The 72,089-nt window shown below is 39.8% G+C and overlaps 1 protein-coding gene across 1 annotated transcript; it reads left to right on the forward strand.

Annotated features, from left to right (window-relative positions):
- Positions 1-2,062: 2,062 nt before the first annotated feature.
- SPART (spartin) lies at positions 2,063-36,360 on the forward strand. Its single transcript, XM_053708440.1, is given in 12 exon segments — positions 2,063-2,122; positions 2,124-2,414; positions 2,416-2,484; positions 2,486-2,596; positions 2,599-2,766; positions 2,768-2,887; positions 5,676-5,807; positions 5,809-5,874; positions 18,255-18,381; positions 32,991-33,185; positions 36,027-36,185; positions 36,266-36,360. Coding segments are annotated over 12 exon segments (1,593 nt in total).
- The last annotated feature ends 35,729 nt before the right edge of the window (positions 36,361-72,089 follow it).

Here is a 72,089-nt window from a genome sequence, read left to right on the forward strand (position 1 = left end):
ATGACAAGTGTAACTCATACCCTATTGAAATCTATAGCTGTTGTTAAGCTTATGTGCAGTTTGCAGTCAAAGCTGAATATCACCAGTGCCAGAGCGCGTTGTTACATGTTTCAATAGGGTGTGCATTACACTAGTCATTGGCTGCTTCGCCCCCTTGTCAAAAAAGCTGTAATATGTTGGACAGAGGAGAGAAGCTCGTGAGGACTAAATATAAGCAACGAAAATAAACTTTTTAAAACGCATTTTCATCAAAAATATTTCAATTTAGCTATAAATGCTTTAACTTATACTTTTACACATTGCATTTTACTGATACTAAAGTTTACTATCAATTAAAGTGAATGCAAAAAACAAAAAAATGGCTAAATATGTGAAACACACACATTTTTAGTTTTTTATATTCTTGTCTTTTTTTTGTTTTTTGTGTTTTTTTATTATTATTATTATTATTATTATTATTATTATTATTGTTATTATTTTTTTTTTATTTTATTTTTTTTTTAAACCAGACCTAGATCCCAAGAAATCCATGTTAGTCTACCAGTGTTAGCTTGGCAGATTACCAGCAGTGAGGTCAACATGTAAATGGCTCTGACATTAGCAATTCAGAATCACTGCATACACATGAATGCTTATAGTGTACAAATGATTATAAGAATATTTGTTCTTATCAACATTCCATTATGTAAATCGAATTTCTACAATAATATTAATTTTTAACATTCGAGTTTGAACACATTCGCTCATCCCCAACTCCACAGGAGTGAGCACAATGCTTTCTATATGACACACATGAACTAGTACTGTCCATCTTTGAAACACTGTCAAAATGCACTGAGATAAGAGAGGCGGCCATCAAAGGCTTAGAAATTAGCATATGAGCCTATCTAAGTTTAGTTTTCAACAAAGAATAGAATTAGAACAAAGCAAATGATGATAAAAGTAAATTGGAAAGTTGTTTAAAATTGCATTCCTTATCTAAATCATGAAAGTTTAATTTTGACTAGACTGTCCCTTTAAGCACAATCTAAATCACTGCTGTAAAATTTAGTGTGTTTTAAAACCAGAAGTAAACCATTATTATTATATTATAGCATGAAAGAAGCGCAACAGGCATATACATTCGGATCATTTATGAGTATCTTGAATGCAGAGAAGGCGGCCGTTTGCAGCAATTCACCTCTTTCAAAGTCAGGATTTCGTCTTGTGAAAGTGGCAATACACTAAAACTGGATTTGCACTTTCAGAAGAAGAAATCCGGCCCTGAAAAGAACCAATTGCTGCAAGTGGCCGCCTTCTTCGGCATTCCGGAAACTCATGAATGATCCAAATGGAAACGCTATTGCACACCCTCGGTATTTAGTACACCCTTAGCCTATTGCGCAAGCGATATCCCAACATGAAGTTTACTGCCAACCTCCCCCATAGAAGTCTGTTATGTGAGGAATTTAGCACCCCCACGATATCCAACATGAAGAGACTGTCACACAAGTGATAAAAAATAACTTTGGACTTATTATATATGAGTGCAAATATTAGAAAATGTATAGATTGGGACTGGAGTGAATATTAAAGCACAATTGCACTAACATTTTTGTGCTTCACTTGTAATCTAGGCCTTACTGTTTATATAATATTGATTTATAAAGGCTTAAAAATATTTTATGTGTAAGTTTTAATTGACTGATTAAACATTTTAATATCAGTGGGGTTTTTTTTTTAATGTCAAAGGACATAAATGTGTAACACTTATCTCCATGATATAAACTAGGTTATTTGCATTATAGAGATTATAGTGTTATCTGTAATGTTTATTCACTTAGGCAAATGTAATAGCTGTTCTAATCTTATCTCAAAATGTTTAAAAAAAATTCCCTGTAAGAAAAATATAGTATTTATATATATTTTAAATATATATATATATATATATATATATATAATATATATATATATATATATATATATATATATATATATACATAATCATTGTTTTTTGTGCTTTATTTATTATTACAAGTATTATATTAGTGATTAGTGATTTTTTTTCATCTTTACTTTAGCAATGGAAAAGCACGCTGCTGCAGAGATGATGGACAACGCAATTGTGCGAAGTCTTGAAGAAGGAATACAGAAAAGCTTTTCTATATATAAATAAGGGATTGAGCACCGATGAAACGGGTTACAAAGAAGAGGCTCGTAACTATTATAAGCAAGGACAGGAGCATTTACTAAGAGGATTAAGTATCTCCTTGCAGGGACCTGAGTGTGTTGGCCCAGCTTGGGATTCTGCCAGACAAATGCAAGCTAAGATGCAGGAAACTTTGCAGAATGTTAATACACGACTGGGTATCTTGCAGCAAAGAATGCCTTCTGCTCCAGTGAATCCTGCTCTGCCCAATGCATCAGCACAAGTACCCCCGTCTGTACCCAGAACTGCCTTCTAAGGACAAAGATAGGCCAGAAAGACCACCCCCTCCCCAAAGCTCTTGCCATACCACCACCATCATGCCCAGTGAATGGCGCCTCCCCAGTTCCAGGAAATGAGCCTGTGCCATTAATGAGTACTCTTGTACCAACAGTTGAACCTCCCGGCTTACACCCCCACAGGCAACAGAAGGGCATTACACTGTTTCTTATGGGACAGAGTCTGGAGAACTTTCTACAGTAGGAGATGATTTCTACTCTATGCCAACTCAACCTCCACCAGTGCAGTCCCTGGGGGTGGATGCTGAGGAACTGATACTTATCCCCCGAGGTGTTCAAATTTTTTTTTGTTACTCCTGATGGACAAGTCAGTGCTCCCTCATATCCAGGATATCTCCGTATTATAAAGTTTATGGACACCACGAGTGAACTGGCACAGAATCGGCCACCAGCCTTCCTTCAGGTAAGCTTTAAATCAGCTGTTAGATATTAAAGTATGAAAATATTAGCTGCAACTTTTTAACATATTTTAAATCACAGGATCATATTGATTGCTTGCAGCAAGTTATATTATTTCCTATATATATATATATATTATATATTATATATATATTATAATATATTATATATATATATATATATATATATATATATATATATATATATATATATATATATATATATATATAATCATAAGAATATCCAATTGTGTTTGCGCAAGAGTAGGGTTTTGGGTTTTCCCCCCACTTTTCTTTGCTCCATCTATGGGGAATACGTGAACTGCACGCAATATTGTAAGTTGGCTTTTTGTGCTCGTCGGGTTAGCGCGAGAGGGAAAACAGTATACTTTTAACACATAATACGAGCGCTACCGACAAGCATAAAAAACTTACTTCTAGCGCAGTTGACGCTTGAGCGGGGAGCATTAAATACTGCTCCACTTGTAATCTGGCACTAAATGTTAAATATTTCTGTAAACTTATTTTAGATTTTGTGTAGACAGTAGTTTTAAATAGAGTAGTTTTTTAATTAAGTAGTTTTAATTAGAAATGTAGTTATTGAAATGTAACTATGGGCTGTTTCGTGCTTAAAACAAGCTACATGGGTCAAAACGTGTAATTTACAGTATAATGTGCAATATAAACCTCATAAACACAGATTAATGAATCATGGGATTTTTATAGCATTAAAATAAATGGACTCCCGGTTATAAAAGCCCATAAATCACAATAGAAGGCTTTTATCTATTTTATAGATTAACAAGTCCATTTATGTATATGATTATGTATTACCATTTTATAACATTACCTGGAAATACACAGCATATATATAAAAAAAATAGCATTTTATATTTTATATAAGAATACAACATTGTTAGGGAAGTTTACATGAACATTTATTCAGTTTATCTTTCTAGCTTCTTTATAAAAAAGCCCTGAGCTCAGTCATACAGAGCAATGAACTGCCTTTATATTATATGTGGACCATTTATTCATTTTAAATGCATAAAAATTATTATTTCTTTATTTTTTTAAAACCAACATTTGTGTAGTTCACAATCACTCTTTGTCCAGTTACAAAGAAATTCTTCACTGCCAGCACATTCTTAATTCGGTATTTGGGACAGCCTGTTACCCTTCTTTATTGTTCGTTATTACAAACAAAACACAAATTTATAAAAATGTGCCACTAAAAACACAGAGGCCACAGCAATGGATTAGCAGTCAATTAACACAAAAGTACACAAAGACGCAGGGCTGTAAAATATGTCTTTTTGGGAGAAAAAAAAAAGTTCGTAGAGGAACTATAACAGCCTACTCTATTATAGATCGGCTAACTTAATATTTGTTTATTAGTTTTGCTTTTTATAACTACTCACAAGTGTGCAATACTTCCCAACACAGAGAAAAACAAGCATATCATTTTAGTGGCAACTGAAGTTACTTAACAAAAAAATGTACATATGAGTATGTTACATGAGAATTCATTATTTAGCCACATCCTAAAAATCATTAGTAGCATAATCGTTAGTTATTTTAATACAAGAATATTATCTTCACATAGGTGTGACATATACTGAAAACAAAAGCTTAGGGCATAGATATCTTCCATTACTCTTTGGCATTCAGAAGAAGGTCTGGAAGTAATTTTCTTTATAAGTGCTGCAGTAATATTTGTGAGAAACAAAGAAACAATTTTTAAAAATTACAGACAAACAAGTTGCAAAGCCACAGTTCATGGTAAATTGCATAGATTTTTTTTTTTTCCACTTTAGCACATACTTTTATTTATTTTTACAAAGTCTATCTACATCTTCCCCGATTCTTGGTCAGATTGGGATGTTTTGGTAGAGGTAGCCTGCAAGCTGGTATTGGAATGCTCTGCTAGATTGAACACTTGGGGTCACTGCCTGCTTATTTATGTATTTATTTTTAAATGCTGCACTATTATTACTCATTGTGGTCTTTATGATGTATGCTGGGAATTTTATATCCTAGTACATGCATTTGAGATTGCAATGTTAGCGAAATATACAAGTGTGGTTTTCTGGTAAAAAACATATGGAATGAAGGGCAGAATGGAGGTAGAACATCAGGGACCAAACTCAAATGATATCACCTTGACAACCTCATAATAATTAGATTTGTTGAGCACCTGCTTTAGATCCAAGCCTTCAACACCAGCTGCTACTGCCACAAAACCCTTTAGGATCTACACAATAACCCTATCAATAACCCCCCCCCCCCCAAGTTAACTTCTTCATCCCAGACCCCAAGTAATCTTAACCTTGACCTTGCACTGTTCCTTAAACTCTATCTCAATGACGACACCTTACCAGTACCACCCTTGGACTCCCTGTATTCTGTTCATGTCGTAATGTTTCCATCTTCCCCTGTACCCAATCAATCTGTTTCCTTGTGCCAGTAGATAGCATAAACCTTATATCTTAACCCCATTTTGCCTATCTTAACAATTCAATCCAGCTATATGGATACAATCAGTGGCCTCAGTACTTGCAGAGTTTCAGCCACAATCTTAAATAATAACGCACATGTTATTTATCTACCTACTAGAAATATTGATGTAATGGTTTAATAACTCAAAGCGCTAAGTCTAAAAAGTCTTAAAAAGAAAAACTGAGCATGATCAATCTGATTAAATTGCCTTTATTTATTACCGTTGTAGGTGCCTTGGGGGTATGACATGCATAGTCCTGATGATACAAATAATATTGTCTGTGTCTCTTTCAGGTCTGTGATTGGCTGTATCCCCTCATTTGCACCCAGTCTCCTGTCCTGCGTTCTAACACTGGAGCCTACATGTTTCCTGATTTGATGAGCCAGGTGCCTGGGTCCTATGTCGGAGTGGTGCTGTCTGCTGAGTTTGCCTCCAGCTGACCTAGAGCTCTTTGAGGATCTGCTAAGACAGATGTCTGATCTGAGAATACAGGTAATGAAATATGCCAGAGACCAAACCTGTCAGTTGTTTCAGTATTGCTTTTAACAGTGTGTACTCTAGTAAAGGGACACTAAAAACATTAAATGCACCTCCCTTTTTATCATGAGAGCTGCCATTTTGGAACCTAGGTTACACTGCAGGTATCTGAAGGAGAGTTACTGCACATATGCAAACAGGTTAACACTAGACGAAAGCTACATTTCAACATGGCGGCACCCATAACCATAGGGAGGCAGGAAATAACCTCAGTACTAGGCTTATAAAATGTATTTAGTGTTTAATGTCCCTTGAATCTTGGGCATTGTAAAAACTGAAATAAAATTGCAATTAAAGGTATTTTAGCACAATTAGTTATTTCTATATTTTAAATGACAAGTTAATGTCCCCAGGCAATATGTAATTATATTCATGGCATGTGTTAAGTTAATTTCACTTTGTTAATAATTCATTTTAAAGTCAACTTGTTTAAAAGGACATAATAGTGCAAATTGCTTGCATATGGGGCCGATTATCTATTCCTCGCCAGATTAGACATCGTTTTTCACACTTACCCTCGCAGGGACTGCCCTGGTGGAATTATCTTAAAAAAGGACCGTACCCTGAGAGTTGCGAGATGTCTCCTATTGAAATTAATGAAGCTCGCTGGAAAGGGACACTTCACTGTGTAGGGGAAAAGTTAGCAGTGAGCAGGGAATGCACTATAAAAATTAAATCCTGCAGCCAATATACATCACATTACACTGCTTTCTGCATATAGCATCATACAATCGCATATATTTCCATATGCATATGTTTTTCTATTAGGGTTCTAAGTATTTGAATATTTGATAAAAGCTCGCCACCTTTCATTTGCTAGACAAAACCGTGAGAACTGAAGCCTGGAAATGTTTAGAGAATTTTTGTAGGATTTGAGAGAAAATGTCATATACACCTATGGAAAAGCCCATTTTCAACCCATTTTACTAAAAACAACAATTACACTTTGTATTTTTTACTTATAAATACAAACTTTTATGCGTTCTTTGCACACCTAGAGTACTTAAATTACTATTTAAGCTGTGCATATTTAATAACATTTATTTCTGTGTAATTTTACATACACATTTCACGTTTTTGATTAAATTACGATTTCTGCTGAACAATTTTGTTTCAATTTTTGATGCACCCTAATACATTTTTTCCTGTGTATTTTTAATGTTAATGGTTACATTATTAATTTTGTATTTTTTAAATTACGATTTTCATTGTGCACATTTGTCATGTGTGCATCTCCTTCCCATACGAAAATGCGGTATACGCCCCTTAGCGAGACTCCCAGTTTTAAGGGTTTATAGAATTCTACCAGGGAAATAGAAGACCTGGTGAGCATTCTTAAAGAATCTCACCAGCCCCCAGAGACCTTTAGATAAATGGCCCCTATGTGTTTAACCTCTACATTAAACCCCACATTTTTATTTCATGATTTCTTTCACGATAGAGCATACGATTTTAAACAATTTTCCAATGTACTTCTGTTTTATATTTGTTTTGTTCTCTTGTATATTTTGTTGAAAAGAACGACTAGGTAGGCTGTTGGAGCAGCAATGCACTACTGGGAGCTAGCTGATTATCGTGGATGTACATTTATGCCTCCTGTCTTAAGCTCATCAGATGTGGACAGCTAGCTCCCAGTAGTGCATTGTTTGTGTTTAAAATAAGAATACCAAGAGAATGAAGCAAATTTGATAATATAAATAAATTAGAAAGTTGTTTAAATTGTAAGTTCTATCTAGGGATAGACCGATATCGTTTTTTCAGTGCCGATACCGATACCGATTATTGGCCGCCTTTCAGGCCGATAACAGTGCTCAATATTCTGTACATTTTAAAGTGTGGAAAAACAACACAATTTCTACAACAAATCTGATATAAACTGAACATGCTTATTAACATTTTTAAACATTAAAAGTAAACAACTGGGAAAAATAAAGTGCTTGAAAATTAGTTATTAAAAGGCTTCCCAGAACATAGAAAAAGGGCATAAAATCCCTTTAGACTGCACACTGATATAAAATTAAATTTTAAGTCCCTACTGCAAAGCTAGATACTACACGATTTCTTCAATACTCCCAGTTAAAGGACCAGTAAATACAGTAGATTTGCATAATCAACAAATACAAGATAAAAATACAATGCAATAATCTTTGTCTGAACTTCAAATGAGTAGTAGATTTTTTACTGGCATATTTCAAAGTTATGTCTATTTCCACTCCCCCTGTATCATGTGACAGCCATCAGCCAATCACAAATGCATATACATATATTCTGTGAATTCTTGCACATGCTCAGTAGGAACTGGTGACTCAAAAGGTGTAAATATAAAAAGACTGTGCACATTTTGTTAATGGAAGTAATTAGAAAGTTGTTTAAAATTGCATGCTCTATATAAATCATGAAAGTTACATTTTGACTTGAGTGTCCCTTTAAGTAGAAAAAACATTATAGTGCAGAAAGCATAACATTTCAGCATGTTCTCCTGTTAAACGTCTTCTGTTTCTTTCATATATTGCTGCCACCTTCACTATAAACACGCTCACTTAGTACACTTTACAGATAAGGGTTAAAAGTAAAGTAAATATATATACAGTCGTATGCAAAAGTTTAGGCACCCCTGACAATTCCCATGATTTCATTTATAAATAATGGGGTGTTGGGATCAGCAATGAAGAGTGGCAACATGGGGGCCTCAAAACAACTCTCAAATGACCTGAAAACAAAGATTGTTCAACATTATGTTTTAGGGGAAGGCTACAACAAGCTATTGCAGAGATTTAAGCTGTCAGTGTACAATGTGAGGAACATAGTGAGGAAATGGAAGACCACAGGCACATTTCTTGTTAAGGCCAGAAGTGGCAGGCCAAGTAAAATATCGGAGAGGCAAAGGCAAAGGATGGGCGGAGAACGTCAAAAACAGCCCACAGACCACCTCCAAAGACATACAACTTTATCTTGCTGCAGATGGTGTCACAGTGCATCGTTCAACAATTCAGCGCACTTTGCACAAGGAGAAGCTGTATGGGAGGGTGATGCAGAAGAAGGTTTTTCTGCACACACGCCACAAACAGTTGCTTGAGGTATGCAAACGCACATTTGGACAAGCCAGCTTCATTTTGGAAGAAGGTGCTGTGGACTGATGAAACAAAGATTGAGTTATTTGGTCATAACAAGGGGCGTTATGCATGGCGGCAAAAGAACACAGTGTTCCAAGACAAACACTTGCTACCCACAGTAAAATTTGGTGGATGTTCCATCATGCTGTGGGGCTGTGTGGCCAGTGCCAGTTGTGTGTGTGTGTGTGTGTGTGTGTATATATATATATATATATATATATATATATATATATATATATATATATATATATAGTATATATATATATATATATATATATATATAATATATATATATATATATATATACACACACACACACACTGCCACTTGACAGGGAAAGATAGGGCATGCTGGAATATCAGTGCTAAATTTTATTTATTTGCTTTAATTTTTAATATGCTCATATATTTACTGCATTGCAAATACCTTCCCTGGTACTGAGGAGTGGACTATAAGTTTCTTTGGCCTAGATTTAGAGTTGGGCGGTAGCTGTCAAAACCAGCGTTACAGGCTCCTAACGCTGGTTTTGGGCTACCGCTGGTATTTAGAGTCAGTCAGGAAAGGGGTCTAACGCTCACTTTCCAGCCGCGACTTTTCCATACTGCAGAACCCCTTAAAGACAATTGCGTATCCTATCTTTTCAATGGGATCTTTCTAATGCCGGTATTTAGAGTCGTGTCTGAAGTGAGCGTTAGAAATCTAACGACAAAACTCCAGCCGCAGAAAAAAGTCAGTAGTTAAGAGCTTTCTGGGCTAACGCCGGTTTAATAAAGCTCTTACCTACTGTGCTCTAAAGTACACTAACACCCATAAACTACCTATGTACCCTAAACCGAGGTCCCCCCACATCGCCCGACACTCTATTAAATTTTTGTAACCCCTAATCTGCCGACCGCAACGCCGCTGCCACCTACATTATCCCTATGAACCCTAATCTGCCTGCCCCTAACACCGCCGACCCCTATATTATATTTATTAACCCCTAATCTGCCCCCCTCAACGTCGCCTCCACCTGCCTACACTTATTAAACCCTAATCTGCCGAGCGGACCGCACCGCTACTATAATAAAGTTATTAACCCCTAATCCGCCTCACTCCCGCCTCAATAACCCTATAATAAATAGTATTAACCCCTAATCTGCCCTCCCTAACATCGCCGACACCTAACTTCAATTATTAACCCCTAATCTGCCGACCAAATCTCGCCGCTACTGTAATAAATGGATTAACCCCTAAAGCTAAGTCTAACCCTAACACTAACACCCCCCTAAGTTAAATATAATTTAAATCTAATGAAATAAATTAACTCTTATTAAATAAATTATTCCTATTTAAAGCTAAATACTTACCTGTAAAATAAACCCTAATATAGCTACAATACAAATTATAATTATATTATAGCTATTTTAGGATTAATATTTATTTTACAGGCAACTTTGTATTTATTTTAACCAGGTACAATAGCTATTAAATAGTTAATAACTATTTAGTAGCTAAAATAGTTAAAAATAATTACAAAATTACCTGTAAAATTAATCCTAACCTAAGTTACAATTAAACCTAACACTACACTATCAATAAATTAATTAAATACAATACCTACAATTATCTACAATTAAACCGTAACACTACACTATCAATAAATGAATTAAATAAAATACCTACAAATAAATACAATTAAATAAACTAACTAAAGTACAAAAAATAAAAAAGAACTAAGTTACAAAAAATAAAAAAATATTTACAAACATTAGAAAAATATTACAACAATTTTAAACTAATTACACCTACTCTAAGCCCCCTAATAAAATAACAAAGCCCCCCCAAAATAAAAAAATGCCCCTACCCTATTCTAAATTAAAAAAGTTCAAAGCTCTTTTACCTTACCAGCCCTGAAAAGGGCCCTTTGCGGGGCATGCCCCAAAGAATTCAGCTCTTTTGCCTGTAAAATAAACACATACAATACCCCCCCCCCCAACATTACAACCCACCACCCACATACCCCTAATCTAACCCAAACCCCCCTTAAATAAACCTAACACTAAGCCCCTGAAGATCTCCCTACCTTGTCGTCACCTCACCGGGTTCACCGATCGGTCCAGAAGAGGGTCCGAAGTCTTGATCCAAGCGGCGGCTGAAGAACTCCCATCATCGGGCTGAAGTCGGAAGTCCATCATCGGGATGAAGTCTTCTATCAAGCCGCATCTTCAATCTTCTTTCTTCCCGGAGCGGAGCCATCTTCTTCCAAGCCGACGCGGAACATCCTCTTCAAGCGACGCCTACTCGCCGAATGACGGTTTCCTTTAAATGACGTCATCCAAGATGGCGTCACTCGAATTCCGATTGGCTGATAGGATTCTATCAGCCAATCGGAATTAAGGTAGGAATATTCTGATTGGCTGATGGAATCAGTCCAATCAGATTCAAGTTCAATCCGATTGGCTAATTGGATCAGCCAATCAGATTGAGCTCGCATTCTATTGGCTGTTCCGATCAGCCAATAGAATGCGAGCTCAATCTGATTGGCTGATTGATCAGCCAATCGGATTGAACTTGAATCTGATTGGCTGATTCCATCAGCCATCAGAATATTCCTACCTTATTCCGATTGGCTGATAGAATCCTATCAGCCATTCGGAATTCGAGGGACGCCATCTTGGATGACGTCATTAAAAGGAACCGTCATTCGGCGAGTAGGCGTCGCTTGCAGAGGATGTTCCGCTTCGGCTTGGAAGAAGATGGCTCCGCTCCGCTCAGGAAGAAAGAAGATTGAAGATGCGGCTTGATAGAAGACTTTCATCCCGATGATGGACTTCCGACTTCAGCCCGATGATGGAGTTCTTCAGCCGCCGCTTGGATCAAGACTTCGGACCCTCTTCTGGACCGATCGGTGAACCCGGTGAGTGAAGACAAGGTAGGGAGATCTTCAGGGGCTTAGTGTTAGGTTTATTTAAGGGGGGTTTGGGTTAGATTAGGGGTATTTGGGGGCCATGCCCGCAAAGGGCCCTGTTCAGGGCTGGTAAGGTAAAAGAGCTTTGAACTTTTTTAATTTAGAATAGGGTAGGGCATTTTTTTCTTTTGAGGGGGCTTTGTTATTTTATTAGGGGGCTTAGAGTAGGTGTAATTAGTTTAAAATTGTTGTAATATTTTTCTAATGTTTGTAAATATTTTTTTATTTTTTGTAACTTAGTTCTTTTTTATTTTTTGTACTTTAGTTAGTTTATTTAATTGTATTTATTTGTAGGTATTTTATTTAATTAATTTATTGATAGTGTAGTGTTAGGTTTAATTGTAGATAATTGTAGGTATTGTATTTAATTAATTTATTGATAGTGTAGTGTTAGGTTTAATTGTAACTTAGGTTAGGATTTATTTTACAGGTAATTTGTAATTATTTTAACAATTTTAGCTATTAAATAGTTCTTAACTATTTAATAGCTATTGTACCTGGTTAAAATAAATACAAAGTTGCCTGTAAAATAAATATTAATCCTAAAATAGCTATAATATAATTATAATTTATATTGTAGCTATATTAGGGTTTATTTTACAGGTAATTATTTAGCTTTAAATAGGAATAATTTATTTAATAAGAGTTAATTTATTTGCTTAGATTTAAATTATATTTAACTTAGGGGGGTGTTAGTGTTAGGGTTAGACTTAGCTTTAGGGGTTAATACATTTATTACAGTAGCGGCGAGATTCGGTCGGCAGATTAGGGGTAATAATTGAAGTTAGGTGTCGGCGATGTTAGGGAGGGCAGATTAGGGGTTAATACTAATTAATTATAGGGTTATTGAGGCGGGAGTGAGGCGGATTAGGGGTTAATAACTTTATTATAGTAGCGGTGCGGTCCGCTCGGCAGATTAGGGGTTAATAAGTGTAGGCAGGTGGAGGCGACGTTGTGGGGGGCAGATTAGGGGTTAATAAATATAATATAGGGGTCGGCGGTGTTGGGGGCAGCAGATTAGGGGTACACAGAGATAATGTAGGTAGCGGCGGTTTACGGACGGCTGATTAGGGGTTAAAAAAATATGCAGGGGGTCAGCAATAGCGGGGGCGGCAGATTAGGGGTTAATAAGTGTAAGGTTAGGGGTGTTTAGACTCGGGGTACATGTTAGAGTGTTAGGTGCAGACGTAGGAAGTGTTTCCCCATAGACAACAATGGGGCTGCGTTAAGAGCTGAATGCTGCTTTTTTGCAGGTGTTAGGTTTTTTTTCAGCTCAAAATGCCCCATTGTTTTCTATGGGGATATCGTGCACGAGCACGTTTTTGAAGCTGGCCGCGTCCGTAAGCACCGCTGGTATCTAGAGTTGCAGTGGCGTTAAATTATGCTCTACGCTCCCTTTTTGGAGCCTAACGCAGTGAAAACCCAGCCATTCTGTGAACTCTAAATACCAGCGGTATTTAAAAGGTGCGGGAGAAAAAAAGCACGCGTAGCTAACGCACCCCTTTGGCCGCCAAACTCTAAATCTAGGCGTTTATTATTTCACTTATGAGCAGTTTTATACATGTGTAACAGCGCCAACTAATGGTCAGAGCATTGTTATCCACTGCTAGAGAATATTGATACTAGTCTCCTATACTACATAGCTTTCTACTCAAAGTTTGTTTTTGTGGACAGTTATTGATGTGCCTGAACTATCATTTTTTTATTTTTTTTTTTCTATGCCCATCAAAGGGGAAATAAAATATTTAAATTAAAAAATCATCACTATAAGCAGTTTAGAGAAAAATGTTTGCAAATGTGTAACATTTATCAGAATGCAACCAATAATGTTCTATTTCTGACAGCAATTAGCAAGCAGATTGTGTGTATGTATTGCTCACCCCCCCTATGAGCAAATCAAAAGTAATTTATCTCTGTGTACTTCAGGGAAACTATGTAACTTTAAGGGCTCCATTTATCATCATTTGGGGAATTCTCCTTTCTGTTCTCCTATCAGTTCTCCACAGGCTCTCCTTAGGAGAGGAGCACATGTGCGCCCAATTTATCATAAAAAGTAGTTTTTTCATAAAAAAGTAGTTTTTTCTCCATGGAGGAGCTGAGAGAGCTGGGGAGAACTAATGATTCAAATTTCTCCAGTCGGATTAGTATCTTCTCCTTATTTATCACTAAAAATAAGCAACTATTCTCATGGTCAATCATATATAAACCAATAGAAATCTTTATACAGCCTTCCTAGTAGCTTTGTTAACGCCCCTCTTCAGCAAACTTTCATATAAGAAAATAGATCTACATTTTCATTGTTTTTGTGCTTAAATTTTAGCGCTTTTTTATATCTTAATTTTTATGCCCCAATAGATATCATTTTTGTGCTCTGTTATATATTATTTTGGTGCTCCATTATATATTTTTTTTACTCCATCATAAATTATTATTGCACTCCAATAACCATTATTATTGTGCTTTGTTATATATAATGTTTGCACCTTGTAGAGCCCTTTTTTGTGTGTAACTGCTTCTACAACTGGTAGAGAATAGATATCTAATGCTGTTCTCCACTTTAACTATGGAGAACTTTAAGGTAGGAACTTGCAGGAGAACTTTCAGTCCTCCACAGGTGAATATAAATGATAAATTTGTAACTAGGGAGAATTGATTGAGGAGAACTATATGAAATACGACTAAAAAGATCTAATATAACCCTTTTTTTTGGGAGAACATTTTCTCCAAGGAGAGTTAGAACAGAGTAGGAGAATTTTACAGTCGAAACTTGCCCAATTTTAGGAGTATTTTTGAATGATAAATAGGAGAATTATTACTCATGAGAACTTATAGGAGAAAATATAGGAGAATTGGAATGAGAATAGAGCCCTAAGTGTCCTTAAAGATCACATTTTCCATTTCACAAATCATATAGGTTTGTTTATGCAAGTCCATCTACACGCCTGCCATTGTGGGTATGGTAGTTGGTAGCTTCCAGAAAGACACCTGGGCTTGGACTCTGTTATCAGTGCTATTTATTATTAGATGCTATGCTATGTCCAGCTTATATATGCTATAAATGTGTGATTGATTTGTGTCACTTAAAACTTCATAGTTTCCCTGAAGTACACAGAGCTAAATTTCTTTTGATATGCTCCATATCGGTAATATCAGTAAATTTCTGGCCGTTACAGATTATTTCAGAAATTCCAAATATCGGCCTTAATACTGGGCGCTCAGATAATCGGTCCGCCCCTAAGTTCTATCTGAATCGTGAAAAATGTGGGCGTTTCATGAACTTTTAAATGGATTACCTTTAGTAACTGTGAAATAAGCTATGCTCCAAGACATTAACACTGGAAAAAAGATGAACAGCCAAGAAATATCACTTGAAAGATGGGCACTATGAAAACAGGCAAGAATAGGTTTTTAGCATATCCAGGGTAAAGGAATTTCAAATGTCCAAAAAAAAAAATAATGACATAAAAAGTATCTCTGATGGTTAAGATAGTACTGGCGTAGAACTGTCCACGATACAAGGAGTAATGTATATATAATTATTAGGGATGGCAAACTAACGATTATTTTCGTAATCAATTAATCAGCCGATATATTTTTTTCGAATAACCCGACTAATAGAATACAAAAAAAAACATTTTTTCCTATATTTAAAATAAAATTCACATACTGAGTGTTCCAAATAATAAAATTCAGACTAAACTTTACAACTTTACATTTAACACAACTGTTTTGCCGCAATTTTTAAGCAGCAGAACAAATTTTTATAATTAAGCAAAACAAAACCGCTGAACGGTATCAAAAGAGGTAAGATACTAGAATGAGGTAGGAGCTATCATGTTTATAACATTCTGTATTCACTATCTCAGAAACTCTGCATTGAATCAAGCTGTATGAATGTCATCATGTCCCACCCCCCAAAAAAATAAAGATGTTTTGGGTACAAGGTGGTATTCAATGTGCACCTGCAATAATACAGTAATGCACTTCCCTGCAGTTGGCTCAGCTAGTGATGATATATAATATAAAGCTTTCTATGCAGAAGGGGTCAGCAGTACACTACAGAATAAAAGTTTGAACTGGTTATTAGTATGTACATTTTTGGTTTTTATGGCCAATGTGCATAACTTTTTACACTAATTATATTTGCATTGAATTAATTTTACTAAGGAACTGCGGTACACCCGATAATATTAGATGTGTGGCCTAGTTATTGTGTTATGTTACCTGCTGCACTATGTTACAAAATATTTAAATTTCTGTTTTGTTTAAGACAGTTTTAACATTGTATGCACTTACTCTGATTACATGTAATGAAATGAATTAAAATGAGTTTTATAAAGAAAAAAAGAAAGAGAAAAGTGTGCATTTTTGTGGTGCTGATGAAAGCAGACTCCCGTTTGAGGCTTGTAGATGGATTCTCATTTATCCCTTTGTCTCTCCTGGCACATGTCTGAGTATTTGTCAGGGTGTTTTCCAGGCATGCAGATCAGCTGCATCTGGCAGGGCACCCGGCACTCGCACAACTTCACTATCTTGTATTGTGTATTACACAGCTTACCCCTCCCCTTACCTGCCAAAAAACTTACTCCAGCCCGGGAGCCTCTGGTATAGAACACAGCTTAATTACAGTACTAAGCAGATACGCAAAACAAAGCAACAAGTGCCAGGATCCCAACTAGGGTTGCCACCCGTCCCTTAAAATACAGAACACTTATAAGTTACACATGCTGCAGGGTGTGCAGGGAAGAATATGAATAGTGCTGTCCAGAAACACAATACATGTTCCTCCCTGCACACCTGCAGCATGTGTAACTCTTAAGTGTCCAGGAAAACATGGCTGAGGTGGCAACCCTAATCCAAACACACTTCATGGTGTTTAATGTTTGTGTTTGTTTTACTTCGCTTCCGTGTACAGCCAATTACACGCTCCCCCTCCTATCACTGACGTCAGCGCACTGCCCGCAAGTGAACAGGTTTATTCCTGCACTGGACGCTGTGTAACATATAACTATTATCCAATCAAAGAGCTACGTGATTTTCTAGACAGAGAACAGTGTCTATGCGGTTTCCATTCCGGGACACTGCATTGCCCCAGAATGAAGGTGCCTGGGACCCGGGACAGAGTTGCAAAATGCGGGACTGTCCCGGGCAATCCGGGACATGTGGTCACCCTAAACTGTCCTGAAAAAGTGAAAAGTAAACATCTATAGCTGTCCTTTAGGCTAAGGGCCTAACCATAAAACACAATACCATGTGCAGGTAACTCAGTGGAGTGAATCAGCTGGTGCTGTGCACAGAGCAACTAATTGCAAACCAACTAATCGATTATGAGATTCTTTGACAACTATTTTCATAATCTATTATTATCGATTATATTGATTAGTTGTTGCAGCTCTATATATATGGTGTGTATATATATATATATATATATATATATATATATATATATATATATAATATTGTGTATGTGTGTATATATATATATATATATATATATATAAAATAATGTGTGTGTGTGTATATATATATATATATGTGTGTGTGTGTTTGTCTGTATATATATCGCTGAATGACCTGTGCCCCCCCCACAGTTATGCTTCATGTCTGCTCATTGCTGAGCTATTCTGCAGTGCATTTACAGATTATATAAGACGCTGTACAGTATTGAGATTTTTTTTATTTTATAAAACCAGTCCCTTCCTTTGTCAGACTATAACACAGATGCCTAGGCTACTTCTTGATGGTGTAGCTATCAATCAAAGTATTTGTAGATAACCACAGCCAAGGCCCATAAATAAAATATTAAAGCAATTTTTTTTCCCCAGTGCATATTTAGGCTTAATCCTGAGCAACATTTCTGCCTCTAGTCAGTTCTAACCAATACAACAGTTTTACTTTTTAAAACTGAAACAACTGAATTATTTTGTGCGCTGATGTAAAGATATTTTTGTGTAATAAAAAATGTTGCTACCTCATTGAATATACAGTATATACACACCTATTTCTTATACTATATTATTTTACAGTAATTGAGAAGGCACGTTACTTTGAATATTTACCAGGGAACACCTTTATAGTAGATGACAATTATTTTATAAATAAATTAGGAGAAAAATATTTCTAGCCATTAAAAATGTATATAGTTTAAAGAAAATGTGAAAATATGTATAAGAATGAAACAGTGTATAATTCATTATAACATATGTTGTGTTTATTACATAACGTTTACAATAGTGTGATACACATATACATTTTTGTACCTCTACTAAAAGCTGTCTGAAGATTCTGGTGAACGTATCAACCTGAGTGAGATTGTACATGTGGTTCCTGCACCTGAAGCAAAGGAGAAAGAAGAATTGCCTGAGTGGAGTGAGAAGGTAGCGCAAGGCATCCTGTCAGGTAAATATAGACATGTGTTCCTGGGTTTGCTAAATAGGTATTTCTCTTGTAAGATGTATCGAGTCCACGGATTCATCCATACTTATGGGATATTCTCCTTCCCTACAGGAAGTGACAGAGAGAGCACCCACAGCAGAGCTGTCCATATAGCTCCTCCCTTAGCTCCACCCCCCAGTCATTCTCTCTGCCTGCTTAACTGCTAGGAAGGGCAAAGGGAGTGTGGTGACAAAAATGTTAGTTTGGTGTTCTGACGAGACGCCATCAGATCCAATTCTGGTGTGCCCCATTGCTGAATCAATTGTTCAAACACCTCCGGATGGAGTTCCCACTCCCCCGGATGAAAAGTCTGACGACTTAGAAAATCTGCTTCCCAGTTCTCCACTCCTGGGATATAGATTGCTGATAGATGGCAAGAGTGAGCCTCTGCCCATTAAATTTTTTTGGTAACCTCTATCATCGCTAGAGAACTCTTTGTTCCCCCTGATGATTGATATATGCTACAGTCGTGATATTATCCGACTGGAATCTTATGAATCTGGCCGATGCCAGCTGAGGCCACGCCTGAAGTGCGTTGAATATCGCTCTCAGTTCTAGAATATTTATTGGGAGGAGAGCCTCCTCCTGAGTCCACAAACCCTGTGCTTTCAGGGAATTCCAGACTGCACCCCAGCCCAATAGGCTGGCGTCCGTCGTCACTATGACCCACGCTGGCCTGTGGAAACACATTCCCTTGGACAGATGATCCTGTGACAACCACCAAAGAAGAGAGTCTCTGGTCTCTTGATCCAGATTTATCTGAGGCGATAAATCTGCATAATCCCCATTCCACTGTTTGAGCATGCATAGTTGAAGTGGTCTGAGATGCAAGCGAGCAAACGGAACTACGCGCTAAAATGTCAAAACCTGAATTCTTCGCCGCTAATTTAGCCAATTGAAAAGCGTCATCTGTAATGAAATAATTAGCTAGCTTTAGAGCCCTAATTCTATCCAGAATATCATCTAATGGGGTCTCAACCTGAAGAGCCTCTTCCAGAGCCTCGAACCAAAAGGACGCTGCAGTAGTTACAGGAACAATGCACGCTATAGGTTGGAGAAGAAAACCTTGATGAACAAATATTTTCTGCAGGAGACCCTCTAATTTTTTTATCCATAGGATCTTTGAGAGCACAACTGTCCTCAATAGGTATAGTTGTACGCTTAGCCAGGGTAGAAATAGCTCCCTCCACCTTAGGGAGGGTCTGCCACGAGTCCCGCACGGCGTCTGATATGGGAAACATTTTCTTAAAAGTAGGAGGGGAAGCGAACGGAATACCTGGTCTATCCCACTCCTTAGTAACAATTTCCGAAATCCTCTTAGGGACCGGAAAAACATCAGTGTAGGCAGGAACCTCTAGGAATTTGTCCATTTTACACAATTTCTCTGGAACTACAATAGGGTCACAATCATCCAGAGTCGCTAAAACCTCCCTGAGCAATAAGTGGAGGTGTTCTAGTTTAAATTTAAAAGCATTCATATCTGAATCTGTCTGAGGGAACATATTTCCTGAATCAGAAATCTCTCCCTCAGCCAGCAAATCCCTCACTTCAGAACATTGCGAGGGTACATCGGATATGGCTAATAAAGCGTCAGAGGGCTCAGCGTTTGTTCTCACACCAGACCTACTGCGCTTCCCCCTGCAACCCAGGCAGCTTAGATAAAACCTCTGTGAGGGTAGTATTTATAACTGCGGCCATATCTTGCAGGGTGAAAGAATTAGACGCACTAGAAGTACTTGGCGTCGCTTGTGCGGGCGTTAACGGTTGTGACACTTGGGGATAATTAGATGGCATAACCTGATTCCCTTCTGACTGAGAATCATCCTGCAACATAATTTTAGTAGCTAAAATATGTTCTTTGCAATTTATTGACCTTTCAGTGCATGAGGGACACATTCTAGTGGAGGTTCCACAATGGCTTCTAAACATATTGAACATTGACTTTCCTCAATGTCAGACATGTTGAACAGGCTAGTAATGACTACAAACAAGCATGAAAACACTTATTTAGTGAAAAAAATAACAATCTTAAAAAACGGTACTGCTCCTTTAAGAGAAAAAAAGCAAACGCGTTCTGCAAAACAGCCTACACATGCACCAAATTTTTCAAAATTTTGTATGCAGACACAATATAAGTAGTTAAGATTGCCCCACAAGGAATTTTAACATTTAACCCCTTAATTTGCAAACTGGATTGAAAATAGGCCCAGATCCGAAAAAAACACACCAGCACCTTGCCACAGCCCTGCTGTGGCCCTACCTGCCCTCAGGGATAGTAAATGTGGGGGAAAAGCTTTGATTTGGCCCAAAACATACACCAGGGCCCTCAGAAGTTAGAGCTTGCTGCGAAAAACTAACTGCGCACCTGAGGCGCGAAAATAGGCCCCGCCCATCTCACTCGATGTCTCCACAGCCTCAAAGAACCGCACCAGAGCGGTTATAACAAGCCATGTGGGTTCTGAGATCCAAAAGTTAAGCCATGTGTGCCCTCAATAAAGTTGCCCAAAACGTTATTGCCCACAAAACGTTAAAGCACTCCCAAATCATAAAAATGTTTGCCCACAAACATTTACAACTCAGTGTCAACCATATTTGTAATTGGCCCCATATGCAAGCTAAGTAATGCCCTTCTTTTAGCTCTAGGATTACTGCTTACCCTTACCCTCCTGGGTATGTCAGCCTTTCTGAAATACACAGTCTCTCCAGAAAAATGACTGAACATACCTCACTGCTGCATAGCATGAAAACGTTCCTCACACTGAAGTTTCCTGTACTCCTCAGCCTCTCTGGGAACAGTAATGGATCTTAGTTACATATGCTAAGATCATCATCCTCCAGGCAGCAGTCTTCATTCATCTGCTGCCTGAGAGTAAATAGTACACACCGGTACCATTTAAAATAACAAACTCTTGCTTGAAGAAATTAATAACTAATATTTTATCACCTCTTTCACTTTACCCTTCCTAGTACTTAGCTCTTTGCCACTTACTGTTAGCAGGAGGACAATATCCCACAAGTAAAGGATGAATCCGTGGACTCGTCTTTCCTTTATAGAAGAAATATATATATATATATATATATATATATATATATATACACACACACATACTAAACCTAAATAGGAGTGCACGTGCATCATATTCGCCGTGTGCTTAAGGCTGTTTGATATATGTGGTTGCTGGCTCTGATCGCTACCTCTTATTATAGTACCGGGCCGTTTCTTGTGAAACTGCTAACATTGCTGATTGCTTTACTCTTACCAAGGCGCCAAATAGGCCACTCCCTGTACTACTTGCTCCGCCAATAGTGATCGAATATGCCTCATCAGCTGTGTAGCTACACACCGTGTTTAACAAGATCGATTACCTGTCATTTGTAGCATGGTCCTGTGATAAAACAGCTTACTTTGGTCAGGTTCAAACCACTATGACCAATAGTGCTGCACAGCTCCTTAAGTAGATACTAGCTGATTTTGCAATTTGATCGATGTGGAGTACGTGACTCACCTCTCATACTATCTAATAAATAAATACCAGGAACCTCGTCTCACTGAAGAACTTTGCCCTTTTGCTCATAACTATGGCCATGTCTTGTAAAGTAAATGAATTAGACGCATTAGAGGTACTTGGCGTCACTTGTGCGGGCGTTACTGGTTGTGACACTTGGGGAGAGCTAGATGCAGGACTTGGTATGCAGACCTGGTGGACATGTCATCTCTTCCACCATGGACTCTGCCACTGAGACAGGACCTTCTGATTCAAGGTCCGTTCCAGCATCCAAATCTAGTTTCTCTGCGACTGACTGCTTGGAGATTGAACGCTTGATCTTATCGAAGCGGGGGTTCTCTGAGTCAGTCATAGATACCTTGATTCAGGCTCGTAAGCCTGTCCCCAGGAAAATTTATCATAAGATATGGCGTAAATATCTTTATTGGTGCGAATCCAACGGCTACTCATGGGGTAAGATCAGGATTCCTAGGATTTTGTCCTTTCTCCAAGAAGGATTGGAGAAGGGGCTATCAGCTAGTTCCTTAAAGGGACAGATATCTGCTTTATCAATTCTACTGCACAAACGTCTGGCAGATGTTCCAGACGTTCAGTCGTTCTGTCAGGCTTTAGTTAGAATCAAGCCTGCGTTTAAACCTGTTGCTCCGCCATGGAGTTTGAATTTAGTTCTTAAAGTTCTTCAAGGGGTTCCGTTTGAACCTATGCATTCCATAGATATTAAGCTTCTATCTTGGAAAGTTCTGTTTTTTAGTTGCTATCTCTTCGGCTCAAAGAGTTTCTGAACTATCTGCATTGCAATGCGACTCGCCTTATCTTGTTTTCCATGCTGATAAGGTGGTTTTGCGTACCAAACCTGGATTCCTTCCTAAGCTTGTTACTAATAAGAATATTAATCAGGAAATTGTTGTTCCTTCTCTGTGTCCTAATCCTTCCTCTAAGAAGGAGCGTCTGTTACATAATTTGGACGTGGTTCGTGCCTTGAAGTTTTACTTGCAAGCAACCAAGGATTTCCGTCAAACATCTTCTCTGTTTGTGGTCTATTCTGGAAAACGTAGAGGTCAAAGAGCTACGGCTACCTATTTTTGGCTGAAAAGCATCATCCGTTTGGCATACGAGACTGCTGGACAGCAGCCTCCTGAAAGAATTACAGTACATTCCACTAAAGCGGTGGCTTCCACATGGGCTTTTAAAAACAATGTTTCTGTTGAACAGATTTGTAAGGCTGCGACTTGGTCTTCCCTTCATACCTTTTCAAAATTTTACAAATTTGATACTTTTGTAAAGTTCTTCAAGCAGTGGTGCCTTCTGTTTAGGCATCTGTCTTGTCCCTCCCGTTCATCCGTGTCCTGTAGTTTGGTATTGTATCCCACAAGTAAAGGATGAATCCGTGGACTCGTCGTATCTTATAGAAGAAAAGGAAATTTATGCTTACCTGATAAATCGATTTCTTTCATGATACGACGAGTCCATGGCCCGCCCTGTCAATTTAAGACAGATTATATTTTTTTATTTAAAACTTGTCACCTCTGCACCTTTTAGTTTCTCCTTTTTCTTCCTATACCTTGGGTCGAATGACTGGGGGGTGGAGTCAAGGGAGGCGCTATATAGACAGCTCTGCTGTGGTGTTCTTTGCCACTTCCTGTTAGCTGGAGGATAATATCCCACAAGTAAAGGATGAATCCGTGGACTCGTTGTATCCTAGAAGAAATCAATTTATCAGGTAAGCATAAATTTCCTTTTTGTTTGATTTTGTTTGATGCACTTGCACTCCTATTTCGGTTTAGTATGTATGTATATTATATATATATATATATATATATTGTTTGAACTTCCTGATTAACTGTAGGCTATAAATGGATAGGGATCACTGGTGTCACACAAAACATGTTTGATTGGTGCAAGGAGGGGAGGGGTGTGAGCCCCGTACCCAATAGCAGAACAAATGAGGGTTTTTAAACTGAAAATTGACAAACAGTTTTTAAGCAGGCTAGGAGTAAGACAGACACCGAAACCGGTCAGCCTTTGTTCATCTGTTTTTCTATTTTATCACTTTGTGTGTTTCTTACCCTGGGGTAATGATACCCTATTAATTTTGAATAAAGTTTACATTTTTTACCCTCTACTCTGGTGCTCCTGCAATACATTTTTTAAAATCTCTGCACCATTGAGAAAGCATAGAAAGCTGAAGAGGTCTCATGTGAAATCGAGCAAATGGAATTGCATCTGCAGCTGCAATCATAAGACCTAGAACTTCCCTACAAAGAGCACCGAGGGGAAAGAGAGAGACTGAAGGTTTAGACAAGTTGACACCAATTTTAACCTTCTCTGCTCTGTTAGAGAAAGACTTATGGACACTGAATCAATTTAAATCCACAAAAGTTACCTTTGTTTGAGGATCAAAAAACTTTTTGGAAAATTGATCATCCAACCATGTTGTTGAAGAAATAACAAGAGTAGGTTGGTGTGAGATTCTGCTAAAGGAAAAGACGGAGCTGGAACCAAGATATTGTTCAGGTATGGCAACACTGCAATACCATGAGTTCTGATCACATACAAAATGGCACCCATAACTTTTGTGAAAATTCTAGGAGCTGTAGCCAGACCAAATTTAGTAGAGCAACAAACTGAAAATGCTTGTCCAGAAAAGCAAACCTCAGAAACTGAAAATGTTCTCTGTGAATATGGAACATGAAGGTAAGCATTCTTTAAATCTATAATGGACGAAGGTAAGCATCCTTTAAATCTATTGTGGACATAAACTGACCTTGACTGAATGAAAGGAAGAATAGTCCAAATAGTTTCCATTTTGAAAGATAAAATCCTTACAGACTTTTTAAGAGCTTTCAGATCTAGAACTGGTCTGAAAATGCCTTTATTCTTTGGAACAATGAAGAGATTTGAATAAAATCCTATACCCTGTTCCTGCAAAGGAGTTGGAACAATCACTTCCCATATATTCCAGATCTGAGACAGACTGGAAAAAAGCTTGAGCTTTTACAGGATTCCTTAGAACATTGAACAAAATAAACTTCCTCTGGGTGGCCTTGTTCTGAATTCTATTTGATAACCCTGTGAAACTATATTCAGAAGCCAGGGATCTGCAAAAGACTGAAACCAAGCCTCCTGAAAGAGGCTTAACCTGCCCCCTACCAGAACTTCTGGATCGGGCCGCACCTTCATACAGATTTTGTAGTAGGCATAGATTTCTTATTGGCAGATAGAGGCACTGGTTCTAAGGGATCTCCAAAGGATTTTTCTCTCTGTTTCACAATTTTCCCAGAAGAATTCTGTCTGTATAGAGTAACATACAGACAGAACCCCTTTTTGGGAAGATTGTGAAATCACCTGTGGAGCCGCTTGTTTGATATTACTCTATACAGACAGAATTCTTCTGGGAAAATTGTGAAACAGAGAGAAAAATCCTTTGGAGATTCCTTAGAACCAGCACCTCTATCTGCCAATATACATCGTTTGTACAGCTTTGAGAGAGACTGTTTGAAAGGCAGCGGTTTTACCTAAAGGGAAGTAGCTATCCTATTGTATATTCTTTTTTTTGTTCTGTATATAGATTTCTTACCCTGCTTTGATTTGTTCAAGTTAGCACAAGGTCTGAGCCAGTGGTGCCTTGCTTTTAAGCAGAGGAATCAACCTTTCTTTCATGTAATTAGCAAGAGTCCATGAGCTAGTGACGTATGGGATATACATTCCTACCAGAGGGGCAAAGTTTCCCAAACCTCAAAATGCCTATAAATACACCCCTCACCACACCCACAATTCAGTTTTACAAACTTTGCCTCCTATGGAGGTGGTGAAGTAAGTTTGTGCTAGATTCTACGTTGATATGCGCTCCGCAGCAAGTTGGAGCCCGGTTTTCCTCTCAGCGTGCAGTGAATGTCAGAGGGATGTGAGGAGAGTATTGCCTATTTGAATGCAGTGATCTCCTTCTACGGGTCTATTTCATAGGTTCTCTGTTATCGGTCGTAGAGATTCATCTCTTACCTCCCTTTTCAGATCGACGCTATACTCTTATTTATATACCATTACCTCTGCTGATTTTCGTTTCAGTACTGGTTTGGCTTTCTACAAACATGTAGATGAGTGTCCTGGGGTAAGTAAATCTTATTTTCTGTGACACTCTAAGCTATGGTTGGGCACTTTATTTATAAAGTTCTAAATATATGTATTCAAACATTTATTTGCCTTGACTCAGGATGTTCAACATTCCTTATTTTCAGACAGTCAGTTTCATATTTGGGATAATGCATTTGAATCAATTTTTTTTCTTCCCTTAAAATTTGACTCTTTTTTCCCTGTGGGCTGTTAGGCTCGCGGGGGCTGAAAATGCTTCATTTTATTGCGTCATTCTTGGCGCGGACCTTTTTGGCGCAAAAAATCTTTTCTGTTTCCGGCGTCATACGTGTCGCCGGAAGTTGCGTCATTTTTTACGTCCTTTTGCGCCAAAAATGTCGGCGTTCCGGATGTGGCGTCATTTTTGGCGCCAAAAAGCATTTAGGCGCCAAATAATGTGGGCGTCTTATTTGGCGCTAAAAAATATGGGCGTCGCTTTTGTCTCCACATTATTTCAGTCTCATTTTTTCTTTGCTTCTGGTTACTAGAAGCTTGTTTTTTGGCATTTTTTCCCATTCCTGAAACTGTCATTTAAGGAATTTGATCAATTTTGCTTTATATGTTGTTTTTTCTCTTACATATTGCAAGATGTCTCACGTTGCATCTGAGTCAGAAGATACTACAGGAAAATCGCTGTCTAGTGCTGGAGCTACCAAAGCTAAGTGTATCTGCTGTAAACTTTTGGTAGCTATTCCTCCGGCTGTTGTTTGTATTAATTGTCATGACAAACTTGTTAAAGCAGATAATATTTCCTTTAGTAATGTACCATTGCCTGTTGCAGTTCCTTCAACATCTAAGGTGCAGAATGTTCCTGATAACATAAGAGATTTTGTTTCTGAATCCATCAAGAAGGCTATGTCTGTTATTTCTCCTTCTAGTAAACATAAAAAATCTTTTAAAACTTCTCTCTTTACAGATAAATTTTTAAATGAACATCATCATTCTGATTCTGATGACTCTTCTGGTTCAGAGGATTCTGTCTCAGAGATTGATGCTGATAAATCTTCATATTTATTTAAAATGGAATTTATTCGTTCTTTACTTAAAGAAGTACTAATTGCTTTAGAAATAGAGGATTCTGGTCCTCTTGATACTAATTCTAAACGTTTAGATAAGGTATTTAAATCTCCTGTGGTTATTCCAGAAGTTTTTCCTGTTCCTAATGCTATTTCTGAAGTAATTTCCAGAGAATGGGATAAATTGGGTAATTCATTTACTCCTTCTAAACGTTTTAAGCAATTATATCCTGTGCCGTCTGACAGATTAGAATTTTGGGACAAAATCCCTAAAGTTGATGGGGCTATTTCTACCCTTGCTAAACGTACTACTATTCCTACGTCAGATGGTACTTCGTTTAAGGATCCTTTAGATAGGAAAATTGGATCCTTTCTAAGAAAAGCTTATCTGTGTTCAGGTAATCTTCTTAGACCTGCTATATCATTGGCTGATGTTGCTGCAGCTTCAACTTTTTGGTTGGAGACTTTAGCGCAACAAGTAACAGATCATGATTCTCATAATATTATTATTCTTCTTCAGCATGCTAATAATTTTATCTGTGATGCCATTTTTGATATTATCAGAGTTGATGTCAGGTTTATGTCTCTAGCTATTTTAGCTAGAAGAGCTTTATGGCTTAAAACTTGGAATGCTGATATGGCTTCCATTTCTTTCCAGGGTAACAAATTATTTGGTTCTCAGTTGGATTCTATTATCTCAACTGTTACTGGTGGGAAAGGAACTTTTTTTACCACAGGATAAAAAATCTAAGGGTAAAAACAGGGCTAATAATCGTTTTCGTTCCTTTCGTTTCAACAAAGAACAAAAGCCTGATCCTTCATCCTCAGGAGCAGTTTCAGTTTGGAAACCATCTCCAGTCTGGAATAAATCCAAGCCTTCTAGAAAGGCAAAGCCTGCTTCTAAGTCCACATGAAGGTGCGGCCCTCATTCCAGCTCAGCTGGTAGGGGGCAGGTTACGTTTTTTCAAAGAAATTTGGATCAATTCTGTTCACAATCTTTGGATTCAGAACATTGTTTCAGAAGGGTACAGAATTGGTTTCAAGATGAGACCTCCTGCAAAGAGATTTTTTCTTTCCCGTGTCCCAGTAAATCCAGTGAAAGCTCAAGCATTTCTGAATTGTGTTTCAGATCTAGAGTTGGCTGGAGTAATTATGCCAGTTCCAGTTCTGGAACAGGGGATGGGGTTTTATTCAAATCTCTTCATTGTACCAAAGAAGGAGAATTCCTTCAGACCAGTTCTGGATCTAAAAATATTGAATCGTTATGTAAGGATACCAACCTTCAAAATGGTAACTGTAAGGACTATCTTGCCTTTTGTTCAGCAAGGGCATTATATGTCCACAATAGATTTACAGGATGCTTATCTGCATATTCCGATTCATCCAGATCATTATCAGTTCCTGAGATTCTCTTTTCTGGACAAGCATTACCAGTTTGTGGCTCTGCCGTTTGGCCTAGCTACAGCTCCAAGAATTTTTACAAAGGTTCTCGGTGCCCTTCTGTCTGTAATCAGAGAACAGGGTATTGTGGTATTTCCTTATTTGGACGATATCTTGGTACTTGCTCAGTCTTTACATTTAGCAGAATCTCATACGAATCGACTTTTGTTGTTTCTTCAAGATCATGGTTGGAGGATCAATTCACCAAAAAGTTAATTGATTCCTCAGACAAGGGTAACCTTTCTGGGTTTCCAGATAGATTCAGTGTCCATGACTCTGTCTTTAACAGACAAGAGACGTCTAAAATTGATTTCGGCTTGTCGAAACCTTCAGTCACAATCATTCCCTTCGGTAGCCTTATGCATGGAAATTCTAGGTCTTATGACTGCTGCATCGGACGCGATCCCCTTTGCTCGTTTTCACATGCGACCTCTTCAGCTCTGTATGCTGAATCAATGGTGCAAGGATTACACAAAGATATCTCAATTAATATCTTTAAAACCGATTGTACGACACTCTCTAACGTGGTGGACAGATCACCATCGTTTAATTCAGGGGGCTTCTTTTGTGCTTCCGACCTGGACTGTAATTTCAACAGATGCAAGTCTCACAGGTTGGGGAGCTGTGTGGGGATCTCTGACGGCACAAGGAGTTTGGGAATCTCAGGAGGTGAGATTACCGATCAATATTTTGGAACTCCGTGCAATTTTCAGAGCTCTTCAGTCTTGGCCTCTTCTGAAGAGAGAATCGTTCATTTGTTTTCAGACAGACAATGTCACAACTGTGGCATACATCAATCATCAAGGAGGGACTCACAGTCCTCTGGCTATGAAAGAAGTATCTCGAATTCTGGTTTGGGCGGAATCCAGCTCCTGTCTAATCTCTGCGGTTCATATCCCAGGTATAGACAATTGGGAAGCGGATTATCTCAGTCGCCAAACGTTGCATCCGGGCGAATGGTCTCTTCACCCAGAGGTATTTCTTCAGATTGTTCAAATGTGGGAGCTTCCAGAAATAGATCTGATGGCGTCTCATCTAAACAAGAAACTTCCCAGGTATCTGTCCAGATCCCGGGATCCTCAGGCGGAAGCAGTGGATGCATTATCACTTCCTTGGAAGTATCATCCTGCTTATATCTTTCCGCCTCTAGTTCTTCTTCCAAGAGTAATCTCCACGATTCTGAAGGAATGCTCGTTTGTTCTGCTGGTAGCTCCGGCATGGCCTCACAGGTTTTGGTATGCGGATCTTGTCCGGATGGCCTCTTGCCATCCGTGGACTCTTCCGCTACGACAAGACCTTCTGTCGCAAGGTCCTTTTTTCCATCAGGATCTCAAATCCTTAAATTTAAAGGTATGGAGATTGAACGCTTGATTCTTGGTCAAAGAGGTTTCTCTGACTCTGTGATTAATACTATGTTACAGGCTCGTAAATCTGTATCCAGAGAGATATATTATAGAGTCTGGAAGACTTATATTTCTTGGTGTCTTTCTCATCATTTTTCTTGGCATTCTTTTAGAATTCCGAGAATTTTACAGTTTCTTCAGGATGGTTTAGATAAAGGTTTATCCGCAAGTTCTTTGAAAGGACAAATCTCTGCTCTTTCTGTTCTTTTTCACAGAAAGATTGCTAATCTTCCTGATATTCATTGTTTTGTACAAGCTTTGGTTCGTATAAAACCTGTCATTAAGTCAATTTCTCCTCCTTGGAGTTTGAATTTGGTTCTGGGGGCTCTTCAAGCTCCTCCGTTTGAACCTATGCATTCATTGGACATTAAATTACTTTCTTGGAAAGTTTTGTTCCTTTTGGCAATCTCTTCTGCCAGAAGAGTTTCTGAATTATCTGCTCTTTCTTGTGAGTCTCCATTTCTGATTTTTCATCAGGATAAGGCAGTGTTGCGAACTTCTTTTGAATTTTTACCTAAAGTTGTGAATTCCAACAACATTAGTAGAGAAATTGTGGTTCCTTCATTATGTCCTAATCCTAAGAATTCTAAGGAGAAATTGTTGCATTCTTTGGATGTTGTTAGAGCTTTGAAATATTATGTTGAAGCTACTAAGTCTTTCCGAAAGACTTCTAGTCTATTTGTTATCTTTTCCGGTTCTAGAAAAGGCCAGAAAGCTTCTGCCATTTCTTTGGCATCTTGGTTGAAATCTTTAATTCATCATGCCTATGTCGAGTCGGGTAAAATTCCGCCTCAAAGGATTACAGCTCATTCTACTAGGTCAGTTTCTACTTCCTGGGCGTTTAGGAATGAAGCTTCGGTTGATCAGATTTGCAAAGCAGCAACTTGGTCCTCTTTGCATACTTTTACTAAATTCTACCATTTTGATGTATTTTCTTCTTCTGAAGCAGTTTTTGGTAGAAAAGTACTTCAGGCAGCGGTTTCAGTTTGAATCTTCTGTTTATGTTTTTCATTAAACTTTATTTTGGGTGTGGATTATTTTCAGCAGGAATTGGCTGTCTTTATTTTATCCCTCCCTCTCTAGTGACTCTTGCGTGGAAAGATCCACATCTTGGGTAGTCATTATCCCATACGTCACTAGCTCATGGACTCTTGCTAATTACATGAAAGAAAACATAATTTATGTAAGAACTTACCTGATAAATTCATTTCTTTCATATTAGCAAGAGTCCATGAGGCCCGCCCTTTTTTTGTGGTGGTTATGATTTTTGTATAAAGCACAATTATTCCAATTCCTTATTTTATATGCTTTCGCACTTTTTTATCACCCCACTTCTTGGCTATTCGTTAAACTGAATTGTGGGTGTGGTGAGGGGTGTATTTATAGGCATTTTGAGGTTTGGGAAACTTTGCCCCTCCTGGTAGGAATGTATATCCCATACGTCACTAGCTCATGGACTCTTGCTAATATGAAAGAAATGAATTTATCAGGTAAGTTCTTACATAAATTATGTTTTTGTTCCTTATTCTGATGAAAGGAATGCAAACAATAAGAAGCTTTAGATTTCCCTCTAGGATTTTTGTCCTGATGAAGAAAAACCCTTTACCTCCAGTAACAGTAGATACTGTAGAATCTAAATCAGAACCAAACGGTTTCTTTCCCCGAAAGGAAAGAGATAAGAATTGGATTTTGTATGCATCCCTGAACAGTCTTTAGGGAGCACTTGAAACGTTTAAAACTAGGGAGAGTCTTGTGGAGCAAGGCAGAGAGTTCCGCAAAATAGGGGCCAGTCTGGAGAAGTCCTGTAGACGGGAATGTGAGGTGGTAACAAGAGAGGAGGAGGTTGTGAGCAGAGATAAGGGGATGGGAGGCAGAGTATCTGGAGACAAGGTCTGAGATATAGGGGCAGGCAGTGCAGTTGATGGCCTTTTATGTCAGAGTCAAAATTTTGTGTTTACTTCTGGAGGCTAGAGAAGCCAGTAAAAGGATTGGCAGAGAGATGCAGCAGATGAAGAGCGACGTGTAAGGAGATGAGCCTTGCAGAGGCATTCATTATGGGTTGTAAAAGAGCTAGACGGCAGCTAGGGAGAGGATGGAGTTGCAGTAGTTAAGGCCGGAAAGGATAAGAGTGGATTAAAATCTTAGTTGTGTCTTGTGTAAAGAAATGTCGAATTTGAGAGATTTTTTTTTAAGGTGGAAGCAGCAGGAATTGGCCAAAGACTGAATGTGAGGAGTATAAGAAATATCTGATTCAAGAGTGACCCCAAGACATCAGGCTTGTGGGCTTGGGGTAATGATGGATCTATCGACAGTTATAGAAAAATGGGGGGTGGAGATTTTGGATAAAGGGGGAAAAATAATGAGCTTAGTTTTGGAGAGATTTAGCTTTAGGTAGTGAGAGGACATCCAGAATGAGATATGAAAAAGACAATTAGTGCCACGCGTTAGCAAGGAAGGAGATAGGGAGGGGAGTAGCTGTGAGGGGATGGGACAGGTATTGAGGTGCGAGCACAGTATAAGGGCAGAAATGTCTTCCTCAGTAAAAGGATCGAAAGAGCTGAATGGCTTTGTGGGTTTTGGATGATTGCGAGCTTTTAAGGGGGTTGGAGATTGGTAGTATGTTGAGAGATGATTTTGTTTCTGATGGAATAAATTTTGTTAAAGAAAATATTAAATAAAATAAAAGCTAAAGGTACAAATATTCTTTGAGTGTGAACCTAAAATGTTAATATTAACTGTAAGATTTTCCCCCCCAGATTGAATATATATTAATTTCCCCTAAAAGAAAAAAAAAAAATTCTGGTATTACTTGACAATCATTGTAGATGGTTCTTCCCTAATGCATTTCTCTGAGTAACTAAACATTATATCAAAAATGCTTTCACAAACTACATTGTAATTACTATGTCATAACGTACACAGAATTATGCACGTAAGCTGCGTTTTACTCTAATAAATCTATTGTATATATATATTTATTTATTTTATTCATTAGGTAAGATTTATTATTTTCTTCTTACTTGGTTAAAAAATACAAATGCCAAACTTGAAAGATGAAACTTTTTTTTTTCTTTCTTCAGGGGCTTCTTGGTTGAGCTGGGGTCTAGTAAAAGGAGCAGAGCTGACAGAAAAAGCCATACACAAAGGTGCTACAAAATTAAGAGAACATATTCAACCCGATGAACGGCCCATGGAGGTCAATCCGACTGTGGCTAAAGGACTGAATGTAGCAAAGCAGGCAACAGGTGGCGCTGTTAAAGTCAGCCAGTTTTTGGGTAAGCTTGTACTTATGTACACATATTAAAATGTAGGAACTGACTTTTTTTTGCTGTAATTTATGTATAGAACTAGTTTAAATTATTAACTATATTTTATACTTTAAAGAAACATTTCTAATTTCATGCTTATGAAGGTGTGGGTGATGTGTCTCCGTCCCCCAATTTAGATGCTGTCTTTATCTACCAGTGTTCAACTGACACTGAAGTAAATTTGTGGACTGACTTGTACCTCTTGTTAGTTTCAATATTAATTTAAACAACATAAAATATATTCACATGAAAAAGACAGCATGTTTAGCTTGTACTCTCTGAAATGAATGGTGAATGTAGTTTCAATTTAATGTTCCTAAAATGTTTCTATCATGATTCAGATAGAGCATTACATTTTCCAATTTACTTCTATAAAATTTTCTTTATTCTTGGTATTCTTTGGTGAAAGAGCAACGATGCACTACTAGGAGTTAGCTGAACACATAGGGCGAGCCAAAGACAAGATATCTATATGTAGTCCCTTTAAGATTATCTCCTCCACCCAACATGGTGCAGCTTATTTTATTTTTTTTTATTTTTTTTTACAGGCTGATGGTACAGCCAGTCACAAGCCTAGCTTATGCTCTTATTGAAATTTTGCGCTATAGATTTTGATAGGGGCTCGCTAGGCTTGTCACTGGCTGCAGCACCAGCCGGTCAAAAAACAAAACTTCACCATCACCCAGTTGTGCACTAAACCCGGTGCGTAAATAACGCTAAAGATTCCATAGCGCTGCTATTACAAGTTACAAAAAACCTTCTTGTGTTGTGCGGTATGGTGCGATAAGTTCCATATGGCACAAAAGCCAAGTCCTGATTTGACTTGCTCATGCACGTTTTCCCCCATAGACATCAATTGAGAAAAAGTGTTAGAAAAAAAACAAACACTGCTATCGCTATAACGCATTCCCCATTGATGTCTATTGAGACAAGAATTGTTTTTATAAAGCTAACACCCTAGCATAAACCCCTAGTCTAAATACCCCTAATCCGCCGCCCCCCCGACATCGCCGACACTAAATAAAGTTATTAACCCCTAAACCAACGCCCCCTGACATCGCCGACACTAAATGAAGTTATTAACCCCTAATCCGCCACCCCCGCATAGAAAATACTAAACTAAACCTATTAACCCCTAAATCGCCAAACACCACATCGCAAATAATAAACTAAACCTATTAACCCCTAAACCGCCAAACACCCACATCTCGACAAACAAAAACAAAAAATAAAAAAATAATAATCAAAATTATCCAAAAAAAATAAAAAATTTACCTAATCTAATACCCCTATAAAAACAAAAAAGCCAACCCAAAATAAAAAAAACCCTAATCTAACAATAAACTACCAATAGCCATTAAAAGGGCCTTTTGTAGGGCAAAAAATCAGCTATTTTTTGGAAAAAAAAAATTACAAAGTCCCCCCTAACAATACAACCCCCCACCCAAACACCCAAAATAAAAAAAAACCTAACTAAAATAAACCTAAGCTACCTATTGCCCAAAAAGGGGCAATTGTATGGGCATTGCCCTTAAAAGGGCAATCCGCTCTTTTGCTGCCCAATAAAAAATAAACACCCCAAAAAAATAAAATAACACTAACCCCGACAAATGTACTTACCATTCCTGAAGTCAAGCGGTGAAGGTCTTTTTCCAGACGGATTCATCTTCATCCAGCGCAGGGCCATCTTCTTTCTTCATCCGTGGCGCGGTGTTTTGGCGGTTTAGGGTTTAATAGGTTTAGGTTAGTATTTTTGCGATGTGGGTGGGCGGCGGTTTAGGGGTTAATAGTTTTATTTTGGTGTTAGCGATGTGGGGAGACGGCAGATTAGAGGTTAATACTTTAATTTAGTGTTGGCAATGTGGGTGGGTGGGCAGCGGATTAGGGGTTAATTGGTTTATTATAGTATTAGTTATGCCGGGGGTCGGCGGTTTAGGGGTTAATAGGTTTATTTTAGTAGTAGCGATGTGGGGGGTCAGCAGTTTAGGGGTTAATAGGTTTATTTAGTGTTGGTGGGGTTAATACTTTCATTTAGGTAGTCGCGATGTGGGTGGGCGGCGGATTAGGGGTTAATAGGTTTATTATAGTATTTGCGATGCGGAGGGTTGTCGGTTTAGGGGTTAATAAGTAGTTTATGGGTGTTAGTGTACTTTGTAACATTTTTGTTATGAGTTTTGTAAAACATTTTTGTTTTGAAAAATCCATAACTTACTGGTCTTTGATAGCGGAATGGATCGTTGCGGTATAAGCTGTAATGCTAGCGGAATAGCCGAACCGCACAACCTGTAATACGGGTATGCTGAAAATTCCACACTCAAAAGCCATTTTTTGAGTGCGGAATGGAGAGTTGCAGTATAGGCTAAAGCGCTAACGGTATAGCTGTACCGCCGCCACTTGTAATACAGGTGAGCTGGCTATTCCGCTCGTAAAGGCCAATTTTTCAGCGGTATAGCCATACCGCACAACTTGCAATCTAGGTCCATGTTGGGTGAAGGAGTCAATCTTACAGGGGCTATATATACTGTACAAAAATACATTTTAAAACCGCTTTTATAAAATTATTTTAATTAGCCAAATCTGCTGGACTTATAGCACATTTGCTGAAGCTAAAATTTAGTATAGCTTTATTATTAGTAATTTTACTGGTTATTTTATTTCTTTAAAAGCTGTAAAATGCATGTTTTGTTTATAAAACGTTTTTTTTTTAACGTGATATTCAGTGAATCCAGACATACTATATGCATAAAGAAGTTTTGATCAAAGCCCATGTTTAATGATAAACACATCTTGCCCGTCCTTTTTCCTCAGTGGATGGGGTGTGTGCCATTGCAAGCTGTGTGGGCAGGGAGCTAGCGCCACACGTAAAGAAGCATGGCGGTAAGTTAGTTCCAGAAGCGCTGAAGAAAGATAAAGATGGCAAGTCCACACTTGATGGAGCCATGGTGGTGGCCGCCAGTGGAGTACAAGGTAAGGAAAGAAACTTCTCTTCTATTCTTCTTTGTGCATTTTTATTTGCCCTCGTAAAACAATATTGCTCCATTTTACAGGATTTGCAACAGTCTGGCAGGGCTTGGAGTATGCAGCAAAGAACATCACTAAAGGTGTTGCAACAGAGACTGTACAGACTGTCAAATATAAGTAAGTTATTTTCTTAAGCGGTCCTCACTATATACAATCACAAATAACAGAGATTAAACAGCCATCATTTTATGTCTTTCAAGTGTATAGAAGTCATGTTTGTGTTGTATTAATATGTATATATGAGTAGGGTACAATGATACTGATTCATGGTGAAAACTTATACACAACACAGACTTAACAAAATAAATTAATAAAGGAGGAGGAGAACCCTGCTCCAAACAGCTCACAGTCAATACAGAATCCACAACAGCCCCTATTCTAGGGGGATCTTGTGGTCTGTTTAGTTCCATTAGTTACCTATGCATCATCCCATACAAATAATAGTCTGGTCTTTTCTTCTGAATTGCTTTCCTATCTGTTAACTCTTTAAAGTAATAACTTGTCTAAGGTTTTGATAATGAGTGAATCATTTTTCACTTTGCAGTGTTCATCTTTATATAGCTCTTACTTGGTCTGTTCCACTTGTTATATTTTTATATTGTGTTTTGTATGTTTTATACCTCTAGGGATTTTAAAGCAATTTCAGCTTTTATGAAAAGACAAACCATCCCTTTTAAACTTTTTAGGAAAATGACATAAATATTTTCAACTAAAAGAACATATGGAACTCCCCTGGTAACCGCCATTAACTAGAACAATATCTTTTTAGGGCTAGATTACGAGTGGAGTGCTAACTAGCGCGCAAGAGATATGGGGCATTTATCGGCTTTTTGTGCACAACAGAATTAGCGCGTATTACAAGTTGAAGCGTGTGTGTGTAAAATGTGTGATATATATATATGTGTGTGTGTGTGTTTACTGACATATATACACATATAAACACATAAATACATATGTGTGTATGTATGTATATATTATATATATATATGTGTGTGTGTGTGTATGTGTTTACTGACATATATACACATATAAACACATAAATACATATGTGTGTGTATGTATGTATGTATGTATATATATATATATATATATATATATATATATATATGTGTGTGTGTGTATGTGTTTACTGACATATATACACATATAAACACATAAATACATGTGTGTGTGTATGTATGTATATATATATATATATTTGTGTGTGTTTACTGACATATATACACATAAATACATATGTGTGTATGTATGTATATATATATGTGTGTGTATGTGTTTACTGACATATATACACATATAAACACATAAATACATGTGTGTATGTATGTATGTATATATATATTTGTGTGTGTTTACTGACATATATACACATAAACACATAAATACATATGTATGTATGTGTGTATATATATATATATATATATATATATATATATATATATATATATATATATATATATATATATATATATATATATATATATTTATACATACACACAGTGGATATAAAAAGTCTACACAGCCCTGTTAAAATGTCAGGTTTCTGTGATGTAAAAAAATGAGACAAAGATAAATCATTTCAGAACTTTTTCCACCTGTGACCTATAAACTGTACAACTCAATTGAAAAACAAACTGAAATATTTTAGGTAAAGGGAAATAAAAATAAAAAACTAAAATAATATGGTTGCATAAGTGTGAACACCCTTAAACTAATACTTTATTGAAACACCTTTTGATTTTATTACAGCACTCAGTCTTTTTGGGTATGAGTTTTTCAGCATGGCACATCTTGACTTGGCAAGATTTGCCCACTCTTCTTTGCAAAAACACTCTAAATCTGTCAGAATGTGGGCATCTCCTGTGCACAGCCCTCTTCAGTTCACCCCACAGATTTTGAATTGGATTCAGGTCTGGGCTCTGGCCGGGCCATCCCAAAACTTTAATCTTCTTCAGGTGAAGCCATTTCTTTGTTGATTTGGATGTATGCTTTAGGTCGTTGTCATCCTGAAAGATGAAGTTCCTCTTCATGTTCAGCTTTCTAGCAGAAGCCAATATTGTCTGGTATTTGGAACTGTTCATTATTCCCTCTACCTTGACTAAGGCCCCAGTTCCAGCTGAAAAAAACAGCCCTAAAGCATGATGCTGACACCACCATGCTTCACTGTGGGTATGGTGTTCTTTTGGTGACGTGCAGTGTTGTTTTTGAGCCAAACATATCTTTTGGAATTATGGCCAAAAGTTCAACTTTGGTTTCATCAGAACACCTTTTGCAACATGCTTTTGGGAAACTTCAGATGTGTTTTTGCAAAATTAAGCCGGGCTTGGATGTTTTTTTTTGTAAGAAAAGGCTTCCGTCTTGCCACTCTACCCCATAGCCCAGACATATGAAGAATACGGGCGATTGTTGTCACATGTACCACACAGCCAGTACTTGCCAGATATTCCTGCAGCTCCTTTAATGTTGCTGTAGGCCTATTGGCAGCCTCCCAGACCAGTTTTCTTCTCGTCTTTTTTTCATAAATTTTGGAGGGACATCCAGTTCTTGGTAATGTCACTGTTGCACCATATTTTCTTCACTTGATGATGACTGTCTTCACACTGTGTTCCATGGTACATCTAATGCCTTGGAAATTCTTTTGTACCCTTCTCCTGACTGATACCTTTTAACAATGAGATCCCTCTGATGTTTTAGAAGCTCTCTGCGGACCATAGCTTTTGCTGTAGGATGCGACTAACAAAATATCAGGAAAGACCTACTAGAACTGCTGAACTTTATTTGGGGTTAATCAGAGGCACTCTAAATGATGACAGGTGTGTACTGACTCCATTTAACATGATTTTGAATGTGATTGCTTAATTCTGAACACAGCTACATCCCAGTTATAAAGGGTGTTCACACTTATGCAACCATATTATTTTAGTTTTTTATTTTTATTTCCCTTTACCTAAAAGATTTAAGTTTGTTTTTCAATTGAGTTGTACAGTTTATAGGTCACATTAAAGGTGGAAAAAGTTCTGAAATGATTCATCTTTGTCTCATTTTTTTACATCACAGAAACCTGACATTTTAACAGGGGTGTGTAGACTTTTTATATCCACTGTATATATACCATATCTCACATTTTTGTAAATTTTTATTATATCTTTTCATGTGACAACACTTAAGAAATTACACTTTGCCACAATGTAAAGTAGTGAGTGTACAGCCTGTATAACAGTGTAAATGTGCTGTCCCCTCAAAATAACTCAACACACAGCCATTAATGTCTAAACCGTTGGCAAAAAAAAGTGAGTACACCCCTAAGTGGAAATGTCCAAATTGGGCCCAAAGTGTCATTATTTTGTGTGGCCATCATTATTTTCCAGCGCTGCCTTAACCCTTTTAGGCATGGAGTTCACCAGAGTTTCACAGGTTGCCACTGGAGTCCACTTCCACTCCTCCATGATGACATCACGGAGCTGGTGGATGTTAGAGGCCTTGTGCTCCCCCACGTTCCGTTTGAGGATGCCCCACAGATGATCAATAGGGTTTAGGTCTGGAGACATGCGTGGCCAGTCCATCACCTTTACCCTCAGCTTCTTTAGCAAGGCAGTGGTCGTCTTGGAGGTGTGTTTGGGATTGTTATCATGTTGGAATTCTGCCCTGCGGCCTAGTCTCCGAAGGGAGGGGATCATGCTCTGCTTTGATATGTCACAGTACATGTTGGCATTCATGGTTCCCTCAATGAACTGTAGCTCCCCAGTGCCAGCAGCACTCATGCAGGCCCAGACCATGACACCTCCATTACCATGCTTGACTGTAGGTAAGACAGGCTTGTCTTTGTACTCCTCACCTGGTTGCCGCCACACACACTTGACACCATCTGAACCAAATAAGTTTATCTTGGTCTCATCGGACCACAGGACATGGTTCCAGTAATCCATGCCCTTTGTCTGCTTGTCTTCAGCAAACTGTTTGTGGGCTTTCTTGTGCCATGCAGACCAATTTGATGCAGTGAGCGGCGTAGGGTCTGAGCACTGACAGGCTGACTCCCCCACCCCTTCAACCTCTGCAGCAATGCTAGCAGCACTCATATGTCTATTTCCCAAAGACAACCTCTGGATATGACGCTGAGCATGTGCACTCAAATTCTTTGGTCAACCATGGCGAGGCCTGTACTGAGTGGAACCTGTCTGTGAAAACACTGTATGGTCTTGGCCACCGTGCTGCAGCTCAGTTTCAGGGTCTTGGCAATCTTCTTATAGTCTAGGCCATCTTTATGTAGAGCAACAATTCTTTTTTTCAGATCCTCAGAGAGTTCTTTGCCATGAGGTGCCATGTTGAACTTCCAGTGACCAGTATGAGAGAGTGTGAGAGCGATAACACCAAATTTAACACACCTGCTCCCATTCACACCTGAGACTTTGTAACACTAACGAGTCACATGACACCGGGGAGCAAAAATGGCTAATTGGGCCCAATTTGGACATTTCCATTTACTTACTTTCTTCTGTTATGTGTGATCAGTCCACGGGTCATCATTACTTCTGGGATATAACTCCTCCCCAACAGGAAATGCAAGAGGATTCACCCAGCAGAGCTGCATATAGCTCCTCCCCTCTACGTCACTCCCAGTCATTCTCTTGCACCCAACGACTAGATAGGATGTGTGAGAGGACTATGGTGATTATACTTAGTTTTTATAACTTCAATCAAAAGTTTGTTATTTTACAATAGCACCGGAGCGTGTTATTACCTCTCTGGCAGAGTTTGAAGAAGAATCTACCAGAGTTTTTTACTATGATTTTAACCGGAGTAGTTAAGATCATATTGCTGTTTCTCGGCCATCTGAGGGAGGTAAAAGCTTCAGATCAGGGGACAGCGGGCAGATGAATCTGCATTGAGGTATGTAGCAGTTTTTATTTTCTGAATGGAATTGATGAGAAAATCCTGCCATACCGTTATAATAACATGTATGTATACTACACTTCAGTATTCTGGGGATGGTATTTCACTGGAATTACTCTGTTAAAAGTACATTAAACCTTTTAATAGGTATTTATTATGTTAAACGTTTTTGCTGGAATGTAGAATCGTTTGCATTTTCTGAGGTACTGAGTGAATAAATGTTTGGGCATTATTTTTCCACTTGGCAGTTGCTTGTTTTAATTGTGACAGTTTCGTTTCTCTCTCACTGCTGTAGTGTGAGAGGGAGGGGCCGTTTTTGGCGCTCTTTGCTACGCATCAAAAATTTCCAGTCAGTTACTCTTGTATTTCCTGCATGATCCGGTTCATCTCTAACAGAACTCAGGGGTCTTCAAACTTCTTTGAAGGGAGGTAGATTCTTCAGCAGAGCTGTGAGACTTATATATTGACTGTGATTAAAAACGTTGCTCTGTAATTTTTATGTTTCAAATTTAATTATTGTTACTTTACTAATGGGAACAAACCTTTGCTAAAAGTTGTGTTGTTTTCAAGGATTGATGCTTTAACTGTTTTTCAGTTCATTATTTCAACTGTCATTTAATCGTTTAGTGCTTCTTTGAGGCACAGTACGTTTTTGTTAAATAAGATTGTAACCAAGTTGCAAGTTTATTGCTAGTGTGTGTTAAACATGTCTGATTCAGAGGAAGATACCTGTGTCATTTGTTCCAATGCCAAGGTGGAGCCCAATAGAAATGTATGTACTAACTGTATTGATGCTACTTTAAATAAAAGCCAATCTGTACAAATTGAACAAATTTCACCAAATAGCGAGGGGAGAGTTATGCCGACGAACTCGCCTCACGTGTCAGTACCTGCATCTCCCGCCCGGGAGGTGCGTGATATTGTGGCGCCTAGTACATCTGGGCGGCCATTACAGATAACATTACAAGATATGGCTACTGTTATGACTGAAGTTTTGGCTAAATTACCAGAACTAAGAGGCAAGCGTGATCACTCTGGGGTGAGAACAGAGTGCGCTGATAATACTAGGGCCATGTCTGATACTGCGTCACAGCTTGCAGAGCATGAGGACGGAGAGCTTCATTCTGTGGGTGACGGTTCTGATCCAAACAGATTGGATTCAGATATTTCAAATTTTAAATTTAAATTGGAGAACCTCGTGTATTACTAGGGGAGGTTTTAGCGGCTCTTAATGATTGTAACACTGTTGCAATACCAGAGAAATTGTGTAGGTTGGATAAATACTTTGCGGTACCGGCGAGTACTGACGTTTTTCCTATACCTAAGAGACTAACTGAAATTGTTACTAAGGAGTGGGATAGACCCGGTGTGCCGTTCTCACCCCCTCCAATATTTAGAAAGATGTTTCCAATAGATGCCACCACACGGGACTTATGGCAAACGGTCCCTAAGGTGGAGGGGAGCAGTTTCTACTTTAGCTAAGCGTACCACTATCCCGGTGGAGGATAGCTGTGCCTTTTCAGATCCAATGGATAAAAAGTTAGAGGGTTACCTTAAGAAAATGTTTGTTCAACAAGGTTTTATATTGCAACCCCTTGCGTGCATCGCGCCGATTACGGCTGCGGCAGCATTTTGGATTGAGTCTCTGGAAGAGAACCTTAGTTCAGCTACGCTGGACGACATTACGGACAGGCTTAGAGTCCTTAAACTAGCTAATTCATTCATTTCGGAGGCCGTAGTACATTTAACCAAGCTTACGGCTAAGAATTCAGGATTCGCCATTCAGGCACGTAGGGCGCTGTGGCTAAAATCCTGGTCAGCTGATGTAACTTCTAAGTCCAAATTACTTAATATACCTTTCAAGGGGCAAACTTTATTTGGGCCCGGTTTGAAAGAAATTATCGCTGACATTACAGGAGGTAAGGGCCACGCCCTGCCTCAAGACAAAGCCAAAGCTAAGGCTAGACAGTCTAATTTTCGTCCCTTTCGGAATTTCAAAGCAGGAGCAGCACCAACTTCCACTGCACCAAAACAGGAAGGAGCTGTTGCTCGTTACAGACAAGGCTGGAAACCTAACCAGTCCTGGAACAAGGGCAAGCAGGCCAGGAAACCTGCTGCTGCCCCAAGACAGCATGAACCGAGGGCCCCCGATCCGGGACCGGATCTAGTGGGGGGCAGACTCTCTCTCTTCGCCCAGGCTTGGGCAAGAGATGTTCAGGATCCCTGGGCGCTAGAGATCATATCTCAGGGATACCTTCTAGACTTCAAATTCTCTCCCCCAAGAGGGAGATTTCATCTGTCAAGGTTGTCAACAAACCAGATAAAGAAATATTGGGAGTGATCCATCCGGTTCCGCGGTCGGAACAAGGACAAGGGTTTTACTCAAACCTGTTTGTGGTTCCCAAAAAAGAGGGAACTTTCAGGCCAATCTTGGATTTAAAGATCCTAAACAAATTCCTAAGAGTTCCATCGTTCAAAATGGAAACTATTCGGACAATCTTACCCATGATCCAAAAGGGTCAGTACATGACCACAGTGGATTTAAAGGATGCTTACCTTCACATACCGATTCACAAAGATCATTACCGGTATCTAAGGTTTGCCTTCTTAGACAGGCATTACCAGTTTGTAGCTCTTCCATTCGGATTGGCTACGGCTCCAAGAATCTTCACAAAGGTTCTGGGTGCCCTTCTGGCGGTACTAAGACCGCGAGGAATTTCGGTAGCTCCGTACCTAGACGACATTCTGATACAAGCTTCAAGCTTTCAAACTGCCAAGTCTCATACAGAGTTAGTTCTGGCATTTCTAAGGTCGCATGGATGGAAAGTGAACGAAAAGAAGAGTTCTCTCTTTCCTCTCACAAGAGTTCCATTCTTGGGGACTCTTATAGATTCTGTAGAAATGAAGATTTATCTGACAGAAGACAGATTAACAAAGCTTCTAAATGCATGCCGTGTCCTTCATTCCATTCAACTCCCGTCAGTAGCTCAATGCATGGAGGTGATCGGCTTAATGGTAGCAGCAATGGACATAGTTCCCTTTGCACGTCTACACCTCAGACCGCTGCAATTGTGCATGCTGAGTCAGTGGAATGGGGATTACTCAGACTTGTCCCCTACTCTGAATCTGGATCAAGAGACCAGAAACTCTCTTCTATGGTGGCTTTCTCGGCCACATCTGTCCAGGGGGGATGCTATTCAGCAGGGCCAGACTGGACAATTTGTAAACCACAAGACGCCAGCCTACTAGGTTGGGGCGGCTGTCTGGAATTCTCTGAAGGCTCAGGGACTAGGAATCAGGAGGAGAGTCTCCTTCCAATAAACATCCTGGAATTGAGAGCAGTTCTCAATGCCCTTCTGGCTTGGCCCCCAATTAACAAACTCGGGGGTTCATCAGGTTTCAGTTCGGACAACATCACGACTGTAGCTTACTCAACCATCAGGAGGGGACAAGAAGCTCCCTAGCAATGATGGAAGTATCAAAGATAATTCGCTGGCAGAGTCTCAACCTCTTGCCACTATCAGCAATCCAACATCCCCGGGAGTGGAGAAGCTGGGAGGCGGATTTCTTGAGTCGCCCAGACCTTTTCCATCCGGGGGGAGTGGGAACTTCATCCGAGGTCTTTGCCCCAAATACTTCGACGTTGGGGCAAACCAGAGATAGATCTCATGGCGTCCTCGCCAGAACGCCAAACTTCCTCGCTACGGGTCCAGATCCAGGGATCCGGGAGCGGTTCTGTTAGATGCTTTGACAGCACCTTGGAACTTCGGGATGGCTTATGTGTTCCCAACCCCTCATCCCCGCTGCTTCCCTCGATTGATTGCCAAAATCAAACAGGAGAGAGCAATCAGTGATTCTAATAGCGCCTGCATGGCCACGCAGGACTTGGTATGCAGATCTAGTGGACATGTCAGCCTGTCCGCCTTGGTCTCTACCTCTGAGGACAGGGACCTTCTGATACAGGGTCCATTCAAACATCAAAATCTAACTTCTCTGAAGCTGACCTGCTTGGAAATTGAACGCTTGATTTTATCAAAACGTGGTTTTTCTGAGTCGGTTATTGATACCCTGATACAGGCTAGGAAGCCTGTTACCAGAAGGATTTACCATAAGATATGGCGTAATACCTATACTGGTGCGAATCCAAAGGTTACTCTTGGAGTAAGGTTAGGATCGCTAGGTATTGTCCTTTCTACAAGAAGGTTTAGAAAAGGGTTTATCGGCTAGTTCATTAAAGGGACAGATCTCAGCTCTGTCCATCTTGTTACACAGGCGTCTGTCAGAAAATCCAGACGTCCAGGCCTTTTGTCAGGCTTTAGCTAGGATCAAGCCTGTGTTTAAAACTGTTGTTCCGCCATGGAGTTTAAACCTTGTTCTTAACGTTCTACAAGGAGTTCCGTTTGAACCCCTTCATTCCATTGATATAAAGTTGTTATCTTGGAAAGTGTTATTTTTAATGGCTATTTCTTCGGCTCGGAGAGTCTCTGAGTTATCAGCTTTACATTGTGATTCTCCTTATTTGATTTTTCATTCAGATAAGGTAGTTCTGCGTACAAAACCTGGGTTCTTACCTAAGGTAGTCACTAACAGGAACATCAATCAAGAGATCGTGGTGCCTTCCCTGTGCCCGAATCCTTCTTCAAAGAAGGAACGTCTTCTACACAATCTGGATGTAGTTCGTGCCCTCAAGTTCTACTTACAGGCAACTAAGGATTTTCGACAAACGTCTTCCTGTTTGTCGTGTACTCTGGTCAGAGGAGAGGTCATAAGGCTTCGGCTACCTCTCTCTCCTTCTGGCTTCGTAGCATAATTCGTTTAGCCTATGAGACTGCTGGACAGCAGCCTCCTGAAAGAATTACAGCTCATTCTACTAGAGCTGTGGCTTCCACTTGGGCCTTTAAGAATGAGGCCTCTGTTGAACAGATTTGCAAGGCTGCAACTTGGTCTTCGCTTCATACTTTTTCCAAATTTTACAAATTTGACACTTTTGCTTCTTCGGAGGCTATTTTTGGGAGAAAGGTTCTTCAGGCAGTGGTTCCTTCTGTATAATGAGCCTGCCTATCCCTCCCGTCATCCGTGTACTTTTGCTTTGGTATTGGTATCCCAGAAGTAATGATGACCCGTGGACTGATCACACATAACAGAAGAAAACATAATTTATGCTTACCTGATAAATTCCTTTCTTCTGTTGTGTGATCAGTCCACGGCCCGCCCTGTTTTTTAAGGCAGGTAAATATCTTTTAGATTATACTCCAGTCACCACTTCACCCTTGGTTTCTCCTTTCTCGTTGATTCTTGGTCGAATGACTGGGAGTGACGTAGAGGGGAGGAGCTATATGCAGCTCTGCTGGGTGAATCCTCTTGCATTTCCTGTTGGGGAGGAGTTATATCCCAGAAGTAATGATGACCCGTGGACTGATCACACAACAGAAGAAAGGAATTTATCAGGTAAGCATAAATTATGTTTTTTTGCCAGCAGTTTAGACATTAATGAGTGTGTTGAGTTATTTTGAGGGGACAGCAAATGTACACTGTTATACAGGCTGTACACTCACTACTTTACATTGCAGCAAAGTGTCATTTCTTCAGTGTTGTCACATGAAAAGATATAATACAATATTTACAAAAATTTGAGGGGTGTACTCACTTTTGTGAGATGCTGTATATATATATATATATGTGTGTGTGTGTGTATATATATATTATATATATATATATATATATATTATATATATATATATTATATATATATATATATATATATATAATAAAAAATATATATATATATATATATATATATACACACATCTGTAAAATCATATTTATGCAATATTCATATTAAATAAAGTGTTTAACTGTTTATGCACTGTAAATATTTCACATTCCAATGTTCTACACATAGGGGAATATGTTCTAAATATATTTAAATAGATATTCCTATACATATCTATACCTATATACAGGGTACTCATGGGTACTGAGTACCACCACCTCTGCCATCTCATAACAGGTAACATTTGTAATCATCATGTAAATACTGTAGTTATCACAAGAGGAGGCTGCATAACATATCAAGCATTGTAAATAACTTTGTCCCATTGCTTTTCTCAAAGTTACTGAGCACAATATATCAATCAATAATCAGTGAGTACCAGCATCTTTTCTCTTACAAAAAAGCACAAGTTGTTTCTGTCATTCAGGCAGGTCTCATATAGCCGCTGCTCATTGCGCATTTAGTGATGTCTGCTGGCATTTAGCATAAATAATGAATGTTCTAGGAAAACACAAACAGATTAAGCCATGTAGGAAAACCTTTTAAAATATCACATTGAATATTATGTTGCAAAGTGTTAATCTGATAATACACCTAAATAAATATGTGTTGAGTGAGGGAGAAAACTGATATAAAAAATATAATTCCTGGAGACATGTTACTGACATTTTAGTTTATGAATTGAATCCAGTATTTTAATGCCATATCTAATAAACTGTTTCATAATTTCCTTATTCCTCGTGCAAACAAATAATTAAATTAAGTTCCATTTCTGCATTTTGGTTAGTTCCGACACTTGATGTATTAGAACAGACTTCAAATATCTGTGAAAATACATATGTCCGGTTTTATTTTGTTTGAACAGCAAACGTCTAATATGTTTAGCACTTTCAATGGGCTTGGTACTGAAACATTTTTATTTCTTTCTAATGACACGGTGAGTCCACGGATCATCATCAATTACTGTTGGGAATATCACTCCTAGCCAGCAGGAGGAGGCAAAGAGCACCACAGCAAAGCTGTTAAGTATCACTTCCCTTCCCACAACCCCCAGTTATTCTCTTTGCCTCTAGTACAAAGCAGAGGTGAAGTAATGAGGTGTCCTGATTAAGATTCTTCTATCAAATTTGTTTTATTTTGAAGTCTGGGCAAGATTGCTCTGGCCTTCCATTACAATTTGGGTATAGCTGTACTCCACGTTAGTCTCTTCAGCAGGGCTGTGGTGGCTTTAAAGCAGTTAGGAACTTGTAAAGTGGGCTTTGCTGCGTTTTCCTAACGTGTTGCTGCCCTGGTATAGAAAGCCTGAGTAAGCTTACTCTGTCTTTCTTTTTACACAGGTCTCTGTGAGAACGGCATCTTCTCATACTTTGTGAGTCATCTGACTGCCGGGCGACTAGAATGCAGGTAAGTGTCAGGGTGCCAGGAATCAGACTGAGACGAGAAGTGTAAAAATAATCACACCTTTATTCATAGCAAAAAATAATAAGTCCACAAGTCAAATAACAAGCTAGGAGTCAAAAACCAGAGCTGGTAGTCAGCCGAGCCGAGTCAGGAGCCAAAGTGAATAGTCAGACGAGCCGGAATCAGGAACAAGGAAAACGGCAGAGTCAGGAACAAGCCAGGGATCAGGAACCAGGAAGGACATCAGGCAGCCAGGTAATACACAGGAACTCTCGCAAACAGGTCTGAGACAACGCAAAGGCAAAGCATACTGAACAGAGGCCCTTTAACCTCTTAAGGACATATGACGGAATTTTTCCGTCATAAAACAATTGAGCAAACTGAAAGCTGTGTCCTTAAAGGGTTAAATAAGTGATGACATCACAATTCTGAGACTGCATCCTGTCTCACATGGATGATGCACACCAGTCTGGCCATAAAAGAGAGTGCAGGAAATGAGCAGCATCCCCCACAATGCACCATAGTCAGGAAGAGAGGTGAGTAAAATGGCTGCCAGCAGCACATGGCAAACAACAGGGAAAAAACCCTGACAGTACCCTCCCCTCAACGACCCCTCCCCCGCAGGAGGACAAAAGGCTTATTGGTGAAACGGGCATGGAAGGCACGGAGGAGGGCGGGAGCACGAACATCAGAGGAGGGAACCCAAGAATGCTCCTTCAGACCGTAGCCCCTCCAGTGAACCAAATACTGTACACGGCCCCTGGACATATGAGAGTCAATAATGCTGCTGACCTCATACTCCTCATGGTTGTCAACAAAGATAGGACGGGGACGAGGCAACACAGTGGTAAACCGATTACAAACCAATGGTTTCAAGAGGGAGACATGAAAAACATTGGAGATGTGCATAGCAGGAGGAAGGTCAAGAGCGTAGGCCACAGGATTAACCCAACGGAGTATTCGAAAAGGACCAACATAACGGGGAGCCAATTTATTGGAAGGCACACACAGGTTCAAGTTGCGGGAGGACAGCCAAACTCTCTCACCAACCTGGTAGGAAGGTGCGGGCAGACGCCTACGATCAGCCTGGAACTTTTGGCGCTGCATAGAACGATGAAGGCAATCCTTAATCTGCACCCACGTGGAACAGAGGTGCCGGAGATGTTCCTCCGAAGCCGGAATACCCTGAGACATTAATGAATCGGGCAACAAGGATGGTTGAAACCCATAATTCGCCATGAACGGGGATAACTTGGAGGAAGCATTAATAGCACTATTACGAGCAAACTCTGCCCAAGGTAACAGTTCAGACCAATTATTGTGGTGATCTGAGACATAGCAACGGAGGAACTGTTCCAGAGCTTGATTAGACAGTTCTGCAGCCCCATTGGATTGAGGGTGATATGCCGAGGAGAAGGAAAGCTGGATCCCCATTTGAGCACAAAAGGAATGCCAAAATCTTGAGACAAACTGGCTACCCCGGTCCGACACTATCTCCTTGGGTAACCCATGTAAACGGAAGACCTCCCAGGCAGAAATCGAAGCAAGCTCCTGAGCGGTAGGCAGCTTCATCAAGGGAATGCAATGTTACATTTTAGAAAAACTGTCAACAACCATAAGGATAACAGTATTGCCATTGGAAACAGGGAGCTCGACAATGAAGTCCATGGAAAGATGTGTCCAAGGACGCTCACCATTAGCAATAGGTTGAAGAAGACCACAGGAAGAAGTTGAGTCTTATTCTGTGCACAAACTGAGCAGGAGGCAACATACGCAGCAATATCAGAACGAAGACCTGGCCACCAGAATTGTCGAGTGACAGACCAAATCATTTGGTTCTTGCCTGGGTGACCTGCGGCTTTAGGATAGTGGTAAGTGTGCAAAAGTTTAGTTTGAAGATTCTCAGGAACAAAACACTTACCACTAGGTTACTAGGACGTTGAGACAAGAGGGCACCTACTCCAGTCTCAGACGCATCGACCTCAAGAACGAAAGGCAGGACAGGGTTAGGATGAGCCAGAACTGGAGCGGCAGCAAAGGCAGTCTTAAGACTATCAAAGGCCTTAATGGCAGTAGGTGACCAGTGGAGTGGATCATTCTCTTTACGGTCATGTCTGTGATAGGTTAGACCAAGGAAGAAAAGTTTGTAATAAACTTTCTATAGTAATTGGCGAACCCCAAAAAACTTGAATAGACCGAAGACCTGGGCGAGGCCACTGCAGAACTGCAGATAACTTGTCAGGATCCATGGAGAACCCTGCAACGGAGATGACATAACCTAGGAAGGTTACTTGAGTCTGATGGAACTCGCATTTCTCGAGTTTACAAAACAGGCCGTTCTCACGTAGTCTCTGAAGAACCTGTGTAACATCAGAACGATGAGCCTCAAGTGTGGGTGAGTGTATGAGGATGTCGTCTAAGTACACCACAACACAGTGTTGCAACATATCTCGTAGGACATCATTAATACATTCCTGAAAAACAGCAGGAGCATTACATAGGCCAAAGGGCATTACAAGATACTCATAATGCCCGCTCCTGGTGTTAAATGCTGTTTTCCATTCGTGACCCTCCTTAATCCTAACGAGATTGTACGCTCCTCTCAAATCAAGTTTAGTAAAGACTATAGCTCCCTTGAGGCAGTCAAAGAGTTCCGTAATGAGCGGAATAGGGTATGCATTCTTAATGGTAAGACGATTAAGACCCCTATAATCGATACATGGTCTTAACTCGCCACCCTTTTTCTTCACAAAGAAGAAGCCAGCCCCTGCAGGAGAGCAGAAGAAGTGCACAAGACTTAAACTGGTTTCCGAAGACAAGTGGAAATACATTGCGGGGACCACGGCAAAATTTCGGACCTGCGCCAGTCGAGACTGGGATTGCGCTTTTGGAGCCAGGGATAACCCAGAACAACCGGAAGCAAGAAGAGAGTTATTATCACCTGGGAACTGGAGGGCCATGGACAACGGAGCAGTTTCGTGAGTAACGAGTGCGGGCTGAAGGGGCCTGCCATCAATGGCCTCAATAGCAAGCGGAACGGACTGAGGCAAAACAGGAATGGAGTGCTTTGATACAAAAGCACTGTCAATGAAATAGCCGCAGCACCGGAGTCAACAAGAGACTGAGTGACTATGGAGGAGTCCACCCAGGAAAGGACAACTGTGACAAAAGGTTTCTCCTTAAGCGGTTCCGGGGACAAGGATAAACCACCAAGGTCTGCCCCGGACAGGACCTTAGCTGTGAGCGTTTCCGGCCGTGTAGGACAAGACTTCAAAAGGTGGCCCTGTAACCCACAATAGAGGCAGAGCCCCTCCCTCCTCCTAAAGGCCCTCTCCGCGCGGAGAGACGCGTGAATCCCAACTGCATTGGCTCAGCAGTACCTGGTGACTTGGGACCAGGAGGCATGGGAGGGGAGGGAGACATGGGTGGGAACGAACACGTAGGAGACAAGGAACAAGAGGCTTCATCTGTGTCTGATGTCAATTAGGATAAAAAAAGACACCAATGCCTCGAGATCCTCCGGTAAATCTCTGGCAGCAACTTTAATCGCATGGAGAGGCCATGAAAGAAGGCGGCAACAAGGGCTTCATTGTTCCAACCTACCTTTGCGGCAAGCTTACGGAACTCAATAGCATACTGAGCAACAGATCTTGTACCTTGCTAAATGGACATGAGTCGTTTAGGAGCGAGCCGAAACATCAAATACCCATCGAAAGGAGGCCACAAATTCAGGGTAATTTGAAATCACAGGTTTATTAGTCTCCCACAAGGGATTAGCCCAGGCAAGAGCTGTGTCAGAGAGTAACGAGATGAGAAATCCCACCTTATCTCTGTCAGAGGGAAACGCCTGAGGTAACATCTCAAAGTAAATGCCCACCTGGTTCAAAAACCCTCTGCACTGAATAGGATCGCCACCATATAACTGAGGTAGAGGTGCAGAACCGGACATGCTCCTGGTAGGCATAGGTGCAGCAGCGGAAACAGGAGCAGCCATAACTTGTGGGGACACTTTGGTCCAAATGTGCAGTGCGAGTCAGCAGGGTTTGCAGGGCTAGTGCAAATTGATCCAAGAGGTGATCCTGTTCATCCATCCTGGAAATGATGGCAGGTAAAGGTGGATTATTAGCACCATCAGGATTTCATGGCCTTTGCGTAATGTCAGGGTGCCAGGAATCAGACTGAGACGAGAAGTGCAAAAATAATCACACCTTTATTCATAGCAAAAAATAATAAAAAGTCCACAAGTCAAATAACAAGCCAGGAGTCAAAACCAGAGCTGGTAGTCAGGATGAGCCGAGTCAGGAGCCAAAGCAAATAGTCAGACAAGCCGGAATCAGGAACAAGGAAAACAGCAGAGTCAGGAACAAGCCAGGGATCAGGAACCAGGAAGGATGTCAGGCAGCCAGGTAATACACAGGAACTCTCACAAACAGGTCTGAGACAACGCAAAGGCAAAGCATATGAACAGAGGCCTTTAAATAATAAGTGATGACATCACAATTCTGAGACTGCATCCTGTCTCACATGGATGATGCACACCAGTCTGGCCATAAAAGGAAGTGTAGGAAATGAGCAGCATCCCCCACAATGCACCATAGTCAGGAAGAGAGGTGAGTAAAAGGCTGTCAGTAGCACATGGCAAACAACAGGGAAAAAACCCTGACAGTAAGTGATTTTATCTTCTAAAACTTGGGAAATTGTGCATTCATATTTTGCAACTCTGATTGGGACTTGAGAGACAGTCTGTTTCTTCTTCAGGACTGAAGGGGTTAATCAGTATGTAGGGCTTTTTTTTCCTTAAATTGTTTATTTTTATGTAAAAATGAATGGCATGTATGCTTATGACATGCCTAGTCAGGGGAGTTTTTTTCCTTAGCGGCTGGAGCACAGGCTTTATTAAGCATGCATACTCTCAGTCCGATTGCCTCTCCCTCATGTATCTTCCGTTTTCCTAGGGGAGCGGTGGTGTCTAGGTAGTTTGTCTGTTGAGAGAGGAATCCTGCAGTTGGAGGAGTAAACTATGGTACTCCATTTTTTCTCTCTGAACGGGTATGTCGCTCTCCCTTGAATTTTAGGTGTTATGTTGTTTTCGCCTTTTATTTCTCCTCAGAGAGGTAGCAGAAGCGCCATTTTTTTTCTGCGTATGGTTCCTGGTCATGTGACTCTGCCTCCTTATTCCTAAATCGGAGCAGTGAGTTTTTCTCCCTGTGTGTGCTACGCATCAGTAATACACATCAACATAAAGTATTTAATGTGTCCTTTTATCTAGGGGATTCAGCACCAGATTTAGAGATCTGAGGAATCTACAGTTTTTTTAATTCTGTCTCCTAAAAGCTTAAAGGGACAGTGTTTTAGTATATCAGTAGATTAAAACTTAAAGTAATTACATATGTTATGGGGAGTTTTGTTTAAGACCCTTAAAGTGACAGTTTTGTGTTTTTATGAGAACCCTTAGTTCTTGCTATAAGCATAGTATAGATAGTCTCCTGGAGGAGTATATTTGCATACAAAATTACAGCTCTGATATCCTTGCGGTATCTGCGATGGTCTATTACTCCTGTTTTTCAGGAAAAATGCAAGAGGACATTTAATGTTTCAGATAATAGGGTTTCAAGCCTCTGATGGCTGGGCCCTCAGTAGATGTTGGTGTAGTTCCAGTCAGACAATATCATATCAATAATTTATTTCAACCATTAGGAAGGAACTCAGTGTTCTTTTACCATGCTGGAGGCGTGGATTGTTCGGTGGGTGGATGCTCACACTGGCTATCTGTCGTCCTCTTGCCAGGGGAGGACATTCAGGAATTGGAATTATGATCAGTTAGATGTTTCATCTCGGGTAGTGTTTTCCCATCCAGGGGTGTTCTCTAGGTTAGACCCTTTGATTGGGGAAGCTCTGGAATTGGCTTGTTTTAAATGCCAAGTTCCTAGTTCGGTTCATGGTCAAGTGATCCGTTGACCGCCCTGTTAGATGCCCTGGTGTTTTCTTTTATTTTCCTTTCACAAATTATTGCTCGTAATTTACAGGAGAGAGCAGCGGGTTTCTATTAGCCCCTACGTGGCATCGCAGGATTTGGTTTGCAGACCTACTGAAAATGAAGTCTCTCCTCTTTGGAGTCTTCCTCTGAGGAAGGATTTTCTGATCCATAATCCTTCCTTCATCTTAATTTTGTTGCTGAAGTTGTCCGCTTGTAGATTAGACATTTAGTTTTGTCTAAATGCTGGTTTCTCTTCGTTGGTCATTTAGATCACGACTCAGAAGAGATTGCCATAGGTTATGGCGTAAATATCTATTTGTTGAAAATCCAAGAGTTCCTTTTGAGGTAGAGTCTGGATCCTAGAAATATTATCTTTCTCCAAGATGGTCTGGAGAAGGGTTTGTTAGTCAATTTCCCTGAAGGGTTTGATTTTCTTCAAACCAGCTGTGGTAACCTGATGGTCAGCTTAGCTGTCTAGCAAGAGGATAGCCGCAGTTTGAAGCCAGCAGCAGCTACTTGCACCTTTTCTTGTTTTCGCAAGCCTATCTTTAATTTTGCCAGGTGTGAAATCTCTTGTATGGCCCTGGTTAGTATCAGGTCTGTGTTAAGTCTGTTGTTCCACCTTGGAGTCGTAACTTTGTTTTTAAGATTTTACAATGGGCTCTGTTTGAGCCTATGCATTCCATTCATATTAAGTTATTTTCTGTGAATTCCTTCTGCTCAGAGAGTCTCTGAACTCTCGATTCTGCTGTGTGATTCTCCTTATCTTATATTCAGCAGATAAGACAGTCCCCTGTACCAAGTTTGGTTTTCTTCCTAAGGTTGTTTCGGATAAGTATATTATCAGGAATTTGTTGTTCCTTCTCTCTGTCCTAATCCTTCTTATAAGGAATGTTTATTTCACAACTGGGAAGTTGTGCTTGCTCTTAAGTTCTTTTTGCAAGCTTTGATGGCCTTTTGTCAGTCTTACGCTTTGTTTTGGGGGGTTTTCCGGACAAGAACTGGCTGTGGCTCAACACACAAGAAAACAGAGTAGTAAGCACAGAGCCATAGGTTCAGATCCCCGAACAGCCCGGTCAAGCAGAATGCTTCTCAGACCTTTAAGTTAAATGTGATGGTCAGTAGGCTTCTGCCACTTCTCCTTTTCTCTGGTTGAGAAGTATTATTCATTTTGCCTATGAGATTGCTGGGTAGCAACCTCCTGAGAGAATCGCAGCTCATTCCACGAAAGCTATTTCTTCTTTATTTAAAAAATGAAGCTTCTGTGGAACAGAATTGCACGGCTATAACTTAGCCATTTTTGAATACTTTTTCCAAATTATAAAAAATCGATTCTTTTGCCTCGGCAGAGGCTTCTTTTGTGAGAAAGGTTGTTCAAGCTGTGGTGCCTCCTGTTTAGGTTACCTGTCTTGTCCCTCCCTTACCATCTGTGTCCTCTAGCTTGGGTATTGATTTCCAACAGTAATTGATGATGATCCGTGGACTCACCGTGTCATTAGAAAGAAAACAAAATTTATGCTTACCTGATAAATTTATTTATTTCTTGACACAATGAGTCCACGGCCCTCCCTGTTTTTCAGACAGTTTTTTGTTATATAAACCTCAGGTACCTCTGCACCTGCGTTATTTCCTTTCTCTCCTTTTCCTTTGATCGAATGACTGGGGGTTGTGGGAAGGGAAGTGATACTTAACAGCTTTGCTGTGGTGCTCTTTGTCTCCTCCTGCTGACCAGCAGTGATATTCTCAACAGTAATTGATGATGATCCGTGGACTCACCGTGTGTAAATAAATTTATCAGGTAAGCATAAATTTCGTTTTATAACCCAATAAATGCAGCTTATAAACCCTCAGATGTTTATTTTAAATATATAAATTGTTATAATTGTAAATAAATAAATAGTTACCTTTTATCATAATGCTTTTTATTCCAGATATAGGGGACTTCAAAGTGAAACACCTTCAGAAAAGAAGCTATAAGTGAATATGTGCTATTAAGTATTATTATGATGTTAATTGTACACTTATCTATTTACTCCAACATGTGTATATCGTGTCTGCTTTTAAATATGCAAAGGGAACTGTCAGATTGTTCATAATTTTTTTGTTTTATTACCAAACTGACCATTTTTAATTAGATCAGTTAGCTTTTGCTGTATTTAATTTATTGCAGGTGCTTCTTAAATATACCCATGTTGGTGTAAAAGGTTTTATAATCATTGCTTTAAACAGAAGACTTTTAAGTCAATTTAACTGCATGTATTTTTTTTTTACTTCCAAGAAGGTTAAATGTAATATATATATATATATATATATATATATATATATATATATATATATATATATATATATATATATATATATATATATATATATATATATATATATTGCACAATAATTATTTGATTTTAGTTGATTGCATATAAATGGAGCTTAGGCAACAAATGAAGAACTAAAATATAGTGAAATCTGTCTGTATCTGATAAACAAATAAATTCCATGGTCAGCAAATGACTTTAGTACAAAAATAACATGAATCATGAATTAAAACATTTTATTTCTCCTACATTGGTGTGTCCGGTCCATGGCTTCATCCTTACTTGTGGGATATTCTCTTCCCCTACAGGAAATGGCAAAGAGAGCACACAGCAAGAGCTGTCCATATAGCCCCCCCTCTGGCTCCGCCCCCCCAGTCATTCTCTTTGCCGCTCTGAACAAGTAGCATCTCCACGGGGATGGTAAAGAGTATGTGGTGTTAGTTGTAGTTTTTTATTTCTTCTATCAAGAGTTTGTTATTTTAAAATAGTGCCGGTTTGTACTATTTACTCTACAACAGAAAGTGATGAAGAGTTCTGTTAAAAGAGGAGTATGATTTTAGCACCAGTAACTAAAATCCATTGCTGTTCCGTCGCAGGACTGTTGAAACCAGAGAACTTCAGTTGGGGGGAACAGTTTGCAGACTTTTCTGCTCCAGGTATGAGCAGTCTATTTTCTAACAAGACATTCCCTTATGGGATCGGTAAGCCATTTTCTTAGACTCATAACAGAATTAAGGCTTATAAAATGGGCTCTATGCTGGTTGACACTATTGTGGGGTAAATCGATTGGTTTATATCATATTTATATGTCATTTGGAGTGTTTTGTGTATTTGAAAACACTTTTGGGAACGTTTTTATTTCGCCTGGCAGTTGTTTAGACGCCTAATCTAGTCAGGAAGGCCCCTTCACTCTGGTATGCAGAGGGAGGAGGCCTCATTTTCGCGCCTCAGTTGCGCAGTTACTTCCAGAGACAGTGCATGCAGCTTCATGTGAGAGGGTCCTGTGGCTAAAAAACGGACTCAGGAAGGCTTATTTCTGTGGTGAATAACCCCTAAGGAAGGTAAAAGCCGCAGCAAAGTCTGTGGCAGGGACTGTAGTGTGTTTAAATTGGTAAATTGAACAAATAGCTCCGGTTTGCTCATTTAAGGGTTTAGAGTCTTAAAATTTGGTGTGCAATACTTTCAAAGCATTAAGACCCTGGGGTGTAAATTTTGTAAAGATCGGATATTTCCTTCATAGTTTTTCAAACATTCAGAAATAAAGTGTGCTCTTTTTATTATTTAAAGAGACAGTAACGGTTTTGTTTAAAAACATTTTTTTTTTTTTTTTTTTTTTATTATTTTTAATAACAAAATGAAAAAGGTAGACAAAAACAAAAAGGAAAAATCAAGGTACAACAATAATGAATGTTTCAGCATGACATTCGTATACAATAAAGGTTCAACATTACAATGAATTCTCCTTGTGTGTACAAAATATGAGATTTCTTCCGGGCGAGATGCACAGAGTCCTAATAATTAGTCAATCCCGTGGACAGGAGATTATTCAAATCATAGTTAAATACAGCTTAAAAAAGTCTGGCAACCAAATAACGTGTAATAGTTCTAACAGAATTGGTAAATTATACAGAATCACATTTAAGCCATTAGGATAATCCTCTAGTTCTAAATCAGTTAATGTCTGGCAAACTTATCTCACTTGAAACAGGTGTTTACACCAGTTGAAACGGTCCGGCACTCTCAGTCTCTCGTGTTACTGAATTTATTCTTGGCTACGGTCCTCTAGTCCCTATCTAGTTAACATTTATCTGTGGTTTGGGGCAGCTAGAAACCAGGGGCTAATACTTTGTAGCGTATTTATGGTAGATGTGGCGGGTGATCTCCTAGGTATTCTTGCCATAGAAACCTGGCGTTTAGTATGGTGTCTGTTTTATTACGATAAAGGTAGCCGTATTTTTCTAGGGAAAATTGCTCCTCCACTTCCTCTACCCACATAGTTCTACTCAGAGTTCTAGGTGTTTTCCAATGGCGGGCTATTAGTTTTCGTGCGCTATTGAGGCCAACCTGCAGAACTAGCAGTTTTAGGCGGCAGGGTAACTTGGGCAAATCATTTAATAAGGCTATATTTGGAGTTAATGCAAAATCCTTTGTGATACCTTTTTTATAATATGATTCTACTGCTTCCCATAATGGACGGACCTTAGGGCAGTGCCACCACATGTGAATCAAAGTGCCGTGCATCCCACAGCCTCTCCAGCACAGACTAGACGTGTTAGGGTATATGCTAGCCAACCTCGATGGGGTTAAGTACCACCGAAGGAGGATTTTAAAATTTAACTCCAGAATATCTGGGGAAGTAGAGGATTTTTTAACTGAACTAAAAATTTTGTACCATGTTTCTGTTTCTATATTTTCAGTAAGGTCTATATTCCATTTAGTTGTGTATGTTGGTAAGATGTCTACTGAGGTGTTTGTGAGTAACTTACGGGATGTGGATAGTGTTCCTCTTGGCATAACGCCACAAAAGCACATTTGTTCAAAGGCAGTGGGATTTCTCAGCAGATCTGATTTAAATGGTGACGTATGTATATAATGGTGTAATTGGGCATATTTTAGCCATTTGGTAAATTTCCCATCTGCCAATCCCGCTAGTTTGTCTCTCTCTAATAACTTGCCTGCTTCTGTGAATTTAAGTAATGGAATGGTATAGTCCCATTCCGTTAATCGTTGGAAACCTCTGTCTAGGCCTCCCACCATTTCTACGTTTAACACAATTGGGAAGAGAGGGGATCTATAAGTGGAAATGTGTGGTTTGGTGGCGATTATATGATCCCAACTCTTGAACAACTGTTTATGGATTTCAAGGTGTCGACATTGGGGGGGTCTAAGGTCTTTGGACACCCAGCATAAGGCGTGTACTGGGGGGCTTTGAGAATGTGTGAATCTAATGTAACCCATGCCTTACGTTCTTGAGTCTTGTGCCAGTCTAATACTCTTTGTAGAGTCACTGCCTGGTAATACTCCTCAATCTTAGGCAAACCCAGTCCCCCATTTATGTTTGATCTATACATTGTGTTCTTATTAATTCTTGGTCTGCATTTACCCCATACAAATGTATTAAGGCATTTCTGTATCCTGTTTAGGTACCATTGTGGGAGGTGAAGTGGGAGAGTTTGTAGAATGTATAAGATTCTGGGCAATGTAGTCATTTTTATGGCTTGAACCCTTCCCCACCAGGACAGTGGTTTGTCTTAAGGTCGCGTTGGGTGTTGAGTAGCAATGTGTTGTAATTTTTGTCAAACAGTGTTGTCTGTCTGGGGGAGAGGTGGATCCCCAAATATCTGATTGAGTCTGTTTTTAACCGGAGCAGGGAAATCGACGACAAGGAATTGAATTTAGTGATGGGTAGAGTAATATTTAGGATCTCAGATTTTTGCTTATTGACGAGAAAGTTAGAATAGCTTCCAAATATGTCTAGTTCTACAAGAATTTCTGGAATAGTTGAGGACGGAGTCGAGACAGTAAACAGTACGTCATCCGCATACATTGCGATTTTATAATCTTGTTGGCCTATTGTTATCCCTTTGATGTTTTGATTCTGGCGTACCCTAGATGCAAATACTTCCATCATTAAGATGAAAAGAATCGGGGATAGGGGGCACCCTTGTCGTGTACCATTGTTAATATGTAGCGCTTCTGATAGAATCCCATTCACCTTCACCCTGGCACTTGGTTGAGTATATAAGCTAAAAATTCTGTTTATTATTTTCGGGCCGAATCCTATGTTTTTTAGGGTTAATGTTAGAAATTGCCAATTTGTTCGGTCGAATGCCTTTTCGGCGTCTATGGCCATCAGCACTGACTCAATGTTATGGTGTTTTGCGTACTCTATGAGTGTTAAAGCTCTAAGGGTGTTATCTCTCGCCTCGCGACCAGGGACAAAACCCACCTGATCCGTATGCACAATATCATTCAGGACCAAATTCAAACGATTTGCTATAACATTACCTAGTATCTTTATGTCAACATTAAGAAGTGATATTGGTCGGTAACTGGCCGGTTCGTCTTGTGGTTTGTCAGGTTTTAGAATCACCGATATATGTGCTGCTAAGGAGTCAATAGTGAAATGGGAATTCTCGTCCAGAGCATTAAAATGTTTCAGTAGGTGAGGGGCAATGATGGTTCTAAATGTCTTATAGTATAAGTTCATGAGGCCGTCAGGTCCTGGGCTTTTCCCTACTGGTAAGTCTTTAATGACTTTCAATATCTCTGACAAAGTTATAGGTCTCTCCAAATCTAATGTTTGTGCTTCTGTTAATTTATTTAGGTTAGCTGAGTTTATGTAATCCACCATTTTTTGTGTGTGTGTCGGAGAGGTGTTAGTGTCAAGATTATATAGCTGGAGATAAAAGTTCTGGAAATGCGCAGCTATTGCCTTACTGTCTTGTATAAAATTGCCATGTGGGGTTCTCAATTTATAGATATGTGTTAGGTAATTTCTGTCCTTAAGAGTGTACGCCAGTGTTCTGCCCGAACGATTCCCTTCATAAAAATATTTCTTTCTGAGTTGCAGAGCTTTTCTCTGGGCCTCAGAGTAAAGTAGTGTTTTCAGTTCATTTCTAGCGGTTGTTAAAGCTCGTAGGGTGATGTGGTCTGAGGGTGAGAGTTTGTGTTGCGACTCTAGTGTGTGTATTTTTGATATCAGAGAGTTTAGTTGTGAGTCATGTTGTTTTTTGAGGTGTGCTTTGTGCTTAATGCATTCTCCTCGGAACGTCGCCTTATGGGCTTCCCATACGTAAAGGGGTTGAGTCTCAGGAATAGCGTTGAAGTTAAAGTATTCTATTAGTGTAGACTTAAGTTTTTGTGTTATCAGTGGGTGATGTAAGAGGTATGCATCTAGTTTCCAAACAAAAGGGTGAATCGGGGAGTCTGGCCAATCCATTTCCATTATTATCATGGAGTGATCTGACCATGCTGTTGGGACAATGTCCGAATCTTTTAACAGAGAAAGACTCGCCTGGTCTAAGTAGAGGTGGTCTATTCTGGAGTACATTGCCCAGGGATAGGAATAGAAAGTAAAGTTTTGTTGTGTAGGGTGTTGTGTTCTCCATGTATCCACTAGTCCCAGGTATATAATGCAGTTAAGTACAGAGTTAGGGGGGCGAGGCGGCACCTTGGTGTTATTGGATGTAGTGTCCAGGGATGGATCAAGTGTAGTGTTGAGGTCTCCTCCCAAAATTATAGGACCCTTACGTATTTCTTGAGTCATTGTTTTCAACTTATTAAAGAACCTGGTCCTACGTGTACTGGGGGCATATACGTTAATTAATGTGATGGGTCTATTATGTATAAGGCCTACTAGTATAAGGATCCTGCCCTCTGTATCATGAGTGGAGTGGAGAAGTTTAAAAGGGAGAGAGCGGTGAATAAGAATCCCAACCCCATTTTTCTTCTTTTCGTGGGAGTTAAAGAAACCGAGTGGGAAATTTTTGTTATGGAATATAGGCTTGTTTGCTTTAGGGAAGTGAGTTTCTTGTATAAATGCCACTGAACTCCTTTGTTTGGTAAACCATTGTAACGCTACTGACCTCTTTGTGGGGGAGTTGAGACCCTTAGCGTTTTTGTGAAGTTATTAATATTGATCTATGTGTCATTTTTATTTTTATTCTTTATCAAATGTTTTGTAAATACAATATGTAGCGTATTTCTTACCCTGGGGTGCTGCCTTATCCTGCCTGAAGGACCTGCCATTACGGTGTGTTGTAAATACCTTATAGAGCGTAGAGATGTGCCGGTATTGCCGTTAGTGAAGGAAGTGAACCTGTGATGTAGTTTGAACCTTAAGAGGATGCTGTAATGAAACAACAAACAGTAAAATGAACAATACAACAAATAATGAACAAGGTTAACTAACATCTGAAAGATAAATTAAAATTAGATCTAGGAATGGGAAATATTTTCCGTATCCTAACAATAAAGTATTCGAGGAGAGGTAGTAGTAAGGGTATACCACTAACATTCCCCCTTAGCTAATGCAAAGTGAGTTCAATGAAGGGGGGCCCCCTTATTATGGGGGTATCTTGTACATAAACAAGATTGTTAAATATGTTAAAATAAGGGTGAGGGTGAGCCGGTAGTTTTAGCACTTATTCTTTTAAGTTGGTCGACTAATGCTTAATCTATAAACCATTGGGGCAGAGGTCAACTTTGCTCAAAACCAGAGTGTTCCTGTTATTCCAATTCTGGACTATATAAGTATTAATGACCGGTAAGTTGGTCTAGTCTCTCAAGGTGGTTCTGTGGTCGGTGCCCGTGAATTGCCTGGTGTGGGGGATGTTGTTTTACGTTTCCTGTTAACAGTGGTCCACTTTTGGCGTTGTGACTTGGACAGAGAATATTCTGTAGATTGATTTTCTTCTGTTTGGTCTGATGTCTGTGGAATTTGCTTCGGTAATGGAATGTTCAGTTGGGAGCAAAAAGAGTTCAGATCTTCCAGATCTTTATATATAAATTCTTTATTCTCTCTGACCACTCTCAGGGCAAAGGGAAACCCCCAACGATAGGGAATGTTGTGCTCCTGTAAGTGCGTAGTGAGGAATTTGACTTCTCTTCGCCTAGAAAGGGTTAACGGGCTTAAGTCTGCGAATATTTGTATTGTATCGCCATCTTTGCGTATTGTTGCTTTCTTTCTGGCCGCGGCTAGTATTTGTTCTTTGTCTTTGAAGTTATGACAGCGAAGTATAATGTCCCTTGGGGGTGCTTTGGCCGAGGGTTTTGGGTCTCAATGCCCTGTGCATTCTATCTATGGATATGTTGGTCCCCTCCTTAGTGTTCAGGAGAAAACCAAAGAGGGCCTGTATGTATTGTGGTAGTGCAGCAGTTAGGATATTTTCGGACACCCCTCTTATCCTTAAGTTTTGGCGTCTGCCGCGGTTATCTAAATCTTCTATTTGCATTTGCCTAATTTCGCTATTTTGATGTTGAAGTTGCATGCTATGCAGGTTAATTGGTTCAGAGATTTCTTCTGCATGCACTTCTAGTTGCAGCACCCTGTTACCCAGGTCTGTGACATCTTTCTTGACCTCTGTTAAGCTTTCTTTTATAAGCTGACTGACCTGGTTCATGAAGGTAGCAAAGTCCTCTTTTGTGGGGAGAGCTCTCAGATCTGCTCTTGTAATAGGGAGGTTAGGGTCAGTTAAAATAGTGTCAGTGTCCTCTTCCTGCATGTCACTGTTTAATTGTGGTGTGTCAAGTGAGTTAGTGGTATTTGTGTCCACAGCTCTGAAATAGGAGTTCAATTTAGAAGTTGTAGCTGTAATAGGCTTGCTGGTTTTATCCCCTTTAGGGGGGCGTTTGGATGCCATTAATGTTCTACCACAAAGTTAGATGCTTATGCAAAGTGTGAGGGCAGTCAGTGATAAACCTGTTCTTTGTGTCTTTTACTGATATTGCACAGGCAGGTGGGGATGATGATCAGTCTGCCTGCTGTAGTCTGTGCAAATGTGATGGAAGATGATTCGGATTTAGCAAGACACCTGGTGTTCTTCTTTTCTGATCCACAAATAAGCTTTTATGAGGCAGGGTCTCTCTTTGTCTACTAACGCCTATTTGTGGTTAAGATCAGCTTGGTTATGTGTCTTTTACATTGACCCCTTTACGTGTGACATGCAATACAGGTACAAGGCCCTCTGCCTCCGGTGCGCCTATTATCTTTTCCCCTCACTTTAGTTTGGGCCTATAATGTAAGCACCTCCCATGTTCTCACCGGGGATTAGTATGTGTGTCCGGTTTTATTTATTTTCCGTTTTTACCTCAGTGGTGTTCCGACCTGAGTATTGTGCTGTGGGCTCCTCCGTTAGCCGTGCTGTATCTCTTAGCCGCTCTGTGTCGCAGTTGTTTGGGGATAAGATGGCGGCGCCTCTTTCACTCTGACTCTGGTGGGTATTATTGCGGTCCTTGTTTCATCAGCGACACCAACTCCCGGTGTCTGATTCTTTCTGTGTCGGCTCTCTGAGTGTTAAGCCGCTTGTGGGTGTTGTACCGGCTCCCTTTTCCTGCCTTTAGCCCTTCATTTGTGTCTTAAGGGGGAAAGCTGCACGGAGCATCACAATTTTGCAGCCATGCTGGTTCCCGGCTGGCTCCGCCTCGTTTAAAAACGTTTTTATTGCATTAATAGCCTGCCAAATTCTGTCTAACATGTCTGTACCTTCAGATAGCATATGTTCTGTGTGTATGGAGGCCAAGGTGGTTCCCCCTTTAAATGTATGTACAAATTGTGCCATGGCGTCCAAACAAAGTAAGGACAGTAATGTCACATTTAATAAGGTTGCCCAAGATGATTCTTCAAATGAAGGTAGTGGGGATAGCTCATCATCCTCTCCTTCTGTGTCAACACCAGTTTTGCCCGCGCAGGCGATACCTAGTACATCTAGCGCGCCAATGCTTGTTACTATGCAGCAATTAACTGCAGTAATGGATAATTCTATAGCAAATCTTTTATCCGAACTGCCAGCATTTCCCAGAAAGCGTGATTGCTCAGTATTAAACACAGAGGATGAGCAAGTTAGCGCTGACAATAATTTATCTGTTATACCCTCAAATCAATCTGAATTGGCAGTGAGGGAGGGTCTGTCTGAGGGAGAAATTTCTGATTCAGGAAAAGTTTCTCAGCAGGCAGAACCTGATATTGTGGCATTTAAATTTAAGTTAGAACATCTCCGCGCCCTGCTTAAGGAGGTGCTAACTACTCTCGATGATTGTGACTCTTTGGTGATTCCAGAGAAGTTGTGCAAAATGGACAAATTCTTAGAGATCCCTGTGCACGCTGATGCCTTCCCGATACCCAAGAGGGTGGCGGACATAGTGACTAAGGAGTGGGAGAAGCCAGGTATACCTTTTGTTCCACCTCCTATATTTAAGAAAATGTTCCCCATTGTCGACCCCAGAAGGGACGCATGGCAAACGGTCCCTAAGGTTGAGGGGGCAGTTTCAACGTTAGCCAAGCGCACAACTATTCCTATTGAGGACAGTTGCGCTTTCAAAGATCCTATGGATAAAAAATTGGAAGGATTGCTTAAAAAGATATTTGTTCAGCAAGGTTTCCTTCTTCAACCAATTTCGTGCATTATTCCTGTCACCACGGCAGCGTCTTTTTGGTTCGAGGAACTAGAAAATTCGCTCCAAAAGGAGACTCCATATGATGAAGTCATGGACAGAATTCACGCACTAAAGTTGGCTAATTCCTTTATTTTGGATGCCGCTTTTCAATTGGCTAAGTTAGCGGCGAAAAATTCAGGTTTTGCAATAGTGGCGCACAGAGCGCTTTGGCTAAAATCTTGGTCGGCGGATGTGTCATCCAAAACAAAATTGCTTAATATTCCTTTCAAGGGTAAGACCCTTTTCGGGCCGGAATTGAAAGAGATTATTTCAGACATCACTGGGGGAAAGGGCCATGCCCTCCCACAGGATAGGCCTTTCAAGGCTAAGAACAAATCTAATTTTCGTTCCTTTCGCAATTTCAGGAAGGTCTCCTAACTCTGCAGCCTCTAGACAAGAGGGTAACGCTTCCCAGCCTAAACCAGCATGGAAACCATTGCAAGGCTGGAACAAGGGTAAACAGGCCAAGAAGCCTGCTGCTGCAACCAAGACAGCATGAAGGGGTAGCCCCCGATCCGGGACCGGATCTAGTAGGGGGCAGACTTTCTCTCTTTGCTCAGGCTTGGGCAAGAGATGTTCCGGATCCCTGGGCACTAGAAATAGTCTCTCAGGGGTATCTTCTAGAGTTCAAGGAACTTCCCCCAAGGGGAAGGTTCCACATGTCTCGCTTATCTTCAGACCAGATAAAGAGACAGGCATTCTTACATTGCGTAGGAGACCTATTAAAGATGGGAGTGATACACCCAGTTCCAACAGCGGAACAAGGTCTGGGTTTTTACTCAAACCTGTTTGTAGTTCCCAAAAAAGAGGGAACTTTCAGGCCAATTCTGGATCTAAAAATTCTAAACAAATTCCTCAGAGTTCCATCATTCAAAATGGAAACCATTCGGACAATTTTACCAACAATCCAGGAGGGTCAATATATGACTACCGTGGACTTAAAGGATGCGTACCTGCATATTCCTATCCACAAAGATCATCATCAGCTCCTGAGGTTCGCCTTTCTGGACAAACATTACCAGTTCGTGGCTCTTCCATTCGGTTTAGCCACTGCTCCCAGAATTTTCACAAAGGTGCTAGGGTCCCTTCTAGCGGTTCTAAGACCGAGGGGCATTGCTGTAGCACCTTACCTAGACGACATTCTAATCCAAGCGTCGTCCCTTTCCAAAGCAAGGGCTCATACAGACATTGTTTTAGCCTTTCTCAGGTCTCACGGGTGGAAGGTGAACGTAGAAAAGAGTTCCCTGTCCCCGTCCACAAGGGTTCCCTTTCTGGGAACAATAATAGATTCTGTAGAAATGAAGATTTTCCTGACAGAGGTCAGAAAATTAAAGCTTCTAAACGCTAGTCAAGTTTTTCAATCTATTCCTCAGCCTTCCATAGTTCAGTGCATGGAGGTAATAGGATTAATGGTTGCAGCAATGGTTCCTTTTGCTCAAATTCATCTAAGACCATTACAACTGTGCATGCTCAAACAGTGGAATGGGGATTATGCAGACTTGTCTCCCCAGATTCAAGTAGACCAGGTAACCAGAGACTCACTCCGCTGGTGGTTGACTCAGGATCACCTGTCTCAGGGAATGAGTTTCCACAGACCAGAGTGGGTCATCGTCACGACCGACGCCAGTCTCTTAGGCTGGGGCGCGGTCTGGGACTCCCTGAAAGCTCAGGGTCTTTGGTCTCGGGAAGAGTCTCTCCTCCCGATAAACATTTTGGAACTGAGAGCGATATTCAATGCGCTCCTGGCCTGGCCTCACCTAGCGAAGGCCAGATTCATAAGATTTCAGTCGGACAACATGACGACTGTAGCTTACATCAATCATCAGGGGGGAACAAAGAGTTCCTTGGAGATGAGAGAGGTATCCAAGATCATCAAATGGGCGGAGGATCACTCCTGCCACCTATCTGCAATTCACATCCCAGGAGTAGACAACTGGGAGGCGGATTATTTAAGTTGTCAGACTTTCCATCCGGGGGAGTGGGAACTCCACCCGGAGGTCTTTGCCCAGTTAACTCAACTATGGGGCACTCCAGATATGGATATGATGGCGTCTCGTCAGAACTCCAAGGTTCCTCGATACGGGTCCAGATCCAGGGATCCCAAGGCGACACTAGTGGATGCATTGGTGGTGCCTTGGTCGTTCAATCTAGCTTATGTGTTTCCACCGTTCCCTCTCCTTCCCAGACTTGTAGCCAGGATGAAACAGGAGAAGGCCTCGGTGATTCTAATAGCTCCTGCATGGCCACGCAGGACTTGGTATGCAGACCTGGTGAATATGTCATCGGCTCCACCATGGAAGCTACCTTTGAGACAGGATCTTCTAGTACAAGGTCCATTTGAACATCCAAATCTAGTCTCTCTGCAACTGACTGCTTCGAAATTGAACGCTTGATTCTATCTAAGCGTGGGTTTTCAGATTCAGTTATAGATACTCTGGTTCAAGCCAGAAAACCTGTAACTAGGAAAATTTACCATAAGATATGGCAAAAATATATCCGTTGGTGTGAATCCAAGGGATTCTCTTGGAGTAAAATTAAAATTCCTAGGATACTTTCCTTTCTCCAAGAGGGTTTGGATAAAGGTTTGTCAGCTAGTTCTTTAAAGGGACAGATATCTGCTCTGTCTGTTTTGTTACACAAACGTCTGGCAGCCGTGCCAGATGTACAGGCGTTTGTACAGGCGTTAGTTAGAATCAAGCCTGTCTACAGACCCATGACTCCTCCTTGGAGTCTAAATTTAGTTCTTTCAGTTCTTCAGGGGGTTCCGTTTGAACCCATGCATTCCATAGATATTAAGTTACTATCTTGGAAAGTTCTGTTTTTGGTTGCTATTTATTCTGCTAGAAGAGTTTCTGAATTATCTGCTTTGCAGTGTACTTCTCCCTATCTGGTGTTCCATACAGATAAGGTAGTTTTACGTACCAAGCCTGGTTTTCTTCCAAAAGTGGTTTCCAACAGGAATATTAACCAGGAAATAGTTGTTCCTTCTGTGTGTCCGAATCCAGTTTCAAAGAAGAAACGTTTGTTACACAACCTAGATGTGGTCCGTGCTTTAAAATTCTATTTAGAAGCAACAAAGGATTTCAGACAGACATCATCCTTGTTTGTCGTTTATTCTGGTAAGAGGAGAGGGCAGAAAGCTACTGCTACCTCTCTTTATTTTTGGCTGAAAAGCATTATCCAATTGGCTTATGAGACTGCCGGACGGCAGCCACCCGAACGAATTACAGCTAACTCTACTAGAGCTGTGGCTTCCACATGGGCCTTCAAGAACGAGGCTTCCGTTGATCAGATCTGTAAGGCAGCGACTTGGTCTTCTCTGCATACTTTTGCCAAATTTTACAAATTCGATACTTATGCTTCTTGGGAGGCTGTTTTTGGGAGAAAGGTTTTGCAAGCCGTGGTGCCTTCCGTTTAGGTAACCTGACTTGCTCCCTCCCTTCATCCGTGTCCTAAAGCTTTGGTATTGGTTCCCACAAGTAAGGATGAAGCCGTGGACCGGACACACCAATGTAGGAGAAAACAGAATTTATGTTTACCTGATAAATTTCTTTCTCCTACGGTGTGTCCGGTCCACGGCCCGCCCTGGCTTTTAGTCAGGTTTAAAAAAAAAATTATTCCATACACTACAGTCACCACGGCACCCTATAGTTTCTCCTTTTTCTCCTAACCGTCGGTCGAATGACTGGGGGCGGAGCCAGAGGGGGGCTATATGGACAGCTCTTGCTGTGTGCTCTCTTTGCCATTTCCTGTAGGGGAAGAGAATATCCCACAAGTAAGGATGAAGCCGTGGACCGGACACACCGTAGGAGAAAGAAATTTATCAGGTAAACATAAATTCTGTTTTTTGCATTAGAATGTTCTTTTAATGCAATGGATTTTGCTGGTGTCCAGATTAGTCAAAATTCTTAAATTTATAAAAATGAATAGCAATTGAATGTCAATCTTTTCTTCCCATATCATCAATATGATTGCAAGCATGTATTTACAATAAATAAAACTGTCAATGGTACTTTCAATCATACACACAACACGTTTGAAATTATTGGCTTAATTGCTATATTTGTATATTGTTGATTCTATCAGCAAGATGTGATTTCAGTCAGCCTATAGATAATATGACCTTAAAAGGTGTTACAATTAAGCTTAGATGGAAATTAAACTTGATGTGTGATTTCTTTTTAACACAGGTTTGGGAAAGATGCTGGCCATGCTACTGACAATGCTATGAATTCCGCTATCAATGTTGGAGTAACTGCATTTAACATTGATCACATTGGTATTAAAGCCATAGTAAAGAAAACTGCAAAGGAAACTGGTCACACGATCCTAAATGAATACAAGATATCAGAAAAACAAGAAAAGAAGGAAGAACCACACTGAACCACCAAAGTTTCATTTTCATTGCCTTAAAATGTGACTGTAAACTTGTTACTGGACAATAATGCTCAGAAGCCCTTGCACTTAAAGCTTATTTAAATCCGAGACTGGCTCCAAATGGTTAAATCCAGAGAAGTTAAACTGTTTAAAGTACAGCTTCAAAAACTATTAGTTTTATTATAATATGTTTATTTTGAAGTATGGTTGTATTTTTGAAACACTAAATTATAACATTAAAGGTCCTTAATATACAACCCAAATTTGGATAGAGTTAAATAATATAATTTTATTTTTACATTTGCATGTTTTTTTTTTAAAACAAGTATTTTTTATATTATAAATCTTGCTTTAAACTTGGTAAAATAGTCCCTCGATGAGATCTTTCAAAATGCCCCTAAAATGAGCGGGGTTTTTTTTCTACTTTTCCCATGTCCAATCAGCGTAAGATTGCTGATCAGAAATGGGAGCGTGCACACAATATTGCTCTGTCAATGTAACAAAGGGAACGCCGGTGTTCGGACAAAATAGCGAACCCGACAAATTAGCGAACCGCGTCACTTCATAAATGTGTATTATGGCAATGAAAACGTTTGTTAACGTTATGTAATTATAGTTTTCCAGTCAAGACAACAAAGTTACTATTCAGGAAAGAAACGTTTTCGTTGCCATAATACACATTTATATTAAAAGGTTCTCGGAGTGTCACTACATGCTTAGAGGTTCCATCTTATAATACATTATTGAGTATTGGCTTGTACTGTATAGCAGTAGAACGAGCCGCTCACTTTGTAAGCGGGATGCAGTATACAAAGAGTTAGAAATCTCACGCATGTGCATTAAACATGGTCGAGGAATTTTACAAGGATCGAAAATGAAGCACTGACGTTTGCGGCCAGGAATGTCATGACGCGTCACGCATGCGCATTAAGGTGAGAAATTTTCAAACAGCTGATGCCATGTCACAGGAAGTGACACCATTTGCTAATTTTGTCGGGTTTTATCCGAACACCGGTGTTCTAAAATAAGTCTCGACTTATAAGAATGTGGGACCCACGTCACTTCCGGTGACGTGACATCAGCTGTTGGAGGTGTGTGGCGCTCACTGTGCATGCGCAAGTGGCCCAACCTCTCAAAATCAGAACTGGTTTCCCTTTGCAACGTTTATACCAGCTCTGCTAACGTGTCAGTTTCAGCAATGTGCTGTAGTCGGATGAAAAGAATACTAATACATATAATTGTTTAACCCTCATTGTCAAGTGATAATTTAAAATAATATATAATGTCAATGCAAAATAATATTACAGCCTATAATAGTATATGTAAATAAATGCTAGATATATAAATTCAAGTGCCCAAAATAACACATAAGAAATATATCTTATAAATGTATTAGATTTGATGTATTTGCACATATAACTATAAAACAAGTATACCTTTAAAATATATGCTTTGAATCCAAAACTAAGTCAGCCACAGAGAACGTAATGCAGGTTTAAAATACCCCAAAGTACGATCCAACAATAAAGTATAGCAGGGAATGGAGATTAGTCTGAATAAGTAATATCCAACTGGTATGTCCCAAACCAAAATTGGTAACAAAAACTTTTACTCAGTGTTAAGCTTCTTTTATGCAGAACGTTATCAGCTCTGTAGGACGCTTCGAAGCTTGCTATAACAGCCAATGCAGATTGGCTCTCTCGTTAACGCACACAGAGAAGCCAGATCGGGTTTTGAGTGACATTTTGCAGCCAGCGTGTCTTTGCGAAGCTGTGAGGAGCTAGATGAAGGCTGTAATGCGGAGGCTCCGACTAACATGCATAATTGGAAGCGGAATCGCAGATTTCAATGGGCAGTGGAAGGAATCTAAATTTGTAAGGCTAATATCAGTAAAATACATTTAATATGTAATTGATTAAATTTGATGCATATACTAACATTTTTATTGACCCATTAATTGA

Source organism: Bombina bombina, chromosome 3 (genome assembly GCF_027579735.1).
Source record: "Bombina bombina isolate aBomBom1 chromosome 3, aBomBom1.pri, whole genome shotgun sequence".
Taxonomy (NCBI): domain Eukaryota; kingdom Metazoa; phylum Chordata; class Amphibia; order Anura; family Bombinatoridae; genus Bombina; species Bombina bombina.